The 53,345-nt window shown below is 27.8% G+C and overlaps 8 protein-coding genes across 12 annotated transcripts; 3 read left to right on the top strand and 5 right to left on the bottom strand.

Moving 5' to 3' along the window:
• Positions 1–273: 273 nt before the first annotated feature.
• Positions 274–8,475, bottom strand: Nedd4 (E3 ubiquitin-protein ligase Nedd4). 3 transcript variants are annotated; one of them, XM_035086447.1, is made up of 15 exons: positions 7,845–8,475; positions 6,474–6,674; positions 6,178–6,338; positions 5,916–6,093; positions 5,726–5,838; positions 5,509–5,647; positions 3,722–3,892; positions 3,439–3,489; positions 2,691–2,952; positions 2,555–2,613; positions 1,858–1,923; positions 1,473–1,702; positions 1,279–1,400; positions 557–1,196; positions 274–476 (listed from the first exon to the last, which is right to left on the bottom strand). In XM_035086447.1, the coding sequence occupies exons 1-15, from the start codon at positions 7,986–7,988 to the stop codon at positions 374–376; spliced, it is 2,640 nt and encodes an 879-aa protein (XP_034942338.1). In that variant the 5' UTR covers positions 7,989–8,475; the 3' UTR covers positions 274–373. The 3 variants fall into 3 exon arrangements, with proteins under 3 accessions (XP_034942338.1, XP_034942339.1, XP_034942340.1); XM_035086448.1 differs by lacking the exon at positions 7,845–8,475 and adding an exon at positions 7,026–7,223; XM_035086449.1 differs by lacking the exon at positions 3,722–3,892 and having other exon boundaries at positions 7,845–8,471.
• A 906-nt stretch (positions 8,476–9,381) lies between these two features.
• Edc3 (Enhancer of mRNA-decapping protein 3) lies at positions 9,382–11,453 on the bottom strand. Its single transcript, XM_035086487.1, has 6 exons — positions 11,297–11,453; positions 11,020–11,188; positions 10,690–10,925; positions 10,460–10,608; positions 10,135–10,386; positions 9,382–10,048 (listed from the first exon to the last, which is right to left on the bottom strand). The coding sequence occupies exons 2-6, from the start codon at positions 11,175–11,177 to the stop codon at positions 9,446–9,448; spliced, it is 1,398 nt and encodes a 465-aa protein (XP_034942378.1). The 5' UTR covers positions 11,178–11,188; positions 11,297–11,453; the 3' UTR covers positions 9,382–9,445.
• A 1,035-nt stretch (positions 11,454–12,488) lies between these two features.
• On the top strand, positions 12,489–16,946 carry LOC118068785 (putative sodium-coupled neutral amino acid transporter 11). Its single transcript, XM_035086452.1, has 7 exons — positions 12,489–12,838; positions 13,793–13,852; positions 14,343–14,430; positions 14,580–14,789; positions 14,872–15,124; positions 15,664–16,012; positions 16,214–16,946. Exons 1-7 carry the CDS (start codon positions 12,776–12,778, stop codon positions 16,691–16,693), a joined length of 1,503 nt encoding a protein of 500 aa, XP_034942343.1. The 5' UTR covers positions 12,489–12,775; the 3' UTR covers positions 16,694–16,946.
• A 925-nt stretch (positions 16,947–17,871) lies between these two features.
• Positions 17,872–20,576, bottom strand: LOC118068786 (venom protease-like). The gene is made up of 5 exons (XM_035086454.1): positions 20,139–20,576; positions 19,657–20,050; positions 19,204–19,495; positions 18,848–19,131; positions 17,872–18,479 (listed from the first exon to the last, which is right to left on the bottom strand). The coding sequence occupies exons 2-5, from the start codon at positions 19,979–19,981 to the stop codon at positions 18,145–18,147; spliced, it is 1,236 nt and encodes a 411-aa protein (XP_034942345.1). The 5' UTR covers positions 19,982–20,050; positions 20,139–20,576; the 3' UTR covers positions 17,872–18,144.
• A 776-nt stretch (positions 20,577–21,352) lies between these two features.
• On the top strand, positions 21,353–22,879 carry Jon74E (Jonah 74E). Its single transcript, XM_035086444.1, has 6 exons — positions 21,353–21,589; positions 21,663–21,820; positions 21,881–21,987; positions 22,079–22,347; positions 22,436–22,605; positions 22,692–22,879. Exons 1-6 carry the CDS (start codon positions 21,484–21,486, stop codon positions 22,860–22,862), a joined length of 981 nt encoding a protein of 326 aa, XP_034942335.1. The 5' UTR covers positions 21,353–21,483; the 3' UTR covers positions 22,863–22,879.
• A 4,224-nt stretch (positions 22,880–27,103) lies between these two features.
• Positions 27,104–36,332, bottom strand: Tnks (tankyrase). Its single transcript, XM_035086528.1, has 6 exons — positions 36,069–36,332; positions 35,749–35,985; positions 35,316–35,518; positions 31,467–35,218; positions 30,611–30,910; positions 27,104–27,271 (listed from the first exon to the last, which is right to left on the bottom strand). Exons 2-6 carry the CDS (start codon positions 35,954–35,956, stop codon positions 27,253–27,255), a joined length of 4,482 nt encoding a protein of 1,493 aa, XP_034942419.1. The 5' UTR covers positions 35,957–35,985; positions 36,069–36,332; the 3' UTR covers positions 27,104–27,252.
• A 204-nt stretch (positions 36,333–36,536) lies between these two features.
• Fkbp59 (FK506-binding protein 59kD) lies at positions 36,537–39,316 on the top strand. Of its 3 annotated transcripts, none has more exons than XM_035086475.1 (6): positions 36,537–36,693; positions 37,206–37,545; positions 37,630–37,750; positions 37,858–38,105; positions 38,186–38,692; positions 38,893–39,316. In XM_035086475.1, the coding sequence occupies exons 2-6, from the start codon at positions 37,207–37,209 to the stop codon at positions 39,064–39,066; spliced, it is 1,389 nt and encodes a 462-aa protein (XP_034942366.1). In that variant the 5' UTR covers positions 36,537–36,693; position 37,206; the 3' UTR covers positions 39,067–39,316. The 3 variants fall into 3 exon arrangements, with proteins under 3 accessions (XP_034942366.1, XP_034942368.1, XP_034942367.1); XM_035086477.1 differs by having other exon boundaries at positions 38,882–39,036; XM_035086476.1 differs by having other exon boundaries at positions 38,831–39,036.
• Positions 39,317–41,616: 2,300 nt separating this feature from the next.
• On the bottom strand, positions 41,617–53,032 carry LOC118068794 (uncharacterized). Its single transcript, XM_035086468.1, has 3 exons — positions 52,323–53,032; positions 43,390–43,922; positions 41,617–42,205 (listed from the first exon to the last, which is right to left on the bottom strand). The coding sequence occupies exons 1-3, from the start codon at positions 52,414–52,416 to the stop codon at positions 41,762–41,764; spliced, it is 1,071 nt and encodes a 356-aa protein (XP_034942359.1). The 5' UTR covers positions 52,417–53,032; the 3' UTR covers positions 41,617–41,761.
• Positions 53,033–53,345: the final 313 nt, after the last annotated feature.

Raw genomic sequence — 53,345 nt, 5'->3', positions numbered from 1 at the left:
TATTTTTTAAATTTAATTTCAAAAAAATAAAAATCATAATTCTTATAATTAATTAGCTCACTGATTTATCACCAAAAATTTTAAATTTAAAAAATCTTCTCCAATTGGCATGAAAATATTTAAGAGTGCAAGTATACACAAAATTTTTAAATAAAAAAAATATTTAAATGATAGACACCTTCTTGTACTTACACAATGATAACAGCAGTGTTGTCACATTAGTAATATTTAGAAGTAGTGACTTTCATTTTATATTAAGAATAAAATTAGAGCATCAACCTACTGATTTTACATTAATGTATATGTTAATAATATCTATATGCATGAATATACATTATATTACAGGAATAATCATCAAAAATGGTATCTCGCGCTAGTCCACTCCAGCAAATCCTTGGGATCCTTCAATAGCTTTTATCAATTTATCCCTCAATTGTTGGTAACTTTCATATGGTGGTAAATCAATCCGATTAAAGCTAAAAATAATTTATTGTTAGTAAAAAATTTTATCAGTAACAATAATCAGCAAAGAAGTATTTAAAATAATTTAATTTACCATGTGTGAGCACGTGGATAGTTCTCAGGTGTTCCCCATTTTTCAATGGTAAATAATTGCGGTCCATTACTACCATACAACTCTTTAAATCCATTCATGGGCACACGCGATGTACCAGTTACAAATTGTAATAATCTGGCTCTCATTTCATTATTGAATGATAAAACAACACGCCAAAACCATTGTACCGTGATGTGATTCGCATGGTAATCCCCTTTATACAATGTATTTTTCTTCCAATCTTTAACATCAATGTGTTGAATACCACACATGAGAAGTTCCAATTCATTTTCATCAAATATTTTGACTAATGCTAGAGGAACTAAGGCATTAAAACCATCCAAGAAAGCATTCATTTGTTCTTGGACTCTTGATACAAATCTCCATTGTATTACCAAACTTATATACTCATCTTTATTCTCATTTGTCACAGGTACGTTGGCGCCATTAGGCTTTAATTCTCGTTGAGAAGTATGTCCAAAACTTTCTTCATCTACACAGAATGTCAGTTCTAATTCCGTTGGATCGTTTTCTTTTATCCACAATAATGAATTATAATACTCCGAATCTACACTTTCCATGTCTTTAAGGTCAATTGTTTTTGATAACATCATTTTATAAAATGGCCTTATAAAGAATGCTATTAAAAAAATAATATAAGATGATATTAAAAAATTAGATGTAATAAAAATTAATTAGCTGACTGTCTGTTACAAACTTACCATCCAAAAGTTTTCCGTGATAAACTGCCATACCAGCAATACGTCCAATGAATTTGAAATAATTTAAATGTTCTTCATTACATACACCAGAAAAAGGGTTTATTTGAAGCGTATAATTATCCCTACATGAATTATAAAATTCAATTAGTTCGTTAATCACAAATGTAATAGTAATCTTATGAAATTTTCCTTACATAGCAGAATATTCAAATAAGCCATAGTATGGATTAAACATTTCCTTTGATAAAAGGAAAAACCATTCACGGGCTAATCCACCATAATCCAGCCCTACTTCGCCCTCAAATTCAACCCACAGTTTGGTCTTTAGTATTTCCACTCGATTCACAGAGCTGATGATACGATATGAGTCTTCCAGAATATTATTTCGAGCTACCTTTATCTCGAATTTATTTGGTACATTGCTCTATGAAAATCAACAAAATACCTTTTTAGTTTAGAACTTCATTTACACGTTTGACCGATTACTTGAATGAATTCAGATTTTTGAAATATTTTAATTCAAACATAAGTAAACAATTAGTCTTATTAAAATAATTTTTATTAATTGACTTTACTTACGGGTTTTCTTAATTGTGACTTCAAATATTCATATTTGAGTTTATAATCTCTAGAGTAAGGTACAGCCTGAAAAAATTAGAATAATTAATTTTATAAATGCTGAACTAAGTACTACATGAACTTATACAACTAAGTTTCAAAAAAAAAAAAAAATTTTACTTCTTTAACGTAACTTTTATAATTTTAATATTTCAAACTTTCATGTATCTGAAAAATTTATGTACAGAACTAATATTTCTTTGGTACATAATGAATTATTGAATTAATACGCGTAACAATATAGTGTTTAATAATTTAAATAATTTCTAAGTGCATTGAACTGGAAATAATTCATGTACCTACTATAATCACGAATATAATCAATAACATTCATTTGTAAGATAAAGTACGTGTAACATCACAAAAAACAAGTTTACAAAAACAATTAGAAGCTATTACTCATTTTAAATTAATTGAAAAATTTTTTAAAATAAAAGTTGAACATTCATAAAAAAAAAAATAAATACGTTCTTCAATTGATAAAATCCATATTCAAGCTGAATTATAATTTCTTTTTGCATTTAGATTATTGAAATGCTATCCAACATTCTTTTATCCAAGCTAAAGAAGCTTTAGATTAATATCTGTTCGATATATCTGATCGTTTATATAAACCAATTTACAAATAAATTGACTTTTGAAAATAAAGGGTACATACCGGTCCAGCTATTTGAGGATTGGACATTCGAGGATCTTCCCACTGTGTTGTTCTTGTATCTATAAAGTACCAAAATAAATTGTATTAAAATAAATCAATCAAGTTAGGTATGCATTTAAAAAGATATCAATATTACTATGATCAATGAAGAAGATACGGCCATCCGTGTGTACTCGTTCTTCCCATCCTTCTGGAAGTGGTCCAAGTTGATCTAAATCACTTCGAGAAGTAGCCGAAGGCACATTGTGATTAGGCATTGGGCTTGGTCTTCCTGTTCTTGGGTCAACCCATGTTGTAGCTCGTTCATTATGATCGATAAAGAACATTCGTCCATTAGGTGCTAATTGCATGCTCCATCCTGTGGGTAATCCATCACCATTGGGAATTGGAAGAGATGGCTACAAGAAATATTCAATAATTAATAACTATAATAATTAAATCGTTAATACTAAATCAATAGATGATATTATTGTAAATTAATTAAAATACATTTATTTATAATTGCCAGTAACTTTAAAAAATATTAATTTGGTGAACCTGTATTTTTGATGGTAATAATGGCATATCCTGAACTTCATTTTAGAAATTATTATCATTTCTTAATGAGTTTGTGCATTATTTGAATTCTTGTCTGATATTTCAATAGAGGAATTGTTTTTTATCTATTTTTTTTTTTTTTACTAAAACAAATATGTTATTAAATGCTAAAAATATTTCAATTAATATAGTAACATAATTGCAGGAATATTTATACTAATCTAATAAATTTTCAGCAAACTTCTAATTCTAATGAACTAACAGATATCATTGAAATTATTTCTAATGATGTTATGCAATAAATATTAGCATTCATTGTAGCAATCATATAATAACATAATACATACCTGTTCAGATGATCGTCTAGAACCTGCTGGACTGTCGGTATTATCATCGGTCTGTGGGCATAAGTTTTGAAATAATGTTTAGCTTATCATACATACAAACAATCTTGTAAAACTGTGACTATTTTGTTTACCCACTACAAATTAAACGAATAATTAATTAAATTTGGAAGATGATTTAAAGTAATAGATAAAAGATGATCATTTAAAGAAAAATAACATGCAAGCCCTTGAAAAACATAATTGCTGAAATAACCAGTGATTAAAATTAATGAACTTGAAATACCTGTTCATCACATTCTCCCAAATAGCCCTCATTGTCGACAGACTGTCCAGAATTCGTTGGAGATATATCCCCATCACCTGTTTCCCCACGATCTCTCATACGTTCCGACTCATTCGAATCTTCACTATCTCCATTACTGACATCATCTTCTTCTCGAATTAATTCTCGATCCTTACACACACATGCGTCATTTTCTACATACCTCATGCCACTTTGTACGAAATTTAAACATTAAATTATAACACAGGCACTAATTTTGGATTGGCATCATTAACTACACCAACTATGATTGTATTAAAATCTAAGTTGATGTGGAAATGAGAAAATATTGTAACTTAGGTACAATAATTGTTGGAAGAATATAAGAATACTTATAAAGTCTTTAACTTCATTTTCGTTAGTAAAAATAATTATTGTATAATTAATTATCAATATAGAGATTTAATTGTAACCTAAAAATGATTGTAACTAAATTATATAATCTTATTGACAACTACTTTGATATTGATAAAACATCTTTTTCCTACTGTTGAATTTGAAATAATGTTATAAGTTACATCAATGTATTCATTTATTGCTTAGCAGAAATGATCATTTTTTCTCATTGCTATAATAATTGTTTTAGAATAATTGTTCATTATTCATAACAAATTCCACAAAGAAAATATAGTAAAATTAATTGAAATTTTTCTGTTCATTTTACGTCGTTAATAATCATGACGAATAATTGATATCAATAATTATATTCCATAATAATAAAGTGAATATTAAATTTTTATGGTAATATTCCGAAAATAATATCTCAGAGTATAATTAATATCTTTGTTCATTGATAATATTTTTATAGTTAGCCATGAGTAACTTTTTCTGTAACCTAAATATTTTTAAAATTAACAGTCTTCAATATATTCAATATATCTGACATAAAAATTCTTAACATCTTTATCTTGATGTTGACTTGGTCTCATTAAATAGAAATTAGAGTAAAATTTTCCAATTATCTATACAACAATAGATATCATATGAAATCATTTAATGTACAATGAAAATCATATTACATTGAATAATTTATTTTTATCAATTACTACTCGTGACCATATTTTTACTTTGTTTTAGATCGAATCACGAGTTAAAAGACCCAATTAAGTTACAATTTTTCTCAAGAGTTAAATATCACCATCAGTTGTTTGTTATTACCCATCAAATATAACTATAATCAATTGTACATTTTATACAAACAAAATATTTACACTAACAATTTAAAAAATCGTCAATAAGGTAATTTTCTTAAGACGATTATAAAAGAAAAAAACAAGTAGCATATTATTATAATTAGGTTTTTATGATGCACAAGTATTTACAAAAAAACGATTAAAAATTTTAAACAACATGATGGGTAATAACGAATAAGTGGTAGACATTTTTCTGTATCAATTGTAAAATTGAATGCAATAATGTCAGCCTGTGTTATTCATACATACTAAAATCTAATTGCACTGTATACAGAGTAATTGCTTAACCATCGATCATAATCATTATACAGAGAATAACAGATTTTTTCATCATGCGTATTAATTGGTTTTATCATAAAAGATTTATTTTATTATAGTAAAGCAAACTACTTTTAAAGCTTGGTTAAATATACAAAGATATTACTCATCGCCAGAAATTAGTAAGAAGAAAATGAATTAAATGCTGAACGTTATTACAGTATAATTGATGATCTCCAACGGGTTAATATAAAAAAAATAGATGTATATTGATATAATATCTGATAAAAAAATTACCTGACTAATAGCTGAATTGCGATGTTGTCTACTTTCTGTGTCATCTACACTTATGTGAAACCGCCGTTGAAATTCAGTTGCTGCTGTGTCTAAACTTCGTTGCTCATTAGAGATGCCACAAGTAGGTGCAGTATTTTGTCTAAACCACAAAGTCAATCGTTAATATAATTATTTAAGCAACCTTAAATTATTTTTTAAAATTACAAGAAAAACTAACACAGATGGTCTTTTCCATTGAGTAAATCTAGCTATATGATTTACATAGTATGTTCTACCATTAGCATCTTGTCGTTCTTCCCAACCTGGTGGTAACGGTCCAGTCGATGAAGTCTAAAAGACGAGCAATTTCCGTCAATTAATATTCTATAAAGTTAGATTAATATTTTTATTGAAATAAAATGAAGTACTTCAGGCATTGATTGAGGACTATCCATTGAATTTAGACTTAGTTGATCCAATAATTCCCATCCGGAGTCAGAGGCAGTATCACCATCTCCATTTTCTGCAGTTGCTGATGAATCATCTATGACGTAGGCATGGTATAATTCTAAAGTACCCTTGATTTTTGGCCTTTGACTGGAATGGCTAGAAAATATGATCCTCGATTAGTTAAAATTTTACAGACGTTTTTGATATAACCTAACCTTAGAATAAGTAATACCATCTTACCTGCGTGGACGAAGAATATATTGTTTAGTTGGAATGGTTCTGCCATGTTGTTCTTTAGGTAAATTTAACAAATTCAGTTCAACCATCCCCAAAAAATCATCTCTTGTTAATCTGTTTTCATCAAAAACTTGAAGAACTAGTTTATGCTCAGCTGGTTTCACCTAGAAATATTATAATTGATAATTAATATTAATGTTTCATGCTTACAATCATTACATTTATACGTGTGTATACTATATATACATAAAAATAATATTAACAGATAAATGAATATCATAAATTTAATGTAAACTTACTCTGAACAAAAACTCTTCATCCCAAACAGGATTCAAAGTTTTTTTCTTAGTTTTTGTAAGTACAGAGTCGACAGTCTCATGACCATTGATAGAATATAAATCTATCCTGACGTAAGGATCACTGGCACCAAAGATATCTTTTTTAGCAAGTTGATGCCCTGCTATGACTTTTAATCTCAGCCTGCTGATTGATTCATCATTCTATATAAAAAAAAAATTTACTCATTTATTTGCAACTTTATCGTTATTAAAAAATGTAGTCAAGGATACCATAAGTAATGTAAAATAGCTCATAAAAAATAAAGAAATCGATATAATTGAATCGTTATAAAACGTATTAATGTGTTATTTCAATTGTTGACGTCAATAATAATGCATATATTTTACTCCAACTTGTAATATTGCAATACAAACCAACGAAAAAAAAAAATATATGTTGAAAAAAAACTAACACCAATGATAAATAAATCTTGTTAATTTTTACTCATTAGAAATTTATCAACGACATTAATTCCAACCTCTGCTTGTCAAAATGTCACAAAAATTACATACACTGTCATTATCGACGCCGGTGGTCGGATTATATCCATACACATGTTCGTCTGCCATTAATATTCTTAACGAATAAATGTTTCTTTATAAATTTAATACTTTGTATATTCTCGAAATTTATTAAAAATCACAATTTCATATGTGCCATCAAGAAACCTATTTTGTGTTAACCCCACTCTTCTTCTTGATCATTCTTTCTTTCTCTCTCTTTCGTACTGAACGATCACGACAGCGGATATGACATACAGCGAACCATTTTCAAACATGGCAACCGGTAGTTCTACTTCATTGCTTTGTTACAAGTGTTTTAAATATCTTAACAGAAGTCAATCGAAGAGTTAATACGTATTTTACAAACAATCTTTTAATTATTTGCGCTCTAATTGCTACATAAGTATTATTTTTAAATGGAGTTTAAATTAATATAACAGATACACATAAAATTTTTCAAAAATCATGTGTTTGAATATAAAAAGCCAACAATTGTGGAGTCAGTGATAATCTGTCATTTGTTAAAAATAAAAATAAATATATGTATAAATATAACAAGCGTTAATTAAATTATAAAAGTTTAGTAATGACGTAGTTGAACTCAATAATATACATCACTCTGCAAGGTGTAAAAAGACATTAACTTTTTAGTCAGATTTAATAGTAGATCAATGGAGATTAAAGATTAAGAAACCACTGAAATATATATTTAACTAAGCTAAGCATTTTTTATTGCAATTTTTCAACAATTGTTTTATTATTCTATCAAAATGAAATATTAAATTATGTTACAGTTTTGCAAAAAAAAATAAAAAATAAAAGTTTTACCATCAATTCAGCCAGTGATATTCGACTAGGCCTTTGAGGTACTACATATTCTAAGTTTCTTCTAGTACTCCATGTACTAGCTCTTCGTCTTGGAGCTGGTCTTTCAAGTCCAACGTACATTGGATACGTTGATGTACCAGGCATTCCAATGATGTAAATATATTTAGTAACTAAACCATAAAAACTCACAATAACTATTTATATCAAAATTCATTTAACACACTATTAATAAAATTTGGACGATTCAATTTATCACAGTAAAATAAATGATGAATATTTAACCACAATATAAAAATAAATTTATTTATTTAATTCCACTTATTGCTAATCTATGTGGTTGGTTTATTAAGAAACACAAAGAATTGCGTGACATTGAAAAAAACTCAAGGCAATAACACAATAAAGCTAGAATATATTATGAATGATATTAATTATTTCAACTACTATACTCAATGATGCTAATATAAAATTAATCTCCCTCACTCGTCTGAATGCCACGACGATAGGTTGATAACAGTCTTGTATTTTAATCCTTCAAGATAACGCGTGTGGCGAAATTAAAAAAGAAATGTGCAACTAAGATAATTTTACATGAATATATTTATATAACATGACATGATAATCACGATTAACGGTAACGAAAATAACGTCATTACAGTGAAGGACATGATTGATAAAAATCAATTAACCAAACGGAAGTAATATTTGATATCTTGTTTATAAAATATTATGTATAATATATATTTTATCTTAATAATAAACAATCATTCATCATAGATCATGATTAATAGAAATATTTCATCTGAGATAAATAGATTTTTTTGCTGCAAATACGATACATTCAAATATAGAATTATAGAATATTGTCATGTTTATCATGTTAGTGAAATTATATAGCCAAAAGTAATTGCAGCGATAACACATACTACAGACCTAACTTTTCAGTCGTACTATATCATGTCTTTGTGAAGACAAATCATTTAAAACTTAGTAACTATCCTATATATATATATATTTTATATCAATAAACATTCTATAACTTATTCATAAAAAATATATCTTATGTATTTGTGTATGAGCAAATAATGAATTTCAACAAACTTTAAAGCATGTTGATGAACATGAAAATAATTACAAATTTTACATGATTCATTTTTAATTTATGATGCACAATTAATACTTACAAATATATGATTTCGTGTTGCTAATTGAACATTGAATTAAAATTATTTGAAATTGATCAGAAAAATAAAATTGATTAAATGAATAGTTACCATGAGAACAATAATTCAATGTCTTCAATTGATACAGTTGATGATGACAAAATTAAAAATTTAGTATTTTCAGAGTCAATAAATAATAAATATAAATCAAATAATTCGCTATTATTGAGAAAATTTAACATAAGTATATCGTAAGAAAAAATGAAATTGAATCAATAATAAATTAATAGTAACATAAAAAATTATACCAAAAACCAATATTTTTCTAATGAACAAATTTAGATAATTAGTTATTAAAATTAATTTATTATTTAATGTAATATATCACTATTTTTTCAATATTTTGTTTTGGATAAAATAATATTTCACGTAATTCTATTACGAATCATCACAATGAAGTGGAATAACGAATTTAGGACCGAAAGGTGATCTATAAGTAATTCCAACATCAGAAAAAACTTTATTTGGCAATGCCAAATTACAAAGGTATAGTCGCCCGTTATCTGGGCTATGCGATAAAGGTAATCCCCCAACGAGACTAAATTTACTTAAGATACCCGGAGTGCCCGTAGACGGAGGTTCAATTGCGAGGACAGGAGCCTTATTGCTGTTGACCCATTTAGCAACTGTAGGTGTGCTATTTTTCGATGAATGTTCGTCAAAAAGTGCTAATATTATCAGATCAACTGAGCTTATTGACGCTAATTTATCCATTTTCATCTCAACTTTGTTTCCCGTCATTTTATATAACGAGAGTTCTTGAAGTAAAGAGACGTTTTCTGAATTTTCGACATAAACTACTGTTTTTATACCATGTGTTGAAAGCTGTCGAGCACAATTAACTCCAGCAGCACCTGAACGATGAGGTCCACAAAGTGCAACAATTGTTGGCCATTGATGAGCATTTTTTGGGTTCAATCGATGTGCTCCTCCTAATAGTTGAATAATAATTTCAGTGCCAGCTCTTCCTAATAATTCAACCTGTATAATTTGTAATATTATGTTATAACATATTTCATTTTAAACGAAAAATATAAAATAAAATAATTTTTATTTTGAAAAATTACTCTTCTTTCCCAGCTAATTCCAAGCCGATCAGCTGCTCCAATTAATTGTCGATGAAGCTCAACTGTAATGCTTGGTATCACTAGTCCATCATCTGTGGCATATTCACGTTCATCACTTAGAGGTACTATTATTTGTCTATATGTTGTAGGCTTGGATACTATAATATTTTCATCATGACGGTATTTGCCTCTATTCGTTTCTGATTGTCGAACTATATCTGGTTTTAAAGAATTTAATTCTTCCCACACAGCCTATAATCAATGTCTTTCAATAAATATTCTCTTTTATTTAAATAATGTCACTCTAATAATTTTTCAATCTTACCTCTTTATTAAATAGTGCTAAATTTTTTTCAAAATCAAAATCTTGATTCATTGATTGATCAATCGGTGTTCCAAAAGCTTGTTCATCTCTTTCTTGCCATCTTTGACGTTGTGAGGCTCTTTTTTGATTGAACTTGGTGTTTATCTCAGCTACAAAAATTGTTTCGAATTATTAAATTTATTTAAAAAAAAGAATACTTAACATCTAAACAGACAACTATAACTCTATACCAGAAGCAACTCTTCCATTAGATGACGAATCTGGTTGAGATGGTTCAGTAGGTTTTTTGTAATTTGATTGGAGTTGATTAGCCGTAGATGAGGTAGTTGTTGGGATGCATTCAGAAATTGATCGGTTAGCACGCTTTGCTATCGGCCTTTTTACAGTTACTTTACTGTGCATTTGTACATCTTTGTTTCCTGCTTCTTCAGTGGAAATTATTTCTAAATTTTGAATATCTTTAGCACTGGAATATTAATGAAACATGGTATTATATGAACAAAATCACTTATAGAAAATAATATAATTCATGTGAAAAATGGAGAAAGAAGAATTCATACTTAATGGTAACCTGTTGCGATGGATGGGGTACCCCATCTTTGAAAGCTTTTGTAATTGTGACTGTTTGCCGATTAAAATTCACAATTTGACCTTGAAAAGTACCCAAATCATCAGTGCATTTTATTGATACCATACATCCTACAAATTGCTGAGACATTTTATCAGAAACTGAAAATACAAATGATCTACGTATGAAAAAATTTAAACTATATCAACAGTAATTTATTATTTTAAAAATGTGATATTTATATAAATTATCACTGGTTAACACCATACCGATTACAATAATATTAACGTTGAATACTGAATTGACCTCATTCAAAATTTTTGATAACTAGACAATCTTGTAAAAATGAACGCAAGATATTGAGTATTATATTTGCGGGCTCCTGAGAGTAGAAAGTAACAACAAGGTTTTATATTAGTAAACGTGCATAAAATTCTGCAAAGCCATAATATTTGATTCGTATTTTCGCCAATAGAACTAACATAAATAACATAAGCATAGAATAAAGCAATAACAGAGTTATAAAATGAGCGATGTGTGGAAAGCAGCGCCAAGTGGTCAGAGAGTTCGAAAAAAGAACTAACAGTTCTGTACTTTCAATGGAAAGCAACTAATCGACATGGCAATGGCAGCAGTATTCATTTCTAGTTTCCTACAAATTTTCGTTTGTAGAAGCTTTTATTTGAGTATTTTAGATTAATTAGAAAGATGAATTGTTCTCTTATGTTTTGAGACATTATTTTATTATTTTATAACTTAAAACAAGGTATGCAGCCATATATATTTTTCTGAGCAACAATAAAATGGTCAGAAGTTCGGTTGATCAAATTTCCAAGAAATCGATGGTAATCAATTAACGTTTGTTTTCAAACATCATCGTCAATTTTTATAGGTTGAATATTCAAATAAATAATTATTTAGTTTATTTAGTGTATTTGATGCCTTACATTTAAAATATTAAATCATTTTTGAATGTATTTACATCAATGCTATTGGTTTCAGCGCTAAAAATTATTTTTAATGACCATGTTTGCGAATTAAATAGTGAATAATGTTTGAAAATGTGAAGGTTTTTAGTGTGTTAAAGTGGTTATTCATGCTACATTATTTACTTTTAAATCTATTTTGAAAGATTTGTTGTACCAAAAAAAAACAATAATACTCCAATATAGACTGAGTCAAAGAAAGATCATCGTTGGTAAGTTTATTTTTGTTTTTTTACCATTAAAATGGTATTTTGAGTATTTTTATTATCTAAGAAGTAAATTCTTAGTTCATTATTATCAACGTCTCATTTGTTTTTCTGAGAAAATGGGTTCATAATCTTTAAATCCATTTTCAATAATCTTCCAATTATAAGGAATAATTTTTAAATGAGTTAGCATTCAATAAATTGTTTATGCTCTTTGAAATTCTACTCCATTTATGCGGTTTAGATGGAAAATGGCGCTATCAATCGAATCGAGTGACTTCATGTCCACTTCTTTATTCAAGAGTGTCTAAACAGCACTCGAGACGATCAATAAATACCATACTGAATTTTATTTTCTCTCGCCTATTACTAAAACACTTCTGATTAGTCGATGTTGCTTGAACATTCAGAAAAGACCCTACAACATAGTAATTGATAATTTGTTGCAAAAAGTAGGGTTAGTTTTGAGTGATAACATATTTTAATTGTCAATGTTATAATCTATAGTAAAACAGACTTGTTTTTTTTAAAAAAAAAAGTGAATACAATATAAAAAATGTCACAACAAAGTGTTAATGAAAAAAGCTACATTTTGGATCAACGTAAAAACTTTGCTGATGTGAGCATGTTTCAATAAATAAATTTATTTTTTATATGATTTTTAATATATAATCATTCGAAAATCATTCATGCATATCAACACTACATCTTTTTTAAAAATGCGCACACTTTCTTTTGAATTAAAGCTTGAATCTTTGTTGTTTTTTTTTTATTTAAATTATTTTATAATAATATTGTTAAGCTTTTTTATATTATTACACAAAATTAACAAAGGATTATTTTTAAATTTCGAAACATTTTGTTCATAACATAAATAATGATGTACACATATTTTTTATTTCAAAAATTGATGTATTATAAAAAAAAATTATTAATTTATATTTTAATGATAACAAATCAACCGACTGTATTCAATATTAAGTGCAGTCACGATAATTATTATTTTACATGTAATGCTACAAACAAAAAATAAGATAAGATTAATATTTCTCCTTAATAACGAATGTCTTATTTTTTCAAAATTAAAAGAAATTTGATTGAAGGGATGATATGGTTAAATATAAAAAGCAGGAAAAAAAATAAATGTATAAAATATTTTAATTTTACGAAAAGAGTGTTAAATATTCATTTTATGTATTTAGTTTGACGTATTTTACGTCAATGTGTAATCAATCAATAAGATCGCTCTTAGTCTTTTAGTTTACCATTAATCATTTTTCCCCAGGAAGAGAAATGTAACTAAATATAGAAACCTTTATTAACAAAATGATGAAAAAAAAATAGAAACTTTGCTTTCTTTTATAATGAGGAAAAATTAAAAATATTCCAAATTAATTATCGTATTATTTATCGTATCGATTAACAGAGTTTTTTATTTTTATACATATTACAATATAAAATTATTTTTTACTTGAGGAAAAAATGAACGATTTTGGTACAACACATTTTATTTTTGCTTTTGATATTTTGTAATTTTATCTACTTATAACGTGATAATTATTTAAAAATTCAGCAAAATGTTAGAAGTGTGGATACTGATGATTCCTGTGATGACCTGAGAGAACTTATGCTGGTAAGATTAAAAAATATTTTGCTCCTTCATTTTAATATAAATAAGTGCTTATAAGAATGCCGGTAAACTGGTTTCTGAATACCACAAATATTTGAGCTATATAGATCACTTGAAATGAACTTTTGAAGTAGAATCGATAAGTCGATATTATCATCCAATTTAAATAATCAAAAAATTTGTTCTTTACTGAAACAATCAATTTTTTACAACTGATAACTGATCAATTTTAACTAAAAGCTGTTTGTGGTAAACAGAGTTCAGTAATATCAGTAATAAAGCAATAAAACACGGAAATAAATAATTTAATATCATGAGTCAAGGAGTTTAGTTATTATATTACTCTATGATATTGCTCGTATCAATCTACATTTATATTTCCTGTTGGTGTTGCTGTTACAATAGAGATATTTTTAATCGTATTCAAATTATCGTTTAATAACTAAACGTCAAACTGTAATTAATTGTTGATAGAAGATAAACTTTATTACAGGACGATGATCCAAATGCAGGAAAATTTTCTTCTGTTCTCATGGCGAGTTTTAACTTTATAAATTCTATTATTGGCAGTGGTGTTATCGGTGAGGATAATTATTTTTCATGATTATTCGTAATCATCTTCTAGAATTTACTTCTCTTCTATATTTGAAATAAGTTCTTTAATATGATGTTAAGATAAAAACTTTAGTATAAAAGAAGTGAAATCACAACTGTTATTTTTTTTCTTCAGGTATTCCATATGCTCTTTATCAATCAGGGTTTGGCCTAGGAATTCTTCTATTAATTATAGTAGCAATTTTGACAGATTATTCTCTTATTCTTATGGTGAAAAGTGGACACATTTGTGGTGAAATGAGTTATCAAGGCTTGATGCGAGCAAGTTTTGGACGACCTGGTTTCTACATTCTATCTACTTTACAATTTTTTTATCCATTTATAGGTATTTATAAATCTATAACAATTAGATAACTATGAAAAGATAATAGGAATAGTTTTGAATATATATTTAAAAATATTTACAGCTATGATATCTTATAACATCGTTGTGGGTGATACAGTAACTAAAGTAATTATCAGAGTAACAGGTGTTGGCAAAGATAGTATTTTTGCTCAAAGAGAAGTTGTCATACTATTAGCTACTTTATGCATCACTATTCCATTGTGTTTGTACAGAAATGTTGCTCGGCTTGCGAAAATCTCTTTTCTTTCACTTGCCTGCATTGGATTTATTCTTTTGGCAATTTTCATCCGAATTGGTTCCATGTCAGCTCTCATGTAAGTAAATTATGTAAAATAAGCAAGCGAATTTACAAAGAAAACTAAAGTTGGAAAATCCCTTCAGGGTATAAATAATATTATCTTGTCTCATAACGAATTTTCTACCTGCTATTGAATATAAAGTATATTTTTGTAAATTTCCATTCATCTCTAGAAGACCAACTTGTTCTGGTTTTTTAATGATCTCTCTAAACCTGATTATGTTAAATACACAGTTGGTTTCATTAATTAGATATAATTCACTATCGAGATGTAAATTAATAAACAACGTGTAGAATATTTTTTTAAGATATGATCATCTGAACTGAAAGTTATATCTCTTGAATAATATATTGATTAACTATAAATCAAAACTAGATTTTATATATGTATTTTAAATATTTTTCAAATAATTTTGATTTAATAGAAAGTATTTTTAAATTTCAAATTACTTCTTAAATTCAGAAGTTTTTTTAAATATTTATAACTCAGTTTAGTTGAAAATTTGACTATTATCAAATGAGAAAAAATAACTAAAACAAATTATTTTATTTTAGCCCAAATAAAACAGATAGTTGGAGATTTGCGAACTTAAAAGGAGTAATACCATCCGTTGGAATAATGGCATTTGCATTTATGTGCCATCATAATACATTTCTTATATACAGATCAATTGAGTGTGCTACTCAGCAGAAGTGGAATATAGTCACACACTGGTCTTTATTTACATCTTTTATTATTGCTGCAGCTTTTGGAATTACTGGTTATGTTACATTTACAAGTCTTGTACAAGGAGATCTCATGGAAAATTATTGTTGGGATGATGACCTTATGAATTTTTCAAGAGTATTATTCAGTGGAACTATCTTGCTCACTTTTCCTATTGAGTGCTTTGTGACTCGTGAGGTAATTCTTCTATCTTTAACATTGAAAATACTTTCATCTTTGCATTTGAATAAACTGAAGTTTTAAAACTTGCTATTTCAAAATTAATTATACGATGAAAGATAAACAATTTTTGTCTCAAAGATGAGAAACAAAAAAAGTTTGTTGAAAACTAGATACAAGCATTGATAAAATAAACTCTATTCTATTCTTCTTGAACAGGTCGTTCTAACAACAATAAAAGGTACAGCAGAGACAGAAAATCATGATATGTATACTGGATCTGACAGACGATATTTCTTGATAACAATGGGAATCATAACTTGTGCATATTTTATATCAATGTCAGAAGATTGTCTTGGAGTTGTTCTTGAGCTAAATGGTATATTGGCTGCAGTGCCACTAGCATATGTGCTTCCAGCTTTATGTTATATTAAATTAGAAGAAGGACCGGTGTTCTCTATGAAAAAAGTACCTGCTATTGCGCTTCTTGCAGCAGGCGCATTTACTGCGATTACAGGGCTTTATCTTATCATTTTTCGTGATAATACCATAAGTTCATGTAATCATGGTCAAATAATGCCTTATTGTTTAAATCATATTGATTCAAATATTACTACTACCGTTGTACCGGATATTCCAGGTGCTGGAAACAAAATTATGTCTATTTTAGATAATAATTTTACGTCTTCACATAATTAAATCTTTGATGGTTTCATAAAAAAAAGTTATATTGATGAAAGTAAAAACAATTCTCTTCATATACAGTATTAAATGATAAATGATATTCACAATATGTATTGTGATATCTTTATTTTTATATGAATTAAGTAGCCAAATAAATTTTTGAGTTCTTTTTTCATAGCCATGGTATGTCCGACTATCTTATTTATTAAATGAATAATATTTTTTAAAAATATTACATGGATCTTTACGTACATATATATAAGCTTATTTGCAAAAATAAGCTAATTTAAAAAGACAAATTAATTTGTTGATCATTAGCCTATTAATGTTAAAGTATTTACTCCTGAAATACTGATTCCACAGATTCAAAATTTTTTAATTATGAACTATTTAATTTGTTTTATATCAGTATACAGACACTAATAGGCGAATGAATTAACGTGCTTACATTTAAAATAATATCTTCCTTGAAATCAAGATTGTGTGACTACTGAAGTAGTTGGTGAAAGTAATTAAATCAAAATTTAGCAAATGACTTCCAGATTCTCAAACTTAAGCTTAAAAATCAAGGGTAGCTAAGATAGCTTTAATAAAAACCTTGATCTTAGAAAAATATATAATTATGGAAATCAAAGCAATATAATCAAAACTCCTTTGCGAAATAGTTCTTTTAGAGTTTATTCTTATAAAAAAAGTGTGTAAAAGTAAATGTTATTATTTTAATATAAGGTAAACTGTTCCAATCTTGTCTACATCTTAAAATTATAGAATAATTGATGACACCACTAGTAGAATTAATAGAGGATAGATTGGATAGCTTACTCTAATGTTTCATAATTGTTTATTTTAATTTTTTTATCTACTCATTTCTTGGTCAATATGAGTTCAAACGATCATTATCGATTGTTTACTAATTTTATAATACTTTAATGAATCACACAACTAAAGTGTCGGACATAACAGTAACAATATTTTTGCTGCTCTTATTTTATATTGTGTGCGTAAGCTTAATAAAGTATTAATCAAAAAGTTTTTACAAAAATAATTGATTGATAAGGTCTACGAATTTTTGCAACAATCTACTGCTTTTATGCATTTTAATTTTTAAATATTTTTTATTTCATATAACTTATACACAATACTAAGCGAATAATCAAGACTAGGTTTTTTAATAATATTTTACAAAAAGTCTTTTTAAACTCAATACATTTCTATAAATTGAGGGTTTATAGTATATTATATTATATTATATAATTAAAAAATATCTTGTTATGTTGTGATTGGCTTGAATTGATTTTAATTATAAATAAATAGTTAAAAATAATAAAAAATGTATCAAAAAGAGTTTGAAGAATACAGAGTAATAAATGGAATTGCAGAATAAAACGTCATTTATGTAAATACTATAATGATTACGTTTTAAAATTATTACTTGTTCATTTTATCAACAAATTATATAATTTGATTTAATTAGACCAAATGGTATCTTCTAACCATGATATGTAATTACTAACTCGAGTATAAACACCTGGAACTATGCTACCACATAATCGGCCAAGACTTGTTATACCAATTACATCATACATGCATTTGTGATTATTACTGAAAACCACTAAAGGCCCACCACTGTCACCTTGACACGTATCTTTACCTTCCTGTCCAGCACACATTTGCCATTGATCTACAATTCCAAATTTAAGTTTGTAGTCAGCAACACCACCAATAAAACTTTCATTACATCTCTTGTGAGGTACAATCGGAAGAGTCACTTTGAGAAGATCATTAGACCCTTCTTCATCAGCTGAAAGATATAAGATAATTATTTATCTACTTGAAAAGTTGTAGTTTATAGCTTGCACACAGGCACATGAAGTTAAATGAAGTACAATTTCCAAGATCATAATAATTAAATTTTAACATTAATATCAAGAAACAGGTATTGAGAAAACTAGGTCAAAACAGTTTCTGATCTAAAATTGAAGTAAAATAGTCTGCAAATGTTATTATCGATGAAGACTAAGTTTATATCGAATAATGCTTGAGTAAATCAAATTATAGAATAAACAGGATACTGTAAAGATAATGATAATGATGTTAATAAAATGCATTCAGCAAAAATATTTATGATATTTTTAAAAAATTTTTTCAATAAAAAAATGTAAGTGATACCCCAGTCAACTCGACCCCAACCAATTGCAAGAGCTTTGGTCTCTTGAACTCTTCCATATTCTGAGGATGTTGGAATAGTATTTGTTGATAAACAAGCAGGTCTGACCCAAGAATTAAAAACAATAGGTCGTTCCATCCTTAATAATGCAATATCATGATATTCAAGTGGTTTCCTATAGTCAGGATGAGAAATTCTTTCAACTATTTTACGTTCTTGAGGTCTCGCATTATCATCACTTTTTTCTAAATTTAAATCACCAACTCTGATCCAAGATGCGTATCCACTGAAAATAATTATATCTTTATTCTTTGTTAACTAAAATTTATGATTTAATATATTTTAAATTTTTAGTTACTAGTCGATTGAATAAATGCAATGAGCTGCAGTCATAACGAATTTATCAGATACCAGGGTTCCACCACACAACCAATTAATTTTCCCAGGTTTATAATTTACATCATTATCAGGATTACTATTAAATCCTACAGCAGCCATAAGAGGGAATTCCTTTGGAGCAGCTTTTTTACCACCAACAATTAGTTTTTGAGATTTTATTGCACATGTTGATTCATTCACAGGTTTTCGATTTCCTGTTAGTGTTGGTGGAATTACTGTAGTATATACCAAACTTGCATATTCTGCACATTCTGTCGAAAGATTGATATGATAATTAGCATAGAAATAACTTTTGAAATTCTAAAAAAATATTTGAATTTTATTATGTCTAAGAAAGTGTAGTCAGTGTTAAAATTAAAATGATAAATATGTTGTGCTAATATGATATGATGATAATTGATATCAAGCTTACTTTCTTTAGCTAAATCGCCCACTTTTCTTCTAATCTCTTGATGGCCATTGTTTTTATTGCTATTCTGATTGCTCATAGGGAAAAGGCCACTTTCATCATGAGTATAAAATTCAGTAGTAGTCGAAGTGGTAGAAGGTCTTCTAGTAGGTCTACGTGTATTTGACCCTAGAGGTTTCCATTCAAACTCTGTATTTTTTCTCGTCGTTGTCGTTGGTGGAGACCATGTTGTAGATACTCTTTTATTGCTATTGCAACAAACAATTGGTTCATAGTTGTTGTATCCACATATATTTTTGTGGCAATTTTCCTGATAATAAATCGTCATAAACTTTTGGACAGTTTATCAAGTCCTTACATTCTCCTGGTGTACCATCATCTAAGGTACACGAATCACCTGAACAATTAATTTCAATTAAAATAAAATTTTAAAAGTTTTTCAAGATAATTTTAAAATTTTCAATTTACTCAAAATCTCACTTTACCTTCATAACGTTTTGTGTTTGCTACTCTTAAGAAGTAAAAAATGACAAAAGTCAAAATATGTCTATTAAATAACATGTTGAGTCTAATACTCTTCAATATAGTTTATATTAGAGAAGAGTATTTATTTAAAATGGATTTTAGCAACAAAATTTATTTTATTGAAATTTGATCTTTACATTCACTCACAACATTACTTGCTGACCTTCTATAGTAGTCTGAACTACAGAATGCATCGCATCATTTTTTATCTCACGAAATTTCCTTCCTCCAAAACCAGTATTACAACTACTACTACTTCAACTTCTTTGACTATCACTTGAAAAAAATCTTTTACCTCATCAATTCCGTGCATGAAAGTATCATCAACTGTTCTGAGAGTTGCAAATATATTATTATCGTTGTTGCGATTATTATAATTATTTGCGCTGCAATGACGTTACTAGTAAAATAACATACATATTTATAATATGTCCTCAGAATAGTCAATTGTTTACGCAGTGGAAGTGCAAAATAATATGGGAATTCTCTTGATTAATTTTCCCAAGCATTATTCAATATTACAATGATTTGTAGATGACTAAATTATTTTGTATCCTTACAAACTTCCAGTTACAAATAAATAAATCATCCAACTTATCATTAAGAGCATCCTTTAATTAAATTTATTATTATATCTCTGCTTTTCAACTTGTGATAGGGATAATAATTATAGTTAATGACTCGATTAAAGAAAAAATACGAAAATAAAAAAATAAAAATATTGGAGTCGCATCAAAATAGAGTGGTATTTACTTGACATTTTATCACTGACAAAAAATTTATAAGCTGAATTAATCATAATCGGAAAATAAGATGACTGGTATACATGGAATGCAAAGATTTTATCTATGAGATAATATCTACCTTTCAGTTCTTTTTTATGAATAAATATTAAATGAGTCACTCTATGACGTATTCAAATGATTAATTATAAATTAACTGAATCAACGCATTAACAGTTACTACGAATTTAATGAGGAATATATTATTCTCATATTTGAGTACTTTGACTAAAATTCTTAGAAGGGAATATTGCTAACTTTACTCATTGCTGATCTATTAAGATATTTTGACCAATAAAGTATAATACACATGTGCATAAAATCCAATAGCTTTTATCAATCATTATTCAAACAGTAAACTGAAATTACGAATGAATTTATAGAGCATAAACTGTCCACATGGTTCGAATCTATATGTAATTGAATTTTTTAATCGTTCAACAGTTGAATCAATTCAATACTGAGAGCCGGAATTGTTTACTTTTATAAATCATTGATTTAGTTATTATCCTTGTTTCTCAACATGATTTTTTATTTTATTAAAAAGAAAATATTGATTGAATTACTTATTTTCATTCATTTTTTGCTGCTTCATGAAACTACGTCATCTAAAAGAATATCGCAAAAAAGTATAATTTTATAAGTTTTAAATGATATTAATAAATGAAGTTGGAACAGCTGTTAATTATTTAATTCTTATAGAATGTGAACAATATGCAAATTTAGTATATCACGAAGAAGAATCACCAGTGCTGCGTATTGATGTTGGCCAAAAAAAAATTACTTCTAAATGTGGAATTGTTGAAACACCTCTTATTGTAGGAGGTGTAAAAGCTAAACCCATGGAATTTCCACATATGGTATTATACTTCATTTTTGCACTACAAACTTTGAATAATATTTAATTTATTCCATTTTAGGCAATGATAGGATATGGAAAGGACGTTATCTCTTGGCAATGTGGAGGTTCAGTGATTTCAGAAGATTACATTTTAACTGCTGCTCATTGTATTAATTCAACTGATAAGTAAAATCAAGCAAACCTAGGTTACTTTAAATTTATTTAGTATGATAACTATAAAAATTAATTATGATTATTATTAATATAATAATGACAGAGGACCAGCAATAAAAGTAAGAGTTGGAACAATTAGTACCAAAGCTCTAGAGCCTACAATGCAGGAACGAGATATTGTTGAAAGAATTGGACACCCAGAGTATAGATTACCTTTACGATATAATGATATTGCTCTCTTGAAATTAGATCAACCACTTGATTTTAATGAATATATAAGACCTGCATGTTTAGAGGTCGAATCAATGCAGGAATTAAGTATGACTAGAAAGTTGCATTTCATTGCTAGTGGATTTGGTAAAACTGCTTATGGTGTGTAACTGTAACATAATTACTGTGAAGTTTATTTATAATTTTTGTTAATAATAATAATAATCATTATTAATGAATGTAAATGCAGAGGCAGATTATGGCAGTGATGACTTAATGAAAGTCACTCTAGATTACATAAGCCCAGAAACTTGTCAGAGAAATTATCAATCAGAAGTAGGTAGCAGGCAAATGCCCCAAGGATTAATTCCCAGTATGTTATGTGCTGGCATAATGGAAGGTGGAAAAGACACTTGTCAAGTACGTAGGTGTAAACACGTTGAAATTATATTGCAATATTCCACCTACGTACATATCAAATTTTTCTAAATATGATAATACTGCAGGGTGATAGCGGAGGACCTCTTCAAAGAGTATTGCATACGCCTTATTGTATGTACAGCATTGTTGGTGTAACAAGTTTTGGAAAATTTTGTGCCTTTAAAAATTCTCCAGCAATTTATACTCAAGTTAGCTCATATCTTGATTGGATTGAACATGTTGTATGGACTGAATAAAAAAACTCATCAAAAAATTCACATCTGTTATTTTTTTAATAAAATCTTTATTCATTTTTGTAGAAATTACAAGGGATTAATTACAAAAGTAATTTATATGATGAATTTGACAATTTTTACTAATTATTGAGTAATTGATATAGTGTAAATTCAACAAAAACAAGATATAATATTTGTAGCAGAAGATAATTACTTAGTCTAATGTTATTATAACTATTAATACTAAAAATTTTTCTAGTTCTCTGGACAGAATAATCTCTTATCATCGAATAACAAAGGTTGACTTATTCCAATTAAAAAATTTTTTTGTTTTATTTACAATTATGAATACTTGAACTGTCTAATGGTCAATTTTTCAATATACATTAAATGGCAAGATAAAAATAACAGTATATTGAAAATCTTTTTGTTTTGATTTCAGTTTCAATTATTGCTTATTAATTTCCAAAAAGTTACAATTTAAATACCTTTGTATATTTCTCCATACCGCATATTACTATAAACATGTTCAATAATTAATCTCAATGGGAAAATAGCATTTTATTTGTTTCTATAATTAATGGCGTCGTTGACTTTAAAATGAATGTTTATTAAGATTAATAATATTACCACGATAACTTCCAACATAATAATTACTATAAAAAATTACAATTATCAACAGTCATTAAATATCAAAATCTACATGACCTAAACTACTTTTAAAATTAACTTTATGTGAAAGAATTTTGCAAGTTTTTTAATTAACATTAAATTTTAATCAAAATACTATCTAAATTATCGATTAACTGATTATATAATTCACTTCTTAAACGATGTAGTTCGTATTATTAATTATATACTATTTATAAAATTGTAATCGCATTGTTTACATCCTTATTGATAATTATTGCATGAGTTTCCATTAACATATACAATAGCCTATATTATATGTAAAACATAATTATAACATTTATTGTCATTTGCTTAACCTAATCATCAATAATATTATTATAAAAGATAAGAGTTAAAAAAAATCTCTCAATGGAAAATTTTCTGAAGATATTTAATTTTCAATGTGACTCATAAAATTAATCTTTATTATTTAATATATCAGTCTCTTAATTGTCTTCAGTAATTTACACTATTCTTATTACATTATTTATCGTCTTTAACAATAATAGTAGGATAATTAATTATTCTATTGAATGGACAAAAATACTATTGTCATAGTTTCTTATCTTAAAGATATTTTTTACAATATTTGAATTTCATTTTTTGAGTATATAAATATATATTATTTTTTCCTGTTTGTATCACTTAAATTGAGATAGGTGCATATAATGCATTAAAATAAGGTTTTATACAATTCAGTTGAAATCTCTTTCTTAATAGTATCAAGTAAAGTTGATATAAAATAAAATATGACAAAAATCATACTTAATATAAACACCGGTTTTATATTAACAGTTATCAGTAATAAATGGCAATTATTATTATATTCTTCTTTACAATCTTCAATATCTGCATTAGTTGCACCCTCTTCTTCCAACAAGTACAGTCCTATATAATTTCATGTAGTTATGTGGTTATAAAATTACCAATATGGTACTCTGTCATCATTCACATATTGCCAATAAGTAAATTCACTACTCCATGCCCTCATATTACTAACTTTCGTCTTTTCCATAGGCTTATTTTTGATTTGTTGATGACTTACACATTGGTTGTCTATAACAAGATTACTTAGTGATAAAGGTAGTAATATATTTGTGGCTGCAACTTGTTGAATTTTTTCTAGTGTTTTGGCAGACAAGTGTGGAGAAAGCTGGAATAGACAATAAAAAATGATGTGAAAATTTATAAAACTATTCATTATAAATGCAGAAAAAAATCCAACTTGTTATTGAAGTTAAGTTCTAATGATAAAGTATCAATCAACATGCTTATAATGAATTTTTTAAAAAATTAAATATATAAGAAATGTTTTTCAAAAACTGTTATCAACTCATTTATATTTACAATTGTGTAAACGTTATGTTTCAAAACATTCTATTTCTAAATAATAGTATTCCAATAATAGAAAAAAATTATCATACCAGCTTATTTAAAGCTTACCTTTATTTAAAAATACGCGACCCTTGATATCATAAAACTAATAAATTGCTCACACTTAAGATTAGAAACCCAAAGGGGTTTATCGAAATGGAATCATCATAAATTTTCTAATCATACTTTACCGTTAGAAATTATTAGTCTGGTAGTAATTAATTGAATAACGCATTCAGTTTATAATTATACTTTGATATGAAAATGAGTTCTATACAGTTTTCGCGAAAGTTGATCTTTGAGTTGAAAGCTTGATTTGAAATCTGCTTTTATTGGTGACTTCCGGATATGACAAAATTATTATGGACACCGGATTAATTTTATATTATTCCAAAAAAAAAAATTCAATGTAAGCAGCATTGTCTATTATTGATCTTAATTGACTACAAAGTAAAAAAGTTTCAGTAGGATTTTTTTTCATTCAATTTTTTACCATAATTGGTTTTTAAATTAAATCAAGAATTACCTCTTTGGGTGGCTGTCTTCGAATAGAATAATTTTTTCCATCATTATTGTCCCAATATTCAGTTTCATTCACTCGATAACAAACACAAAACTCAACACAATTTGATTTCAATGGCAAATACGTTTGAAACCGAAAAGTGTCATATAAATTGTGAATAACAGGTTGTCTTTTTTGTTGCATCATGTCTGAAGAATTTAAATTCTTAGCTTGAACCTGATGTCGCACATCAACATAGGTACAGAAAATATCTTCATGTGTTGTCCAATGATCATAAGTAGCTCTAATGATGACCTGCTTGTCATAGGCAAGATTTTTCACTTTAACTGTTCCAGATAGACATGCATCATCTTTCTGACTGATTGTCACATGTTCTAAACAAACTGCGTTTTGTTCCAATTTATTCTTGAAAGTTAGATAATCACTTGCCGGTAGTTGAAATGATAAAGTCCACAAATTAGGAATGGTTTGATCATCTTGAGTGAAGTCCTTTAGATAAAATGAGTTCTGCATCGATTGGGGTAGTGGATACAGTGTATCTGTCATTACTCGAACCTGTTGAAATAATTATTTTTCATTTTTATCTATTATGACAATAGGTAGAATAGTTTATGATATTGCGGAGTTTAAAAATTTCATATAATTAATATAATAATAGAGTATTATAAAATGAGATTAATTATAAAAATGAACAAATTACTAGTTTTATAGAGTACACTAGGCTAATTATGAGTATTAAAGGAAATATCTAAGTGAAATAATTATCATTACATTTTTGAAGTACTTATAAGTATGATCAAGAAAAGTATAAAACCTTTGATGTTAGAAATTGTTATCTAGATGGAAATATTTATAAAAACTTTCTAACTCTTTTTTATTTTTGATATTACTCAGAAATGAGAAAAAAATAGATGTTGCGTCAAGTATTAAAAATCAGTAATCATCTGTTATGAGAATCTATCAATAGCAGAAATATTAATAAGATTAAATTTTTAATATGTATTTTTTAATCTTTATCCGGTAGATTTTATTTTTTTTTTTTACATTGAATCAAGTGACAACAAGTTATTTGATTAATTATACAATTTTATGTAATTTTTCTTTTCAATCCTATTCGTGCTCATAATTATCCTGTTCTTTCCTACGTTTATAATTTAAAAGAAAAAGTTATATCAAGTAAAATAAACACACTATTAATAAGAGATCTCCGGTTTTGAACGTGTTTTATTAAAAAACCCTCAAGGTAGACGAATAAAATTCTAAAATAAGTAAAATTAAAACTTTCTTATCAACAAAAAAAAGACCGAAAAAAAAGTTTGAAACTGGTTCGTGATGGCTATCATTTTATTTCAATTCATTTTTGTCCTACCCTATCTTATATATTTTTAGCATCATTTATTAAAGTTGAAAAAAATAAACTATTTACTTGAGTTAAAGGTCTCCCACGGTCATCAGCAAATACCACTTTCTTTTTTTGTTTATAACCAATGTTATTAAAGCCAGAAGTTGTTATGGTTGACGTAGTTTTAATAGTAGTTTTAATATTATTATTCTTCGTTGGCTGATTACTGTTATTTTTGCATAATGAAGATTCATCAACTGCCGGTTGTGATAATTTAGATAATCCTGATGATAGACAAGGTCTCAATATCCTATTGACTGTGGCAACTGGTGTCGACGTATCGGACACTATCGTAGTGGTGGTTGATGTTAAAGAACTTCCTATTATCGTTGGTGATTGAGATGCTGCTGTCGCTAATAGAGAATTGGCACAAAAGAAATGATGCCCACTGTATGTTGCTGGTGGACTACGTCCAACTAATAATTCTGCCGACATCACCGCTAAGGAACACATTTAAACCTGTAAATTAACGAAACATTTTTATTAAAATTTCAATTGAATCATATTCAAAATAAAGAATACTCTTAAATTATTTTTGGAATAAAATTTAAACAATTCGAGGAATGTCAAGGTTTCAGAAGACAAAAAGGAGTTAGCACAGCTTTAAAAGAATCATGGAAAAAAACAAAAGATTATATTCACAATGTCATAAAAACTAAAAATAAACTGAGATTGTAAATTTGAAGTTAATCCAAAACTTTTTGATCATTTAATGATCCGAAGTTCTGATAAAATTTATCACAAAGTTTCGGCTTATTGATTAAAAATTCATCAAAAGTAGTAAATAAGCATGAGACGACCAGAATTATATACAGTCCAATTTATTTATGAATTAAATAAATTTTAAATTCAAAAAAGCTAAAATTAGTTTTGCTTAAGTGAATGAGGCTTTTGGCCTAGTTTTTTTAGTTCAAAGTCAAAATAAAGTACTTAAAATTATTCATCAATTTTAAGCTAATTTTATATTTTACATTTTTTTTTTTTATGTTCATGAAAATACATAATTATAGAAACATACAGAAGCATCTTTTTTCATTCATTTTACCTTGTTTTTCATGCTCACGAAATCGTGTTAAAAGCATCTCATCTTACGCTTTGAAAATACACCAAGCATATCTCAACAACTCACGTGCATCGTTTGCATACGTTTTTACATTTGTACAGTATTCACAAAAGAAACAAGAAAAATTAAAAATCATATAAATTGTATATACATTGATGAATTTTATAAAAGTTCTTAAATTTAAATATTAATGTGTTATCGGTTAAATTAGTATTATGTTTGGGATCATATACATCAAGCATTGGTGATAAAAATTTAAGTTTTAATTAAGTCAATTTTTTTACTTCAACTGAAGATAAAATATAAAATATATATATTAAAGTAGTTGTCGACAGTATTAAGTCATATTATTCAAAAATTAAAATAAAAAATCAACATAATTCATAAAGCGATTGTCACAATTTAACTGATGAATTCAACGTATGATAAGATTAAACATTGTCACCATGATATTGTTAACTTGGCATGACATTCATAAGCGTGCCATTGAATCGCCTTTGCATATTATAGAGTTATTTTATTTCTAACAGTTAAAACGTTAAATTTATTTATAGTGGAGATTATTAATAGCTAAAATGTATGAAGATACATCTTCATAAACCATTCTATTAAGTCCAATTTGGAGCAGACAGACGCTTAAAAAATTTTTTATGGCTTTCAATGAGCTTAATTTTAATTTTATAACAATTTGGCTACCCAATAAAAAATTTTATTGAATAAATAGAATATAAATAGGCCGGTAGATTTAGTTTGGGTTTAAAAAAATACAAAAACATGTCAATTCCAAGAAGACATAAATGTCTGGCTTAAAATAAATCTACGTTTTTTTTTGTTTTTTATTTATATCCTAATGATTCACGTATATAGCAATTCTATAAGCTGAGGAAAAATGTGAATTCAATTAGTAATGCATACCTTTATCACAATGACACGTCAGTTAAATTAAAAGATCGTATATAAGATTAAAAAAAAAAGTTAACAAGTTCTGACAGCTTCGGTCAAACTGTAAATTGTAATTGATCCGAACGTAAACTACGAATTATTACACTTGCAATGTTTATAACTTGAAATGACACTTTCAGAGACAATTATAATAAGTAAATTATGAATTATAATTGTAAAACAAATTGATAAAATAATTAAAATTTGATCAGAATTTCTTTTTTAAGATAATAATTGTGTGAAATTAATTGTTAAATTTATTATAAAACAAGATTTGTTACAAAATTCATCACTTGTGAATATAAATGCATCAAGTATTTAGTTACACGTGGGATCTTGCCATGTACTCCGTACGCACTTGCAGTGATAGGATACTGAGCTTTCCTCAGCTTATTCTTAACTTCTTATTTAATATCATTTCAGTGTATATGTTTATCATCACTGGGTTGTATTTGACACGAGTTGCTCCCTACTCTTAACTCCCACCACCATCAAAATCATCATTATTATCACCATCTCCATCAATACCACCACCACGTTTAATTGTCGGTGACTTTTTCGACCACTGCTACTATCACAAGACATTAAATTTGTGACTTATTATACAAGTGTATTGTATTATTAGCTGCTGTGGAGATAGATAGTACCACCAATATCTTCGTGTTTTTCACGTGATCAATACATCTGAGCCAATTGAAAGTCGATCGAGTTCACGTGCAGGTGAAATGATGGTGGTGAACCGATAGCTACTGTATCTAATAATGGAGACACCACTTGACTTTAGTGTGGAATGTTAAATATGCACATGTACAGTAATAGAATACACATATTATTATTTTTTTTATACATCAATAAATGAATTCGATTCAAGTTTATTCTTATCATAATTTTTATTGAATTTATAATTATACTACTATCATTACACTTATTGGTATTTGATAGAAAAAATTATCTCTCGTTTATAAAAACGTACTTTCTTTATTTTCGTTTTCTTCTTTTTCTTATTAATTTATAAATAATGCAGAGGACTGTTAAGAATGATAACAAGGAAGAATTTTGTTTCTGATTTCAAAATTATCAATGATTTCATGTGTCATTCCAGCGCCTTGTGGGTTATCGTATAGTGTTGTCTACACCGACTTTTAAATAACATAGTATTAACCAACCATCTACAAAACATAATTATTTTTACAAAAATCCTACAGAAATATTTATAATTAATTTATGCTCAGTCTGAAATGGATGAATTTTTAATAAAAACTGTCTTATTTCATTTTATCCGATATTTTTCAGTAACAACTTCATGTGATAAAAAAAAATTAAAAGGAATGTAATACATCGAGATAATCGGGTAAATATTTTTAACTTATTATTTTTTTCAATTATTAATAATTATAATTAATTATAAATAAGCTAGAACACTGTATTTTTGTATTATCGTTATAGCTAATGATTTTATAAAAAATAATTTCTTTTGTTTATAGTGAATGAATTTCGATTATAATAATAGAAATGCGCCTTGATATTCGAATTATTATTTATAAATATTGTATTATACATTGTGACGATAACTTATATCAATGAAGAAGTATACTAATATATCCATTTAATGTATGAAATTTACTCAAATGATTCTTTTATCACACAAATAATTAATTTTCAATTATTGACGGTTATAATAGAAATATGATTAATGGAAATATTAACAATAATAATATCAACAACAATAACAATAACAACAATGAAAAAAACGCTTTCTTAATGCACCACATGATAGTAAAGTTCTTAATTACCGTCTCAGACTGACATTACTGCGTTCTTCGGTACTTTCATTAGTTGAAATATTAAGACTTGTTAAAACAGAATCTCGTTGATGTTGTTGTTGTTGTTGCTGCGGTCGTACAATCTGGTATGTTATGAGATATTCGGGATAGGCCTGTTCACCACGATACACAACGTATTCCGGAAATGCTAAACCCCCTTGCGATGGTCGACCCATTACACTATGATGTCCTGGCGGTGCATGAGCCATCTTCATTGCCGAAAATTGTAGGAATGATTTACCAAGAGTTACACGACACAGTAATAAATGCCTGAAAAAATTGAATTCTTTCAACATATAATCAATCGCCTTCTTGGTGAACTTAACGATTCATCAAGCTATGCTTTATTAATAATAATAATAATGATAAATTATAGTTTATCAAATTAAACGCAGCGAAATTTAAATAAAATGATGAATTGCTATTTTTTTCTTCATTATCGTTATCAGTTATTAATGAAATAGTGTTGCAACAAATTGATTACTTAAACATTTAATTAATAAGATCAAATCTCATTTATTTAATGGTTGATGTAACATGATAAGCTCTGTGTTACATGATACGGATGTCATTTAATTGAGTTTTTCATTATTTAAATATTGTTTTGAAAAATTTATGAGTTATGTCAGATTTGTATCTTTCAATAAAATAGAAAATTATTCTTAGAAATCAATACTCATGATAATTGAGGCAATCGGATCATTGAAAACAATCAATAGATAACAAAAAATATATTTAAAAAATAAAATTCCGATTAATTTTTTTTTATTTATCAAATGACTTATATTAAAAAAGAATGTATGTATAATAATAAAATATATCTTACCTATGACAAATATAACAACTTCGATCTTTATGAGCGGGACATCCTGTACCTCCACAAATTCCATAAACATATTGATTACTTTTACTACTATGTTCAGCAAAATAGATCCCAGCACCAAACATGCCTCCAATATAAGCATGTCTTTCATCGAATCCCTTTTGAACAATTGCATTGATAAATGAACTTCCATGGAACAACATTCGTTCATTCGCTTGCGGCATGGTAGGTACAGGTTGTTGTTGTTGTTGTTGATTATTTCTAGATGATGTTTTTCCTATACAATTAGTGGTACTAGAGGTAGTAGAAGCTAATGAAGGTGACAATGGTCCTGTTGATGATGCTGCAGCTGCAGCCGCTGCAGCACTCACTTCTTCAGCTACTTCTTGTCTTCTATGAGCATAGCGTTCCCATAATTTTCGATTTTGCACTTTTTGAATTCTAATAATATTATACCGCGAAAATATACCACCTGAGTGGCCATTGTCTCTATGTTCTCGAATTGTACTTTGCATTTCTTGTTCTACTGCCAAAAATTCTTTATCGTCCGCCAGAAGGTCAACAAGAAGTGTACCCGGATTACTACTATTGAGAGACGGTTGTTGCCAAAAAGAAGATCCCGTCGATGAATTTAATAATTTTTCCATTCCTTTAATAAGCTTATGTCGATACCCGTAAGCAGTAATTCCAACTTGTTTTAAATCTTCATGACCCATTTCTGCTAAGATATCTAAAGTTATTTGTTCTTTTTCAAAAAGTTCTAATAAATGTTCGAGTCCAAGACTTTGAAGAAAACTAGCTATATTAGTAATCATACCCACTGTACTATCACTACAGTTTTTCTCGTCACAATTACTATTATTTTTATCTCTATTAACCATTATTTGATGATTATTGCACGTATTCTCTGTTGTTATCGAAGAATTATCTAAAATAGATAATGTTGACAGGGATGATGATTGTAACGATGATGGGACAGTATTTAAACATGTTACAGTTGAAGAATTGCTGTTACAATTGTTCACTGATTGTCTTATACCGGTACCAGGTCCAATTACTGGTACACAAAGTGTCATCGCAGCTCCAGACGGCATAATAACAGTCTCTTGTATGAAATTAGATGATGAGGTAGACGAAAATGGTGAAGATATCGATGACGATAATGTCGATATTGTTGTTGATGGTATTAATGATGCTGATGGTGATTGTAAAGACGAAGATAATGTCGTTTTTACTGCTGTAGAAATTGATGTTGTTGCTAATAAAGTTGTGCTGGTCGTTGATGATGATGTAATTGTCGAACTATTACTAGTATTATTATTATTAACTGAATTTCCAATAATAATTAAATTAGTACCGCCATTAACCACTTGATTATCGCAATTATTAATTATTGATGGTGATACACGTGATGGTGATAATGATGCAAGTAATAAAGGAGGAATTGATGGAATAACTTGTTGCGATGTCATGGCATCTTGTAATAAGCATCTTACATCATCAGCGCTTGCAAGATCCACAGGACTCTGTCCTTCTTGGTTTTTAAGAAAAGGATCTGCTCCGTGAGCTAATAAAAGAGCACAAAGTTGTGTACGACCTTTTTGTGCAGCTTCATGTAATGGAGTAAATCCCCATTTGTCAGTTGCGTTTATGACAGTATTATATTTAATAAGAAGAGCGGCAATATCTAGATGACCATAGCTTGATGCATTGTGAAGTGGTATTAAACCACCCTTATCTTGAGCGTTAACATCAGCACCACGTTCTAATAAAAACTCAGCGACTTCAAGATTATTATATCCCGCTGCTAGATGTAATGGTGTACTATTACGACCTTGAGCATCTCGACAATTTATGTTGTCTTGCGTTACGAGTCTTTGTACTCGTGCCAAATTACCTTTCTTCGCAGCATCAAGCAATGCACTGTTACCTCTCAGTAAATCTGCAACATCTTGATCACCGTCACGGACTAGATCTAAAGGTGTAGCTCCATCACGATTTTTTTTCGTCGCATCAGCTCCATGCCGTAATAAAAGTCGTACTATTTCACATTTTCCTTTAGCAGCTGCCTCATGTAGAGGTGTAAATTTCCATAAATCAGCAACGTTGACTGATGCTCCATGTTTTACTAAAAGTTCTGTCACTTCATAATGACCATAAGAGCATGCATTATGAAGAGGTACTAGTCCACCTTTATCTTTAGCATGAACATCAGCCCCGTGAGCCAAAAGATATTCCACAACTGGTACACGGTTATATCCTGCAGCAAAATGTAGCGGTGTTGAATGTCTGCCATCTAAATCACGACAATTAACAGTATGTGGATTCGATAAAAGTATTTTTTCTACAGCTTGTAAATCACCTGATTTGCTCGCTTCTAAAAGTTGTACTTCAACTACAGCAGTCGATGGAGTATTTCCAATACTAATTGTGTCGTTTTGTATACAGACTCCATTATTTGTTCCATTATTGACATTCGCACTAGTACCACTATTACAATAAGTTAGACTATTGGTGACTGCTGTCGTAACATTAGGTATAGAAGTAGTGGTCGTTGTAGTAGTGGTAGTAATGGTGGTACAACTAGTGCAACAATTAGAAATAGCAATCGACGATGATAATGGAGGATTGAGAAATAATTTAGCTACATTTTCTCCGGCTATTTGGGACGCTAAATAGCCTTGTAACGATACAATTGAAGGATCAATATTGTATGAAAGAAGAATTTTAGCTGCCTGAACGTTATCTTCACGAGCACATCGATGAAGAGCTGTTTGTCCAAGCCCATCGAGTGAATTAACTCTAGCACTGTGCCTTAATAATATATCCATAGCATCGTAATGAGAATGGTCCGTAGCAACATGAAGAGGTGTTAGAAAGTCTTTGTTTTTTTCATTCAATAGTGCGTTTTTTCGTATTAATGCTTCTATTATTTGTTTTCTCTTAGGATATGGTGAAGCAACAGCATAATGTAAAGGTGTGTCACCGGTAAATGGGTGTTTAAAATTAATCAATTCTAATGTTGACGTTGAAGACGATGTCGATGTGAGCGTTGACGATGCAGATGAATTTGAGGTATTCGATGATGAACATGATGAAAAAGATAAATATTTTTTGAATTTGGTTAAATCCGCTTGTCTACATGCTTCTAAAAGACAGTGTCCGCGATATTCATAAGCTAATCGTTCTTGTAATTCTAAAGTTGGTGCAACATCGATGGCACTTTTACCGTGACAATTTAACTGTGTTGGATCAGCTCCTTCACTTAAAAGTAAAGAACACACTTCTGCTCTTGATTTACTAGCAGCTTCATGTAGTGGAGTAAATGCCCATAAATCACTAGCATTCACAGCTGCACCATGTTTTAATAATGCTTCTGTTACTTCAAAATGACCATAAGAACATGCATTATGAAGCGGCACTAATCCCCCTTTATCTTTAGCATGAACATCAGCACCGTTTTGTAAAAGTAGCTGGACAATTCTCGCACGATTGTATCCAGCGGCTAAATGTAACGGTGTAGATCTTCGACCATCACTTGCATGACAGTTTACATTTATAGGATTGAGTAATTGTAATAGTTTTTCTTCATTTCCAGATCTTGCAGCTTCTAGGAGCTCATCTTTTCTGTATTCACCTGTTAGAACAGGTTTAGTCGCTGCATCAGCTAAATCTAATGCTGTCTTTCCTTCAGTATTGCGAATATTTGGATCCGCACCATGTTGTAGTAAAGAAATGCATACATCTATTTTTCCCTAAAATAAAAATGTAAAGATAATGTCACTAAATAGGCTGAGTTACTTCATCAACATAAGTTGAAGATAAGTAAACATTATAATTTAGATGATTTACCTTTATGGCAGCTTCATGTAAAGGAGTGTAATTCCAATTATCACGTGTATTTGGATTTGCTCCAGCTTCTAACAGCAATCTTACTACATCACAATGTCCAAAAGAGCAAGCATTATGTAGTGGATGTAATCCACCATCGTCTCTTGCTTGGATTGATGCTCCAGCAGATAAAAGAAACTCTACTACTTCTTTTCGTCCATATCCTATAAAATTTTTGTTTCATTCAATTAAATATTCTAATTAATATATATATATATATATATATATATATACATACATATATATTTGTTCTTATATTGCTTATTAAAATAAAATTAATATAATTAAAATACAAAAAAAACTTTGAATATATATTCTTAGGAGTTATAAATAACTTTTTCAGTAAAAAAAAAATAACATGAATAACACAAAAATAATAATAACACAAACTTACCAGCTGCGAAATGCAGAGGAGTAGATTTACGACCAGCTGTATCTCGTGCATTGACTGTCTGAGAAGTAACTAATTTTTTAATACGTGGTAAATCACCATTTTTACATGCTTCAAAAAGTTCTCGTAATGAATGATCAGACGAGCCCTGAGTTCCATAGGATTGCAGGGATTCTATATTAGATAAAGCCGATGACCGTCGTCCTGCCATTTCATGTCGCCATTTTTATGCCACTATAGCTGTCGTATTTAATACTTGATTATTTTTATTATTACTATTATTGTTGGTTCTTGATGTTTATTATAATCATTTTAATAATCACCATTATCACTGTCAATATAATTATGTTAGAATTATTTTTTTATAAACACTCTTATATTATTAAGTAAAACTAATAACTTATTAGTTTATTATTACTATTGCAAACAGTTTTTAAAGTAAAATAGTGATACACATAGCTGTACTCATGTCAAACTGCAGGTGAACTACTACTGTTATTGGAGCACTTTATGTATATATGGATATGTATTTGTACACTAAGCAACAGTAAAGCCTATGCTGTTATCAACGGAGCAACTTTCGGAAACGAGGAAAATTCAATTACATCATATAACTCACCTGGTCAAAATGGCGTCATCGTATTTATTACAAAGTATCCCCCACTACTATAACTATTACCTCCCACGTGTACTTTTGTTCTGCGCATGGCCGTACGGGAGTGAAAGTAAAATTATTGAGTAGAAGGAGATTGCCGGCAAACCTGACTCTTTTGTTGACGAATATAGTCGAATAAAACCGAAGTTTACCCTTTGATTCACGATTATCCACGTTTTTTCAAGAGAAAAATTCTCGAAAGTTCATAATTGCTTTTTGCACCATTCTTAGGTTTACGAAGCCTAGTACACATTCTGAGTTTCTATAAAGAAGCGCTCAATAATCGTAATCAAGTAAGTAATGTGTTTGTTCAATTCTTTTTGAATGAAGTAATGAGTTAATTAGTTTTTATAACATAAAATACATTTTTTATTTAATGTTTTATACATGATCTTGTTGTGAAGCATACACAAATGTTTTATTGAATATTTGCAAGAAAATGTTTAATTATTGTTATTAATATTCATAATGAATATGAAAAGATCATGATTGGAATTATTTAGAATGACATTCTAGAAAGATCATTTGTTATCATAGAAAACTATTTCTAATAGTAGTAATGTGCCGGAGTCTACTCCAAAAATTTCGTTTAACAAGATGAATATTAGATAAAAGTTAATTAAATTTAAAATATCATTGTAATAAATGGTTTCTAAAATAATGACTCCAAAACAATTTTTCAATTTTTTATAGATATTTCTAGAATATTATTCATCATATTATAAATGGATTATTTGGAGTAATTAATTAAAATAATAGTAAATAATGAAATATATAAATAAATCATTGTTTTATTTTGATTCAGAATGGCAACAGGAATTGATATTTCTCCAAAAAATGACGGTGGAGTATTGAAAGAAATCATCAAAGAAGGTACTGGCACGGAAACACCATCGCCAGGATGCAAGGTTAAAGTTCATTACACTGGAACTTTATTGGATGGAACGAAATTTGATTCAAGTAAAGATCATGATTCGCCATTTGAATTCAACTTAGGCCAAGGCAGCGTAATTAAAGCATGGGATATTGGTGTTGCGACTATGAAAAAAGGAGAGGTGGCTATGTTAACTTGTGATGCCAAGTATGCATATGGCAAAGCAGGCTCACCACCAAAAATTCCACCTGATGCTACTCTAAAATTCGAAGTGAGTAATCTATTCTATTTTTATTTTTTATTATTTATTTATCATATTCTAACTAAGAATTTACTTAAATTATTTTTACAATAGATTGAAATGTTGGATTGGACGGGTGAAGATATTAGTCCGAATATGGATGGAAGCATTGAAAGATTCCAAATAGTTCAAGGATCAGGCAGTGATTACCCTAACGATAGCGCATTAGTAAATAGTAAAAAGACATTTTTCATACCTACTCTTAAAACATTCAATTATGTTATAATAATTAATTCACATGGATTTCTGGTAATATCAATTAATATGAAAAAATTTTTTTAGTTCATTTGGTTGGTAAATATAATGATAAAGTCTTTGAAGAACGTGACGTTCAATTCAACATTGGAGAAGGTGAAAATGAAGGAATCATTGAAGGTTTAGAGCATGCTTTAAAGAGATTCAAAGGAAATGAAAAATCTCGACTGAAGATTAAGAGTAAACATGCGTTCAAAAAAACCGGTCATCCAGAATTTGGTATTCCACCTGATGCTGATGTTGAATACATTGTTGAATTGAAAAGTTTTGAGAAAGTAAATATTCTAAATTAAATACTAAAGTCTTTTACGATATTATATTGCTTGCAATCTTAAAAACAATTTTTTGATGGTAGGCTGCAGATACATGGGCTATGGACGAGGCCACAAAAATAGACCAAGCAAAACTGTTTAAAGAGAAGTCAACAAATTACTTCAAAGACGGTAAAACAGCTCTTGCCATAAAAATGGGAAACAAAGTACTTTCATTTTTAGAAACGGGTAGTTTTGACGATAAAGCTAAAGAGGAACGAGATAAAATTTTACTAGCAGGATATTTGAATCTAGCTTTATTTTATCTCAAAAGTAATGAACATTTTGAAGCGAAAAATGTTTGCACTAAAGCTTTAGAAATGGATATTAATAATGAAAAAGCTTTGTTCAGAAGAGGTCAAGCTTTATTGGCATTGTCACTGCCTGAAGAAGCTATAAAGGATTTTGAAAAAATTAAAGAAATCGAACCAAAGAACACAGCGGCAATAAAACAAATTTCAGTTTGTAGCAGTATGATACGAAAAAATCATGAAAAAGACAAAAAATTGTATGCAAACATGTTTGAAAGAATGGCACGAGCTGACAAGCAGGTTGGTAATAATTAATACTCCTCAACGATCAAACAATTTTTTCTGATTATTTTAATGGGTTGGAAAAATCATTTGGTTTGTCTTTTTTCTGTTGTCTAATTTTATTTATTTACTTCACAATCAACTTCATTTCAATAGTTTATCTGTTAAACTATTACACCTTTTTGACTTTGACGGATATATTGTCAGTAATGTCACAGAGAGAAGAAGAGTTGTCACGTCAACAACAACAATCAGATGTTATGCAAGGAACGTTAGGAGAATGGGGACAAGAAGAAAGACCAGGAGGACGAGATGCCACTGCCTTTGAAAAAGAAAATCCAAACATATTAATGTTAAACGCTAATGGTTCGGGTGAATTCAATAACATGTAAATGCAATTTATTTGTTTATTACAAATCACTCTTTACTCTCCACTATTTCTTTACTCCATTTGAGCTTATTCAATCGTTTGATAATACATTTTCTCCTTAAATGTTCATAAACAGTTAAATTGTATAACACTTTACTCTGCCATAGATTTAATGAAGGAGACATTTAATGTGTTTTTCATTTTTTTATAATAAAATTTTACAATAATACTATTGTTGTTAAATCATAGTATAAAAATTTTTTCAAATCATATACAAGTGTCGTAATTTCTATACATTGACCACATTATTTATCATTCCAATAAATTATGTACATGTGCATAATTAATAAAATATGTAATAAATATTTCAACAGTCGAATTTGAAAGAAAACTTGTCTTTTAAAATATCCTTTTTCAAGATAATCATTTTTTTGTTATATTGGTTTTTCTTAAAAGTAAAAGGATACAATTAAAGTACAGTCATCAGCATTATATTTTTTGCCTATAATTCGTTGATGAATATTTTAAAATCTAACAACAACTATAGCCAAAAACTGTACTTTTAATTTCATTTAATTATTAATGAAATTAATGCACTAGAATATTAATTAAAGGAACTGTTAACTCTTATAACTAAGTTATACAATAAACTCCTGCCACATAAGTAATAATATTGTTAAGCCAGACATTGGTCCACATACGAATGTATAATTTATTAATAAATATTACCGGAGGTAAATCGAGAAATAATAAAGCATACTGTAATTGAACCAAGTTGAAAATTCAAAAGAGAAATTATATGGAAACTACTAGTACTTTGTAAAGAGTTGAATAGCTTAAGGCAAACTTCCTGCTATTACAGTCTTCTAGCATATTAGTTCAGGGTAGTCACGACTAGCCAATTACCAGTATACAGCTACTTGTTGAAGTATTATATAATGAATCCTCCGAATAAAAATTTTTTTATGTTTTGGGGTCACAAAAATATTACTGATGTGGTACAGTTAGAGATTGGATGAAATTTAATTTCTTCCTATTGTTTACCTTTACATCATTAGAATATTTTGAATAATTATGGGAAAACATCAGTGCATAGTAATTTAATTCAAATTTATAAATATATTACTAATGGATTGAATTGTTTAATTGAAAAGATAATAATCAATTAATCTACAAAATAATTTGTTAATGAATAAATGTGAGCAGTAAATCATGGCATTGTTAGACTAAATTATTTGCGTTTATAACATATATATATATAACTTTTTTAATTATAAAATCAACTAAAACGCACATAAAGAATAATTAAATAGATTAAACACAAAATAAATTAATTATTAACAGTCGAGTACACGATTTTATTTGATGGTATTGCATTTTTGATCAGTTTTATGCATTTTAATTAAAAATTTATTCTTATTTGCATTTTAAATTTAGTAAAAATGAATTTTTTAATCTTTTTTTTATCTATTATTGTTTGGTTTATTTTACTGATTTCATTATTACTGTAAACCGAAGGATAGAAATCTTTCGCACTAAATTGCAGTATCAAAAATGATCAATTACTGAAATATTTTATCATGTAGCTCTCCACTACTGATACATAAAATCAACAATGGATTATTATTTGAATTATTATTGTAAATTAATTAATTATTCTATTTTTGTTTGCCCATAAGTATGGTGTATTTTTGATTAATTAATATTTTTACGTACAATTTATTCTTTCAACATGCATACGTATGGAATTTAATCACTATTACTTTAATGAGAGCAGCAATATGCAATCTCACGAAAAACACTGTACTAATATCCATAATATCTCTATGTCGTAAATTTATAGTTAAATAATGTCGAACGAGAAAACGAAAAATTAAATATTGTTCGATTGCAAATATAAGTAATGAGCTTTTTATTATTTTTATGATAACCAGATGTATGTGATACTATAAAATAAATGTGTGTTTTCTTTTATACATAGATATGCAAACACTTTAATTGTTATTTTCGTAACGAAAGTTATTTTTAATGATGATTCTGTAAAATTCTAACTGTGATATATCACTAAATGTTTTCTGAATGTTTCTTTACTAGAACAATCTTCTTCTTTTTTCATTTTCTAGTCGTTATATTACTTAATTATTCAGAACTTTAATATTTAAAAAAAAAAAGAAGGTTATTCTTTGTACTCTTTTGGTACAGGAAAAGTGTACATAGAGAAAATCTACAAAACTTAATTAGAAAAGATTGTTTGGACGCTTTTGCTTGGTAAAAATATTTTACATAAATTATACTTGAATAAAAAATAAATTAATTAAAAATTCCCAATCTATTGTAAAACAGTATATTTTGATATGAAAAACAGAATTTTTATATTGTTATCAGTAAAAACTTTTATTTATTAAGATTGAATGTTTTGGTATTAATAATAAAAAATTGGACTAAAAATACTTGATGATTAGAAAAAATATTATTGCTGATACTAAATTTTTTTAGCACTGATTTTGAGCTAAAGATTAATAAATATCAACAAAATTTCTATATTTAATAGCTTTACAATAACGCACTGAATTGAAAAACTGCCTAAAAAATTTTTTTCTATGAAATACATTTAATGAAATATAAAAAATATCAATAAAAATGCATTAATATAATACTATACATTATTTACAGAATAACTGATTTAGATGATGTAGTAGTAGTAGTAATAATAATAACTACAATAACCGAAAGCTTTTAACGAAAAATGTTTCAAAAAGATTAATTAAAGGAAAATTGAATATCAGAATGACTGGAATTGTGATGAAAATGGTTGTAGTTGTGACAGTTGATAGAAGCAGGGAAGAAGCAGAGGAAGAAAGCGTTGTGGTAGTTGGTGCAATAGCATCCGACTGTACGAGTTGCTTCTCATTATTACTGACTGCTTCTGCTGATGCTGCTTGAAGGAGAGAGATGATTATTCTAGCCTCACGAGGTTTAACACTTGTAATTCCTGGTAAACGAGATTGACAAACAAGACTAAGGCTTCCTGTAGCATTAAAGTCATTATGCTCAAGTATTAATGATAATTGAAGGTTTGTCGTTGAAAGAGATGTACTCCCTTCTAAATATGGTATTGTTGTCACATTTGAAAGTAATTTGAATTTTGATGATTTTTTTACCTGAAATCAAACCAAGGATTAATTATTTCTCTTTTATTCTAATTTATGGTAAAGAATGCAAAGTGAAGTTGCTAAATATTCAATAAAATTGTTTTATCTGTTAGATTTATTCGTAAAAAATGAAAAATTCGATATCAATTGGTTGAGATAAATTATTTTGTGATATATTTAATCAATAAAAGATAGATAGCAAAAAGAAAAATACTAGGATTAAAGTTATGTGTGGTTCATATCATTTTCTGGCTGTGAGTTCTCATCAAATGTCTAAAAATTAATCTCAGTCATATAAATCAAGTCCCTCAATAAGCAGAGCTATGAATCATGCGAGAATCATGAATCTACACACTCTGCACTGTAATTGTCGATATAATCTATTTTTCTCGTCTATACTAAGCAATAAATTTTGTTTACCATGAAGAGATATTAAAATCATTACTACCCTTATTTTTGCTATTTATCAAAATTAGTTTGATTGAAATATCTAGGAACATCATGTGGGTAAGATTAAGCTACTGAGATGATTTTAACTAACTGAACTCTATCAAAAAAATCGTCTCAATATAAACTCCATTAAATACATCATTAAAAACTATTTATTATTTTATTTTTGCATGAAAATTAAAAAAGAACATGAAAGTTTTTAAAAATTTACTTGATTGATTGTTTTTATCAATTCTAGGGTATGACTTAATTCAAAGTCTATTTAATTTCTAATCCGGTAATATTAAATTAGTTTCATCCTTGTTCGACATCATGAATTTATTAATTTGTTCGATAACACTAAGTAACACCAACAAAAATGTTTTGATGAAATTAACAAACTTCAGTGAACTTTAAGATGCTGAACAAGAATATTTTAATTAGATTAAATGAAATGTATTGATTTTAGGTAAATGTTAGAGTAGTTGAGGCAATGTTTACTAAAAAAAATTTAAACCACCCTTAATTTCTATAACTGCAGTTATTTATTTACATAAAAAGTTCCAATATCGACACTAAAATGTTATTTTATTTTATATTAAATAAAATTTCCTTAAAAAAATGACTTCAATTTAATACAAATATTAATCGTTTTTTAGCTTGCTGATAAAAGAAGTAAAAATAGTTCATCTCTCAACATTATTTTAAAATCTAGCCTTCATTTATTGATTTACTGTTCCACTTAATTAGAAATAGAGTCTTACCTGTCGACCATTGATGAAAAATGTTAATTGAGCTGGCGGATAAACTGGTGCTGATTTGCAAGTAACAGATAGAGTATCACCGATACTATAATGAGACTTAATGCCTTTGAGAATAGGATCACCATAAGCATGCAATACACCGATTGTAACATTAGCTTCATCATACATTATGTCGAACTTTGGTCCCTCTCCTGATACTTGACATCCGTATGATCCAGTTATATTGACCCATTTCCCTTCATAGTATTGATGAATAACAACGCGTTTATCATTGCTCGCACTCAAGTCAACCCGAATACCATGAACATCAAAAGCATCAACACTTGGTAAGTCACCTGATGCTGTATTCACTGGAGACATGTATCTAAAGAATTCGTTCCCATCTTTGAACCAGTTTACAGAGAATAATCCTTCACCGTCGAGATCGTATCTACATTCTAGTGTTATTTTTTGGTCGTTGGGGTCTACTACTTTTGGTGCTTTGAGCTTGACGTATTTTTTACTTGTCACACCAATACCAGCTTCACAATTACCTGAAATATATAAATATTTTATTATTTATTTGTAACATTACAGAAAGAAAAAGCTTCAAAATTATAGCATAAAACTTTTTATGATTTTTTTAGATACGAAATATTGGCTTAAATATTTTTTGTCACTGAGTTCTTGCCTGGAAGTCTTAGAAGGGTAAAGTAAAAGGGTTTTTTTTAGAATTTTTTTTTTAATCTGAACAGTTTTTTTCATCAGCAGCTAATTTTTCATTTGAGAGCAGATATATATTTAAGAGCTTATAGAAATTGCTCTGGTGAAAAAAGTTGTAAAGTTAATAGGTAATATTAACTCTTCTTCAAAAAAGTTTACTATAAAAACTATTTTTTGATTTACACAGCATTATTCGATTGTTAACTTTGAGTTATTAAACTCAAATAAATTAATTGAAAGATAATTGATGAATAATTTCATAAAAAGTATAAACAAATAATTTAATACTGAGAGTATAAAGTACATAAATATTAGTTTATAAATAATTTCAAACAAAAATACTCTAAAAGATGATATTTTTCATAAATATTTACATCAATAAAATGCAATCATGTTTCTTATAAAATTATATTTAAAAAAAAAACTAGCACGAACACTCTTTAATTTTCCAGGTTATTGTGAAGTAAATTTCCTAAATTTTTTTGTTTTTACCCTCGACTACTTTTTTATGACGTTATATTATTTTTCTTTCTACCAGTAAATTTAATAAAAATGTAATGTGGTAAAGATTTTATTATAATCAAGTACAGTTATGACTCGTTATATTAAATATTTAAACAGTAATTCGTTCATATTACCGGAACCATGTAGATGAGTATTATTTTTTCAGTGATAACTTCTCCTACTATAGTTTTATTATGGTCAATTTACAAGTATTGCTTTCTTAATTGAAGTCATGTGGGTTAAGTGTACGATCGAAGTATATATGAGTTTCATTTTGTAATTTCATGCCAAATGGATAATACTAGTGTTTTCATACTTTAATAACACATAAATGTCACCCATAATAAATTCATCCTTTTATCTCATTTATTTTTATGTTGGAAAATATTTTTATACTTTTGTTAAAGCATTCTATTAAGTTTAATCCGATTGTCATATATTTAGGATTTATAAAATTTTTTTAATGCTTATAAAAAAGTCGAAAAATCTGTAATCAATGCTAACTAAAAATAAAAAATTTTTTTGTCGATTAAAATGTTGCTATAAGTGACCTGAAAATATATTCTTAGAACAATGATGATGAGTTTGACAGGAGCACATTAATAAATAATTTCTTTAATAATCACTAATCAATAATTAATAGCTGGTATTAATAATTCATATTCAATATTAATAATTTATTACACAATGATGGAAAATTTAATATTTAACAATTAGTTGAACTTTATTTTAATAAAAATTTCTTTTTTAAATTAACTTGGTTAATTATATATACATAATTAAATGAAGTGTATCAGAATAATTTAATTTTTGGCTTTATTAAAAATGTATGGTTACACCTAAAGTATTGTAAACAAATATAATTAATATGACACTTGTTAATAATCTAGTTTCTACTTTAATTAGAATATAATTGACTGGTTTAATTAATTTCTGAATTAATCTAGGAATCAATGGGAATGAATAAAATAGGTAATCGATAAGATCTAACAAACTCTATTGAATATGAACAATCGATTGTTAATAAATATTAAAAATTTTCTATAGTTAGTTTTAGAGCAACTTTTTCTATGAGATTCTTTACACATACTCAGTAAATTGTCGTTGTTGAATTACACTAAAGTAAATTCTATCATGAAAGTCCACTATACCACTAAGTAAGACAAGTTTGCTCTAAATAAAATTTTCTATAGAGTGAAACTGGAGCGAAACAGTCTTTTTTAAGAATTTTATCAGTCACTCTACCAATTAGAAAAAAATTCCAAGTTTTATTATATTACATACAACCTAAAGATATGTTTCTCATCATTCATATAATTATGTAAAAAATACTTGTTATTTCATTATTTTAAAAGGCAAGATTTTGAAGAAATGTAGAAAAAGAATTCTACACACTGCATCTCTGCTCAAACATAACGAAAGATCAAGTCAACAGTAATAAATTTTACTTGAAACAATAGCTTTATTCAATCCTCTGTAAGTTAAGTTATAAGATTTTCTCATAATTTAAACTTTCTAAAAGCACACAAGTGGTGAAGGGTTAATGTACTGTGATATAATTCTATACACTATATAGTAATGTTTGTTCATTTATTAATTAATTTGATAGCTTGGTTTTGATCATGAAGGAAAATGGATACTTGTAGAGATATTAATTAGGCAATAATGATGATACCAAGTAAAACGTCACTGTAAGTGTATGTGTATATAATATAATCTCTGTATATATATATGTGTGTATATACATACTTTCTACTCTGGTTGATATAGAAGGCAAGGGTGGAATTGGATAAGTCAAGAATTGAAATTTTTTAACATTTTCTTTTCCTACTGTCTTTCCGTTCTTCCTATTTCAATTTTTTTTTCTATCTACTCTAGTCGAAGATGTGATAAAACTTTCGAACTACATATTTTATAAATTCGATTCCGGCCAGAGAAAAAAGATTTATATAGAAAAAATGTTTGTGAAGAAATAATTATCTGTAAAAAATTTGTATAAAATTCACACCTCAAGAGAATAAAGAAAATCCTTTTATTATAAAAGTGACAATTCTACTTTTATTTAAGACAAGAGAAATTCTTATTTCGAATAAAATATTTTATGTTTTCTACAAAAGCTTTTATACTAAGCTTTATATCAGTATTTACATTACATGTCAATTTGAACATTTTGTTTAGACTGTGAATTAATTATTAAATTTTTCTCTATTTTATTCTTATAAATAAAAAGCCTTAACAATTTTTATTTATTGATAATGACAAATTTAATTTAAAAAATTGAATATTAATATTTTTCTGAGTTATTTTTCTGATAGTAAACAAAATTTTTCTTTCAGTATTTCGTACTCGTGATAGTTAACATCTTGGATATTGATTCAATGTGAATTAGTCTACAGGAAATTGGTCTATAAAATAAATTTTGGACCGAAGCAAAATTGATTTAATTGATTATATGTCTAGAGTCAAGGGTACAATGATTTAAGAAAACAAATTGTTTTTTTTTTATTAGACAGAAACTTCACATACTCCAATCTTCTTATTGCTCTAGATAGATTAGATGTGGAGATAAAACCAGTTTTTGATAGTTTAATTAATTTTTAAAAATGGTTATTGTACAAAATGATTGAAAATTTTACTACGAATTAATTCTATAGCTCAATTTGTTGGAGACCAATTACTCTGGATCAAAATACCAAGTACTAACTTCCGATAGTAATTAAAACTTGTCCAAGAAAATTTTATTAAATTTTAAAGAAATTTTTCAATATCAGATAATTGAAAAAATTAATTTAAAAATGGTTGAATTTGTAGTTGACTTTATTAAAAGTTCATGTCTCTAACCAGAAGTCGAACTTTTCAATAAATTCATCATCTAGATAATTAAAAAAATTGACACTTTATAATTGTTTAACCAGAGAAGTTTTATTTAATAAAAATCGTGATGTTTATTACATAAAAGTGTAAAAGTTTCATGTAATTGTAAAAATGATTTATGATTAATTTTTTCTATTAAATACATCTAACTCACTGACAATAACAAAAGTTTATTGATATCATAAATAAATCTCATTTGTAGCATATGATTTTTGTTAACTATAAAAAAATTTTTTTTCTGCGTATAGGTCACTCTAAAACTTTTAAACATTTTTATAAAATCGATCGTTAGAAATATTTGTCATCAGACAATAAATATGATACATTGGATTTTACAATACAACGACAGCTGCAGCATTTATATACATATGGACTATCAAGCACTAAAAAAAAATGTTCAGAATATTATCGTCCTTCTCTCCCCTTCAACATCACCCACTTGATTTTCTAGAAGTGCCAATCCATAAATACTGATCGTCATTAAACAATCATCCCTATAACACAACATAATAAGCACTCGAGAAATTTTAAACATTAATTTCAGGAAATGTTATTACAAAAAAAGTCTCGACAAAATAAATAATAAAACTTTTTACAAAAGTTTTAATCTCTTAATTAAAAAAGAGTATCTTTACAATACTTTTTTTATGATTATTTTTAATAATTAGACTCCTTCAAAACTATCCTTTTACCATTTTTACATAAATTAATTTGCAATTTTGAATCGTAGAGTGATTTTTTTATTTTTATTATTCGAAAGAATATCAAAGAAAGAGACCATTCTCTACAATCTACTCTCCCTGGACCTTTCTTTACTTATACAACTAACTTGTTTCTCATTAATATTTAAAAAAATGATTAAAGTAAAGCCAATGCTTTCCGAGAGTTTTAAATAAATCAATTAATTTTCCATTTTATTCATCCATCTAAATTATTCTTATTTCACCAAAAAAAACAACATTTTAGTTTTCGTGCAACTGCTAATTTGTACAACTGAGAAAAAGAATAAATACATCATTTCCAGGCTTGTGATAGTTATCATGAAGACTTTATACAATATTATGAGAAAATGTAACAATGGGTGGAGGGTCAAAAAAGTCAAATGATCCGTCGCCAGTTGTTTGTCGTTTATTGTCGTTCTTCTTTAGAAAATACGTATAATAGCCGCACCATCGTACCGTACTCTACGACTTGATATAATGGATGCTAGATGATGTGTGCGTGTGGTGAGTCAATGAAAGAGGGCTAATTAAACGACACGAGACTACTTCGAATGAACGAGGGTACTTATTGCCGTGCAGTCGTCATTTTTATCAAGCTGATTAAACAGTTAATAATTCTAACGAAAAAAAAAAAAAAATTACCAATTATGTTTACTACAATCAAACTATAAATCGTTTAACTAGTCAATTTCGCATGGAAATGACGATAATTAGCGACCAAGTTCCAATAAATTTTATGTTGATTTTTCATTATTTTCCTTTTTTTTTATTCAAAGGAATTTCTTCCCCCCATGAATAAATATTATTTATTGATTTAAGCGAGGGAATTTTTAAAGTGAAGAGAGATAACAATGGGAATGCAATATTTATTTCAAATTGTTATTATCAAGATAAGCATTGGATATCTAAAAAACTTTGTTTTAAATTTATTAGAGAAGCTTATGTGAATTTTAGTTATTATTCATGGGAGAGAGGGTGAAAAATTTCAAGAATTTAACAATAGTAATGATAGTAAAAAAATTTTTTATAATAAATATATTTTTTTTCGCATGAATTATTAGTCGTTGGAATGGTTATATTTTAACAAATTCAGTGTTTTCTGAGTTAATATTACATGAAAGCTGAAGAAGAAAAAGCTGGAGTAAAAAAAATAATACAGCACAATGAGATATGTATTTTTTTCATAAAAAATTTTTTCCGCTGAAAATATTCGTATTTTTATTTTTTCTTTTAAAGATAATATATGCATTTTAGAAATAGAATATTATCTTAAATGTTAATGATCCCAGTAATTTTCAATCAAATATTCTTTTCCCGAGAAATTTGAGTTGTTATTTCGGTCACGGTTTAATAAAACGGACATTTTATCAGAGGGCTCTTTGGGGAATTTCGTCAAATGATCTCTGGGGGATTTTAGATCGTGAACCTTGAAAAAAGATTAGGATATAAATGAAGATTCTCAGTATGTGTGAATAAATAAAAAAAAAAAAAAGAGGAACAAAGTTTTAATGATCATAAAAGCATTTGACAAACAAATGTGAATTTTTTACATTTTTTTTAAAGATCACCATTTTTTAATATAAAAATAATTCAATCCTGTTTTTGTAATTTTTCCATTTATTGTTACATCCACTATCTCAGCAAAAAATTTTGGCTCAATTATTCGAAGACCAGAAAGTTCAAACTCCAGAAGTATGAAGTTTAACTTATCAAGATCCTTTTTTTTTCGCGAAGAGTTACTTAGAAGTTCCATTTTGTTTTTACTAACTATTTAACTTTGAATAATTGGTTTGATTTTATAAATAAATAATTCGAGTGAACAAATAAAACAAAAAAATTCTCTTAATAAACAATATGTATTTACAACCTCAATTTACGTCTCGATAGTGATGGATGGTACTATTATTCATCTATTAATGGATCGTCCTATGTTTGAGTGATCTAAACTATTACCCCACCCCTCAATAGTTTGAAGGAGCTCTCTAGATCGATGTCTAATTTTATGGAAGTTATCAGGTTTGTTAGAAAAAAAATTAATTTATGTAATTTTCAAACATTAATAAATGTCTGAAAATACAACTTTCCTTGCGTCTTATCGGTCAATTAGGACACTTTTTGTGACTTACTTTACGGCGTAAGACAGAGAAAATGTCTTATTCAACAGAATTTAAGACATAAGTTTTTACAGTGATGTAATCTGCGGTAGCCACTAATAACTATCGATTTTTTATTCGATATTTAACTTGTAATTTTTTTGTCATCTTATAGAAAATAAATCTACATCTTCCGAAACATCTTAAATTTCCATTTTAAGGTCCACTTTACAATCTACAGCTTACTTATTCCTAACTTAATATTCTGCTGGGTGATTAGTTATTATTTTTAATTTTTTTTTATTAACGAATCACAACAGCTTCCTTGAAACTCTCTTTTTCTAATTTAAAAAAAAAATATACAACTCATAAATCTTTATTGATACATCATTTTTTTCTGTCTTCATTTTTCTGTTCAGTTTACTAATTAAGTTTTTGATTTAATTCCAAGCATATTAGTTGAAAAATTGTTTCCACTGTATTATGAGAAATAGGATTGTAATAAATGACTATTAAACAACACATAAGTATGCTGTAATTCAATTCATAACTACGTTTGTAATAATGTTCTTTTCAACAAAGCTTTTAATGTCACTCACTTTCTATTTAAGAATGCATATACACTCGAGTATGCTATGAATGTATAAAATAATAATAATAATTATAATTGTAATACTGGTGATAATAACAACAACAATAATACTAATAATAGTATGAATAAAAAAGTACTAAAATGTTATACAGCTAATTTACAATGATGACTCCTCTTTTCGAAGTAGTTGAAATAGTAGTTAGTGGTGGGCTTATTATGAGAGCCACGTTACATACTTGGAGCATATGTGTACTGAAACGTACTTATACTGTAGCAATGTCAATTAAATAATGACAGTCAGAGCATGACAACAATGATTGAGTGGAACATGTAGTCTATTGTTTCTCATTCCACTCATAGCCACATGCTAATGAACAATATATGTACATGAATCTGGGTACTTCTGTAGTTGTAGGACTAGCAATTACGTTTTCCCTAGAAATTCTACAGACTAAGAGCGGAACTACGGAAGAAAGATTTTACATTAAAATTAGTATACAGTACTGATAGCTATAGGAAAGATAAAAGGTGACTAAAAGTGAAAAAAAAACTGATCATAAAAGCGTCAGATAAAAGTGATGCCTTTTTTTTGCACTGCTCTTACTGTACTGTAACTATATGAATGAATCACTGGTTTTTTAGTGGTTATTACGATTTGTTAACTACGTGAGTAATTAAAAATATTGTAGAGAAAATTATTGAATTTTTTCGCGGAATATAAAATCTTTTATGTGAATGTGGAAAATATTTTTTTGTGATAAATCAATCTATTGTTTTACTGAATTTATCATTTCATTTTAAATTGAAATTATTTCTTGTTGAATAAATTATTTCAAATATAGCACAGATACTTTTTTAGCACATGTACTTGTCTGGTAAGTAAAGCTGTAAATTAAAAAAAAAAAAAGTATCAATGCAATGAGAATTTTATTTATTTTTTTCTTTTTTCTTCAAGATTTGTTAAATAAAATATTGGCAATTTCGTTGATAAGTTGAGGATTGTAAAATATTTTTTACAAGCGATTTGATTGGACTTAATCTTTTATTTTTTGATTAAAATTTTTAACAAAGAATTACCTTGTATCTAATCCCTTCAACTAAAAAAAAAATATATATGTATATAAAGAATTTAGAGTTTTAGTAACAAGTATTGAAAAAATTTCAAACAAATATCAACGACACGGATTGGAAGGATTAACGTACAAGAAAAAATATTGGAAGGATTAGGATTATTTATACTTAAAAAACTTGAAATAACAGTAAAAATAACTTTTTTTTTATAACATATCATTTATATTTAAATTTCAAGTTCAATTCAAAACTGATAATAATAATAACCGTCCTCATCGATATTATTTTATTTTTATAAAAAAAAAAATGTGCATAAAAATTCTCGAATATAACGTAACAAAACTACATTCAAATGATTCATCTTATAATCCTTACCTGAAGGTGTCCAAGCTCCGAGAATAAGTACTAGGATAAGTAGTAAAAGATACATTCTAGTCAGACGAAAATTCCCGCAGAAAAATCCAACCATAATTTTGTCTACGTTAAATAGATTTATCCTTACAATTTTCCCTTCTTATACGTTCCTCATATCCATTATTTAAAAAGCAATCACTTTTCCAATTTAAATAATAAACTGCCAAAACATCCTCCAATCATCTTCTCTAAAAATTCGTTGTCCTCTAGATCCTTTTAAAATCACACTTCTCAAATATTAAAATTATTTTAAATAATTTTATTATTAATTTTTTTGTAGTTTTTTTGCCAATTTTTGCCACATTAACATTTCAAATAAAAATTAACACAACCAATTTTAATGTCGAATTATTTTCTTCTCCAACTATCATATCACTTGTTGATTTAATAATCCGAATAAATCCATCAGCACTATTCTCGTAAATAAATAAAACTTAATTCCTCAAACTCCGAAACAATTCGCGCAAATTTTCAAATTTGCAAAACATTTTAGAACGAATAAAATGTCGCTTACAGCTTTGAATAATAATTTTGTAAACAAGATAACTCAGATAGCACACGTAGATTTCAAAGCTAAAATTTGTGTTTGGTCCAGGCGCCTAGCAGTTGACAGAATACAAAAACCATACAACAGCAATAACAGTAGCAGTAAGAGTAACAGTCGCGGAGACGTAAAGTACACAAATGTGCCCACTTGCAGTGGATATGACAGGGCGCGCTACAATATGCGCATGCTTGAGTAACCACTTCTACTGGCAACACATTCATACCCCATACAAATGTGGATGAAGAAAACTTGATGCCATGGTGTAAGTAAAACAACGACTACAGTTACATTGTGCACCGGTTATACATTTATGATCTCGAAAAATAAAAAGGATAATCGGAGAATAATAGAATATTCTTATAAAAAAGATATTGCTATTTTTATTATTGTTGTATTGTTGGTATCCGCAATTTAGTTATGCCAAGTGGATTGCCAAT

This window comes from Chelonus insularis, unplaced genomic scaffold (assembly GCF_013357705.1).
Source record: "Chelonus insularis isolate UGA/USDA-ARS -01 unplaced genomic scaffold, ASM1335770v1 contig_401_pilon, whole genome shotgun sequence".
NCBI classification, from domain to species: Eukaryota; Metazoa; Arthropoda; class Insecta; order Hymenoptera; family Braconidae; genus Chelonus; species Chelonus insularis.
This window is presented reverse-complemented; position numbering and strand designations above follow the sequence as displayed.

Coding starts and splice junctions, on each gene's coding strand:
- Nedd4 (XM_035086447.1), bottom strand. CDS start 7,988: ATGCCTGGTACATCAACGTATCCAATGTACGTTGGACTTGAAAGACCA. Junction 5,648..5,725: donor CAATGGAAAAGACCATCTGT/GTTAGTTTTTCT, acceptor TTTGTGGTTTAG/ACAAAATACTGCACCTACTT. Junction 3,490..3,721: donor TGGGAGAATGTGATGAACAG/GTATTTCAAGTT, acceptor TTATGCCCACAG/ACCGATGATAATACCGACAG.
- Edc3 (XM_035086487.1), bottom strand. CDS start 11,177: ATGTCTCAGCAATTTGTAGGATGTATGGTATCAATAAAATGCACTGAT. Junction 10,387..10,459: donor TAGCACTATTTAATAAAGAG/GTAAGATTGAAA, acceptor CATTGATTATAG/GCTGTGTGGGAAGAATTAAA. Junction 10,049..10,134: donor GAATTAGCTGGGAAAGAAGA/GTAATTTTTCAA, acceptor CAAATTATACAG/GTTGAATTATTAGGAAGAGC.
- LOC118068785 (XM_035086452.1), top strand. CDS start 12,776: ATGTCACAACAAAGTGTTAATGAAAAAAGCTACATTTTGGATCAACGT. Junction 12,839..13,792: donor AACGTAAAAACTTTGCTGAT/GTGAGCATGTTT, acceptor TTAAAAATTCAG/CAAAATGTTAGAAGTGTGGA. Junction 16,013..16,213: donor AGTGCTTTGTGACTCGTGAG/GTAATTCTTCTA, acceptor CTTCTTGAACAG/GTCGTTCTAACAACAATAAA.
- LOC118068786 (XM_035086454.1), bottom strand. CDS start 19,981: ATGACGATTTATTATCAGGAAAATTGCCACAAAAATATATGTGGATAC. Junction 19,496..19,656: donor GGGCGATTTAGCTAAAGAAA/GTAAGCTTGATA, acceptor ATCTTTCGACAG/AATGTGCAGAATATGCAAGT. Junction 18,480..18,847: donor TTGGGGTCGAGTTGACTGGG/GTATCACTTACA, acceptor TATATCTTTCAG/CTGATGAAGAAGGGTCTAAT.
- Jon74E (XM_035086444.1), top strand. CDS start 21,484: ATGATTTTTTATTTTATTAAAAAGAAAATATTGATTGAATTACTTATT. Junction 22,348..22,435: donor ATTTGGTAAAACTGCTTATG/GTGTGTAACTGT, acceptor ATGTAAATGCAG/AGGCAGATTATGGCAGTGAT. Junction 22,606..22,691: donor GTGGAAAAGACACTTGTCAA/GTACGTAGGTGT, acceptor ATAATACTGCAG/GGTGATAGCGGAGGACCTCT.
- Tnks (XM_035086528.1), bottom strand. CDS start 35,956: ATGGCAGGACGACGGTCATCGGCTTTATCTAATATAGAATCCCTGCAA. Junction 35,519..35,748: donor TCCTCTGCATTTCGCAGCTG/GTAAGTTTGTGT, acceptor AAAATTTTATAG/GATATGGACGAAAAGAAGTA. Junction 35,219..35,315: donor TACATGAAGCTGCCATAAAG/GTAAATCATCTA, acceptor TTTTTATTTTAG/GGAAAAATAGATGTATGCAT.
- Fkbp59 (XM_035086475.1), top strand. CDS start 37,207: ATGGCAACAGGAATTGATATTTCTCCAAAAAATGACGGTGGAGTATTG. Junction 37,751..37,857: donor CGATAGCGCATTAGTAAATA/GTAAAAAGACAT, acceptor AAATTTTTTTAG/TTCATTTGGTTGGTAAATAT. Junction 38,693..38,892: donor TGGCACGAGCTGACAAGCAG/GTTGGTAATAAT, acceptor GTAATGTCACAG/AGAGAAGAAGAGTTGTCACG.
- LOC118068794 (XM_035086468.1), bottom strand. CDS start 52,416: ATGGTTGGATTTTTCTGCGGGAATTTTCGTCTGACTAGAATGTATCTT. Junction 43,923..52,322: donor CGGAGCTTGGACACCTTCAG/GTAAGGATTATA, acceptor TATATATTTCAG/GTAATTGTGAAGCTGGTATT. Junction 42,206..43,389: donor TTTTCATCAATGGTCGACAG/GTAAGACTCTAT, acceptor GTTTGATTTCAG/GTAAAAAAATCATCAAAATT.